Below are 72,089 nucleotides of genomic sequence, written 5' to 3'. Positions count from 1 at the left end.
GGGCTAATGTTCTATAAATTCTATATCTTTCCATTCACTTTACCTCTGACAACTTAAGTTTGCACCTCTATATTATGACACGATCATGGTGGTAAATGCAAAGTGTAAAGCTTTTTCTTGTTTGACTTATCGCTAACATCTAAATTTATGCGACTAGCATTCCATATAATAGTTATCATACAACATTTCACTATATTGTCTAAATATTGTTAGTGTAAATTGGCATTGGCACTATGAGATCTCCAAAACCATATGAAATGTGCCTATGACTTGTTAGATTAGCTTAAATAATTTGTTTCCGATAAGTAACGCTACATGTGATCTATATGCAATAGGAATCTATACTACATGAATTTAATAATTATATGTATTTGTCAATTGTTGAAATAGATAATCCACGCCACCAACCGGTAGTTCTCTGCATTTTGTATCATATCAGCATGGATGACAGATGCAAATCAGTTTTCACGTACACTGACTGCATTCCTATTGTTAGTACCAAGACTTATAAATAAGAATGTAAATTTCAGCATGGGGATTAACAGGAATGCAATTATTAATGTGTCTAGATTGTGAGATTAATACTGGACTGTCCCGACGAACGCGCCCCACTTCAAGTTGTGGCTTTGGGAATCAACTTGTCCACCAATAAGAGAAATGCGCAGCTGATTTGCGAGGGAAATCGTTTGAAGGCTCTTATGAAGAGAGCTTTTCATTACAGAGACCCTTTGCTTATGAAAATGATACGGAACATTTCCCAACAAGAGGGACCCACCAAAACCATGTTCTTGGTATTTGAAACGTCACTTTATCTGGAGTTTTTTGTTTTAGGTTTTCAAAGCACTAGTAAAAGAACATTTTTAGTGTGCCTTTAAAATGGGCAAGTTTCCATACCATAGTCACTGAGAAAAATCCGTTAACCATAGTTAGGAGTAGAACTGGCAAGCTTTGGGTTGCCCTCTACACCATTTTCATTGGACTAAACCAGTTGACTTTGAATTGCTACAGCGTGGTCAGTAATGTGCAGGTTGACCAGACTCACTATAATTCCTATATTTTCCTATATATTTAATGCTTTCCTATAAATTCCTTTATTTTAACCTATTTTCCTATAATTTCACTATCTATTGAAAATGAAAGAACTTTTTTCTACGTGTCATAGAACATGTAGTGAAAACACTGCTACTTTCGAAAAAAATCTTGAAATTTACAGGCTTTGTAAATCTGCTAAGTGATGATAACAATGCAAGAAAGCAGTGTACGAAAAATTATCAATATTCTAGGTGATTAGAGTCCTGATATTTCATTTCTTATAATTCTCCTCTAAAATTCTTATTTTTCTTATAAAATATTCAAAGCCTTTCCCTGGTCACCCTGATAATGTGATAAATGAAACCCCCCTAAAAATATTAGAACCCAATAGTACATCAAAGTTGGAACTGTGGTAGTTCTAAGGGATAGTTACTGAAACATTGCAGTTTTTATTCCTGTCCAAGCTGAATTGATTTTTCTCAGTCACATAAGAAATTTACTATTCCTGTGCTTTAAAAAATATAATCTAAAACAAATTATACTCCATTGGTAATGGTCGTTGTATTTAAATATTTGTATTAACGTAACCATATTAACAGGATTTCGTGGGTCATTTGGGTGAAGCGATACAAAAAGGAGAGAATGAGGAGTTTGTGCTAGAGTGTTTGGGAATATTAGGAAATTTGACCATTCCGGACTTGGACTATGAAAGATTGCTTAAGGAATATAATTTGATTCCTTGGTTGAGGTCTAAATTAACCCCTGGTAAGTTTACTGAGTGTCTTTTATTTTTAGCCTTTCACTCCATTATAACGTTTATTTTATTTAACAGGGTCTTGCGAGGATGACTTGGTGCTGGAAGTGGTTGTACTTTTAGGAACCGTTGCCACTGACGAAGCGTGTGCTTTGGAGTTGTACAAATCTGGAGTTCTGAAATGCCTAGTAGATTTATTGAATGGTACATTTTATTACTCGGTGTCTCATTTGTTGAAGAACAAAAAGAACCTTAATGGAAAAGATAAAAGTGAAGGGATTTTATCACAATTTTCTCATGTATCATGCCATCTTTCTTTTTATACAGCTAAGCAAGAAGACGATGAAGTTGTGTTGCAGATAGTCTATGTTTTTCACAATATGATCAGACATCAAGTTACCAGGGATCTTATGATCAAAGAAACTCGTATCCTTTTCTAGAAAAATTGCATGGAAGTTAGAATGGAAAGATCCAATGGCCAAGTTATACAAGACTTAACTATACTTTCAACAGAGGTACCTGCGTACCTGATTGATTTGATGCACGACAAGAATATTGAGATTCGTAGGGTGTGTGATACGACTCTGGATCTTATTGCTGTAAGAATAGCATTACAATTGCTTACAAAAAGTAGAGCTACCTAAAATTGAGTCGAAATCAGTCTTGGTGCTGAACATATTAATGATCTGGGTAATTCTTGGTTGGACAGACTAGAAATAATAATAATAATCAGCTAGGCTAATACCCTAGGCCTAAGTCATCGAGCGACTTTTAAAGCCTTTTAAGGGATGTTTATATTGTAAATGTCAAGTCTCGATGGTCATTACTATAATTGCACATTCTGATTGACTGCGCAGGGTTCTGCTTAAGTATATCTTGAAGTATTAATTGTCCTCTTTAGGATCACGATGATGAATGGGCGAAACGGATTCAACTGGAGAAGTATCGGTGGCATAACAGTCAGTGGTTGGAAATGATTGAATCGCAAGAAATGCAACAAGATGAAGATATGCACATGGGTACTTGTGGCGGTGAAGAGGCAGCAGACTTTCTTATGGATGACCAATTTGCTTCCTACTTGAAAGACTCAGATTTACTTGACCGAGTTGATTTATTTGGAAGTGGAGGTTTGTGTATTTAATTAGTATAGAAATTTTTAAGTTTTTCTTGATTGAAAATCTAACTCTGCAATTTACATTTCACATTTTCTAGCCCAAGCGGTAATAATTAATTTCTTTCCATAAAAATAGCTTAAGTTTTTAGAACAATGTGGACTTAATATTTAATATCATCCCTTATTTGTGGCCTATGTTTAAAAACAATATAAAAATAATTGGTTTGTGGAAGCTTACCGTAAGCATTCCTAGTATGCTGTTTTAATTAATTGATTAATCAAGTTTAATTTGTAGATAATATAAAATAAATGCATTCTAGGTGACCTTATACTAAGTGATGATGGGAGTACATCTCCGGATTCACCAAATGTGGACATGACTCCACATCGAGAAAATGACTCTGGGCGACCTATGTCACGTTACAAGAATAGGTAAGGTAATTTTAGCGGCAACATTAACAAATAGTTTGGTTATTAACGATATTTACATTTAGACCTATGACTAGTGGAAAATCCAGGACACAAATTTCTTGTGACACACTTCCTGTGAGTTTGCCCACATAGCTTTTAACGAATTTCAAGTAGTTTGATAATTGCAATAAGTAAACGTGTCACTGGGTTTCAGATTTAAACTATTTGTGTCATCAATCTGAAATCAAAATGGTTTACGATTTCACCCACTTGCTTTATTATTGCACAGATGCAAGTATAAAGTAAATAAAATCAACAGTTATGTTGATAGTTGTAATTATGTGTAATGTAATAATTTATTGTGTACAGCTTTATTTATTTACTAGTTAAATGTATATTTTGTTTTTATCTTACAAGAATTATTATACGATATTAAAATAAAGTGGTTACTCCCGCACTATACATTTAGTGTAGCTTTTTAAATAGCTTTTTACTTAGAAAATAGAAATATAGTTATAACTCCATTTTTGCTAGAAATTCCTAGTCATAATGTAAACCATGCTCTGCTACCACTTGTTGGAATTTTTATAAGGTCGATGAATTAACATATGAATAAAGACGACTGTACTAAAATCATAGCTACTTTTATATGTACACATGTACATCTGCAAGCCAAAAGGTGAGTAGAGAGAGAGAGAGAATAATTTAGATAGCTGTTTACAAGTGCATAGTCTGCTACTGTTCCGGAATAGTTCAGTTCAAATAAATGATGCAGTTCCATGGACTAAATTATGGTGCATTTATACAGACTAATTAATAAGTAAATTATAAGTTGTTTAAACCAAAGACTAAATAATATGTTAATATTTCCAATAAAGGTTAATTAATGGAGAAAGTTTATAACTTAAATCAGATGGGATAACTATTTTTCGGTTCCATAACCCCTTATTGTTTACAGGGATTTTATAAAAATTAGTGTCCTCCAACCCAGTTTAAAGTAGTTAGCTTCTTTTTTAGGCTTTTAAGTGAAAACTAAACCCATGTTTACTAAATTACAAGTGTAGCCCTCATTTTACTGTTTGCCGATGACACAAAGCTCTCCCACAAAATTAAAGTGAATAATGACAACCTTGCGCTTCTAGCCGACCTTGACTCTGTAGTCAGTTGGGGTTAACTCCCATGGCTTGTTGTTTAACCCAGCTAAGTGTTTAGTTTTACATCAAGGTCGTCAAAACCCAAATTTTGAGAACACTATCAAATGTTCACCAATTCCTTCTACTCTCTGTGAATGTGGCCTCAGGGTCACTATGGATTCCAGTCTTAAATTCTCAACTCATACACACAAAGTTACTAAATGATTGTGCTCCATTGCTGGGTTTGCCGTAACTTAAATTTCCGATCAACACTTATTAAGCAAATGAATAATTCCCTTGCCCTCCCGCTTATAGATTATTGTTCCCCAATATGGACCAAACTCTTGGAGACTGATCACTCTGCCTTGCAAAAAGTGCAAAACAAATTATGGAAATTAGCCATTCGTCTCAAGAAACAACCTGCTCCTTCTCTGTTAAACTCCCTTCTAATTTAATCCATTTCTATTTGACATAAACTTAATAATTTGTCTCTTGTACAATGGCATAGACCTCAAGCTATAACTTTTTTCTCCTTAAATTTGGGCACCACTATCCCGTGGGTACACTCATAAATTGTCAAAACCCAGGGCCAAAACTTCCAACTAGACTTCACTATTTTTCCCATAGTGTGATTAATGACATTGTGGAGCTAAAATTGTACTGTACATTTAAAACTATATTGCAAAGTTATTTATTGTTAGAAATGTTCCTAAGTTTTTTTTTGTATTTCAATTGACTTATGGTTTTAAGGTCCTTAACTTAATAATAAATCAAAAGAATCCAATCCTCGACGCAGCAAAGGAGCTGGGTTTCGGTGCTGTAGCTACTGCTGAAGCCGTGCTGGAACGGATTCATCAGATTGTGCTGGATGAAATGCGTAGAAATGGCAGACGCACAGACATGCTCATCGGCTTTCAGAACTTGGGACAGGAGAGCAATTAGGCGTTACTCAGTAGGATCGGATTTATCTCCACCCTTGGGTATCGGCGTGACGTTAGCCCGACTCCAATCACACGGAATAGCACGGAAGATGGTCGTAAGCGGAGCCGCTATTGCATCGGCGCACTTGCGCAATACAATAGACTGGATGCCATCAGGGCCAGGGGCTTTATGAGGTTTGACTTTGGTCAACAGCTGGTGTATTCGTTTGACTGAGAATATGATGTCCGGCATGGGCGGCGCAAGAGGCGCCAAGAGTGGAACTACGGGTTCATCATACGCCGGAAGGTAGACGCCAGGAGATTGGCTTTATCTACCGCTGTGGTGAACGTCGTTCCAGAGCTGGAGAGATCGGGAACTCCCGCTGACTTCGCCTTCTTGGAGACTAGCTGGTAGAACTTTTTCCTGTGGGTTGAGATATCCGACGCTACTTTGTCAACATGATGGGTGCGTGCAAATTTTACCATAGCACGATGCCGACTGAAGGCTTGTACATTGGCAGCAGAAGGGTACTTCCGGTAGCGGTTGTACCTACGCTTTGTGATGCGCATCAGACGTCTGAGGGAAGAGCCTACCAACGGGAGATTATGCCTGGAGGATAGATGCTTAGTGGGAACATGATCCGTCACCGTTTGCCTGACGGCCGAGGTGAAAGCGCTCCACGTCTCTTCAATAGAAGTGGCATCGGGGAGGTGGATATCAGAGAGTGAGCGTGCAAAGTCGGCCTTGTTGAAGTAAGGGACCAATCGAGGAGGATTCCTTGGTAGGGGGCGGACCCCATTGAGCAGGAGAAAATCATGGTCACTGATGCCCGGAAGATGGGAGACAGTTTGAAGAATGTTGTCATCGGAAACCAGAACCAGGTCAAGGATGTTGGCAGCAGAAACACGTACCCTGGTGGCCTCAGTGACACGGTGGCTGAGGTGAGAGGCCAGGAGATTATGTAGAAAGCTCTTTGCCACTGACGAGGAACTTTTCTGCATAACCCAGTCAATAATGGGAAAGTTAAAGTCACCGGTGATGATGATATCGCCCCCCCCCCCCCCGGCAAGAGATCCATGGAGGGAATTAAGTCTCTTGGTGTACGTGAGGGTGGCCGACGGTGGCCGATAAATGCAGCAGAGACATGAGGAGCCGATGGTCACCCGGGCGGCGACCACTTCGACTTCAGTCTTCAGGTCCAATGAGAAGGACTTGAGGTCCTTGTGGACGCCCATGCAAACACCACCTCCGTGTTAGTTACTGTCCTTCCGGTAGACCTCGAAGTCAGGACCAAAAAGCTCGAAAGACGATATGGTAGCATCTAGCTTGGTTTCGGTGAGCGCTATGAAGGGAGGACGATGTGTATCAATGTAGGCACGGAGTGCGTAGTGCTTCGTCTTAAGCGAATCGATGTTGGTGTACAGGAGGGAGAGCTGGGTTCGACCGAGTCATTGCGACGATGGTGGAGTATCCCACTGTTCTGTCGCACAGGACGAGTGAGGTTGTTGAGCAGGGGAACGATAGAAGTCCACTGTGATTCCTTTGGTCCAACGTTCTGGCGCAAAAGCAAGGGGAGCTTCTTGTGCAGGAAGGGAGACGATGAACAAAGAATAGTTCCGGCGATCAGCTCGAGTTTCAGTCAGGACAGAAATTGGATGAAGACCCAAGTCGACGAGGTGGCCCTCAATCTGAGCCGCCGTAACAGAGGTATGCACCTGGGAGACGCGGAGAGTTTTTGTAGTCTTGGCCGCTAGCCCGGAGTTGACAGTAGCTGGTCTGTTGGTGCCCCATTGGGCTGGAGACCTTCTGATAGTGTCTTTCTCACTTCTGGAGAAGGCGACCCTTTCAGGCCACGTCGCCGGGTCCAGAACCTTGATCAGGTGTGCTTCATTGACATCAAAGAAGCACGTCTGGAAATCCTGCCTGTAGAGGGTACGAAGGCGCAACCCAAATGGGGTGATCCCTTAGCTGTCAAGAAACTGCTCTAGGACTGCTCAAGACAAGTCCGGGAGAAGACGGGAAACATAGATGCTGGTAGTTGAGGCAGCAGCCTGAATAGCCGTGGCTCCAGATGGAGGGGCGGTGCCCTGGATTGGCTGTCTCCGTGATTTTGCGAAGTCTGACGGGGGAGTAGCCTTTGGTTGCTTCGGACTCCTAGCCTTTTTCCTGGTGCCTTCCTGCCACCCGTGTTCGAGATCACGAGGACGATCCGCTCTGTCAGATTGGAGTTTTGCAGTCCCACGGAGGACTTGATCATCTCGACTTGGGCGTTCTGATGTCCAGGGTGCTGATTGAAATGACGTGGGGTGTCAGATGCCAAATTCGCGGCCGGTGTCGACTGTTTGGTGGCAGTGTGGCGGGTAGGGGTGGGTTTGGAGACTTCTGCGAAGGATGGTGGTCCTTTGCGAACCCGCTGTTATTCCAGAAGCTGACGACGAAACGAGAGATTTTCTGTTTCGAGGTAGGCTACGCAGGACGTGAGTGATGAGAGTCGCATGGTGAAGAGGCGGGCGTTTTTTGCTAGCTGGAAGGGTAGGTCTTCACAAAGGGAGCTAGCCCAGATGCCGTGTACCACAACTTGAGTTCTCATATTGTTACAAGCCATATGAAACCAGTGATGACAGAAGGCACATCCCAACATTTTGCAAGCGGCTTCGTTTTTGCGATCGAGGGCGCAGTCCACGTAGCTATGCGGGCCGTCCTCTGACGGGAGCGGCTGGACTGGATCTGCATCGGAAGCCAACGGGACGCCTTGTTTATCGTTAGCTCCATCCCTGGCACCTGTGGGCGGGAGGGGGGTACCCCATAGATATAAGAAATGTATATAAAGGTCTAGATAAATTTCGGGGCGTCTAAGCCTAACATAAAATACGGAATTGACACCAAGCAGACACTGATGAAGGCACGTGACCAAGAGCGCGAGCTCTCTTAGCATTTTAGTACTACGTGCTTGACCTTTCCGCAGGCTGTAGTCTTTAGACACCATCTGTTGGTGACTTTTAGTATAATTTTTAAGCAGGAGACAATGGTTCTCGCGACGATAGCACGAGCTTTCTTACCGATAGATAGCGTCTTATAAGGATAGCCTGCAGAAATTTCGAGTTTCTGCTAGCTGTCACCTCCGTATTCACTCCCTTTGAAATATTTTATCTAGACCTTTATATACGTTTCCTATAGCTATGGTACCCCTTTTGCTGTTCGCAGCTGCGACCGGCATTCCGATGTGATGACGTCAACTCGGAAACAAAAGGTGAGGCTCTAAGCCTTGGCTCCACCACGAGGCGAAGGAAATTTGTATTGTTTTAGGCAAAATCAATAACGACACTCACCCGGTGACCGGCAAATTGAAAATTAGTGGACTTAAAAACCGATAAAACCCGACTGGAAGCAAAAACGAGCATTAAGATAGCGGAAAAAGTAAGGTAAAGCGGAGCTCGAACAAACGCGACTCAAACTCGAACCTTATAGCAGTTACCTACCTTACAGCAGACTCAGCAGTTACCGAGGGGTAAGACACTCTGCGAACTCGGTGTACACTGCCGTACCTTTGAGAGTGCTAATTGGAACTCGCGAACTCTTGAAAATATGTACCTTTAACAGTGCTAAATGCACGAACTCGGTGTACAGATTATCTGAGACTGTCATAGACATAGGAACTATACTTATACCTAGACGGAGTATTGCAGATTCTGAAGGCACTAGCTTTTTGTGCCCGGTTTTCAGTCCCACGCGCGTCTCATGTGTGATATGGACAAAATTCCGTGGCGCCACCAAATCGTTTGGTGGAGAATGGAGAAACTATAAAAAGCGGAAAATTCTAATGCTGGACGCAATAACGTATTTGCTTACCGAGACTTGTAAAAATTGTTTAATTTTCGAAAATAAAGTTAGTTTTTGGTAAAATACAACGCGAAATAAAATATTTTACGTAAATTTAAACTTCAAACAATTGAAAATGGTACAAACTTGAGTGGGTTCCAATCGTCAAAGTCGGTCACCAAAGGAAAAAATACCATTTCACAAGTATTTCTTGTTTTTATCATAACAATTTCAGGTCTTTGTTTAAAACCTTGTATTGTCCATTTTTCACAATAAAGATTACCTCAATCTAACTTTAACTTGTGCTCAAAATATCTTAAGGCAATAAATCGATTGAACTTAATACCCGGAAAGTATCACTTTGTTTGTGGAAAACACTTTAAAGAATCAGATTATCATATTGGCAAAAACGCGAAAGATCTCACGCGGAAAATTCTTAAGGAAGACTCAATTCCTTCGGTTTTTGCGAGGGGAAAAAGTGATCTAACATTCACCTTAAAAAGTTATCAAGGAAATTGAACAACATTTAATGTAAATATTTAGAAATTCGAATGGGCATATATTGCCATCCTTCAGAGGTATCAAGAATATGAAGGATTAACGTTGGTTAGCAGTTCTGTGGCAAAAAGCATAGAATTTTTGAAAGAGGCTGGTGATCCAGTGTTTCAAGGAAGCGGGCCAACATCTAAATTTATATCAAAAATTGATCGGTATCTACAAAAAAACAATTTTTAAGCAACTTTTCTCCACAATTTTGACACCGTATCTTACCTCACTGTCCCTTGCAGTTTGTTTGAGGTATTGAACTCTCGAAATCCATGGGCTAAAGGTTACAAGGCACCAATTCGGCTTTCCAACCTTGAAATAACCAAATGTTACATAATGAAGACTAAAGAACTTCTATTCAATTTAACAGACCTGGAAGGCAACTTGATTTTTTTAAAGCCAAAGAAAGACAGCCATTATTGGTTTTGGTGTCACAATTCACAGTGTTTTGGACATTGGCGAGAAGTAAATTGTTCCCCCTGATGGACCACTGAAGTATATTTTTTAAAATACCAGATTTTGCAAACAATTGTTTATTTTTTAAGGTACCTTTTAACTTAAAAACTTTCGCAGGACCATTTAGAGTTATATTTTAAGTTTTTAACACAATTCGTCAGCGAGGAGGTTGGAACAACAATCCTACTTGTAGAAACTTCACTGCTGCATACAAAAACACGTTGGTTACTAAAATTGAAAATCAAAAAAGTGGCCACTTAATTGCTTTGGACAACACTCACGTTCCAAATTTGTGCATGGTGCCAGTTCCAACCAACGAACTTAGAGTTATTAAAGAAGAATCTCTAGAGGAAGAAATGGATGACTTTATTATGTTTCTTACTGATGAAACATCAACATCCAACATCTTACGAGAAAACATAATCCGTTATATGGCTGGTTTTGTTGTAAAGAAATTACAAAAAGAATTAAAATCCGAAACATGTTTACACGCTTTAGACGAAAGGCATTCCTCACTATCAAGTCATAGCTATGTAAAGGGGGATTAATATTTACTCACATTTCATTATATAATTTGGAAATTTATTGGTACATTTCTCCATACTTCCTTTGTTTACATCTTACAGCTGACTTACTTTTTTTAGTATAGTCAAGGCTATAGCCTAGGTATAGTTAGCCGCGCGTAGACGCCGTAGGCGGCGCCACGTAATTTTTTCCATATCACGCATAAGAAAGCGCCATTGCTCAAAACTGGCCTCAATTTCGTAGATCCAGCAGTTTGTCTAGGTATAAGTATAGTTCCTATGTCTATGGAGACTGTCTTACCCCTCGGCAGTTACCAACCTAGTGGTGCTATAAGCACGGATAGTAGATTTTAAGAGCTATAAGGAGGGGGAGGAGGGTCAGATGAAATTTAAAAATGTATATTTTCTTTGAAAAATAGATGATGCCACCAACTAATGATAGATATGAGTGTGTCCCTCGAGACCCCATCCACAGCAGATAAAATTGTGTCTCTAGATAGTCTAGAAGTACTATTCGCGACCGAAAACTATCTTTGGTTCACCATTAAAACCTAGTTAAGTAGCGGTTAAAGCAGACATACTTGCATTTTATTATAACTTTAGCATCGTTTGTTCATATTTGGATAAGTTTATTTAATAAAAAACCTGCTTTTGACTTTTTAATTTGTCTGTAGCAGACGAAAGATAATAGGCGCAACCTCGGAGAAGCTAGCGCCGTTGCGCCACCTAGACTCGTTTCGGTCGCGAATAGAGAGTTTCTAAAATTATAACATTGAAAAAATGTGCTTAATAAATAAGTACATATCCCTACGCAGTGTGCAGTGTAATTTTTACATGTGAAAAAGTACATAAAATACATTTTGAGCTGTGATGCTTTGAATGCATCCGCGGTATGACAAGATATTCAATGGATCTGTATCGAGTCCCCGAAGATGTATTTTTGATTTTAATGACCTAGATAGGCAACGCTCTTAGCAGAGAGATGTTTTTCAACTATGGTGTAATTATAATAGTAAGTTTTGGAGTTTTTGTTTTAAAAAACAATCACGTGCCTGCTCTATTTGGTGAATTTTGAAAGGCATTAGGAAAATAATGTGGTAAATTATAGTGTGTCACCCCCTTGAAGACCATACTTTGCAGACAATGAATAAACATATTTTAAAATTATTATTATAAAGTTATTGGCTTAGCAAAAACACGACGTTCTGTTTACAGGTGAAAAGTTTCCATAATTTCTATGAGCACTATATAAACAGTAACTTGCAGGTCCTGGCTCTCGGTTATATAACTTTTTTGGCATTTTCCTTGAAGATGTTTTATTTAAGCGCCCATTATAGACTTCGATCTTAGTAAATATAGCGCCATCTGCCTTAATATCCATCAACTAAATATGTGACGAAGTAGCGGATAAATTTTGTTTTTCGGTTGAACTTTCAGCTGTTGTGCAGAGATAATTTTGAACCAGCAGACAGCTTTCATATATTCAATTTAAAACTCGGCCGTCGGTAGTCGGCGATACTTATGACCAAAATTTAAACTACGCACGAAGCCTATAGGTACAATAACTAGTGTATTTATTTATGCTTAGGGAGAAATAAATACAATAAAATGAACAAAATTGTGCCCATTAAATATACACTGAAAAATAAACTTAAATATTTGAAAAAGAGGCTGAAAAATAAATTTATTACGATGAGCGGGACCCGATGACACTACCGATCTCTAACATTGTACCGAAATAAACCCTAAATAATACTCATTAATTAAAAGATGGGTAGAATTGCAAGTTATATAAAGCCCTTCTCCGGCTTAGAGTAGTTTCTTGTTACAGGTCAGACGAAGTGTGACGAAAAAACATTGGGCACCGAAGATTAATCTTCATATAAAATCAAATTTAGCGGGGCTGGTCGACTTTTATAAACACCTTTTACAGAATCGAATATTCTACTATTTTAAATCGAATTGCAATTAACTCTCATGAAACTTTTGAAACTTATAACTGTTAGAGGTGTACGTGTGATTTAGAAAAATTCACGGTAATAAAGTTGAATGTATTTTTGGTTCATTTGTTTAAATGCCCTAATAGTTTTATCGCAGATTTAACTAAATCCTAGTAAAACCAGCTCTAAATCTTAGTTTCCATTAGATCTCGATGATTTGGTTTACTCGAGTGAAACGTTGGCACGTGCCAAAGTTGAGATTCGCGCCATTACGCGCGCTAGTGGAAACTAAGGCTTAGGCCTAATAACATTTTTTGCGCAGACAATCACCGTTCTGGCATTTTTACTCTAGTAGGTGGTTTTTTTTCGCCTGTCCGAGGACAAAAAGTGTAAACTTTTAACCCTAAAAAGTTTTATTCGCCTGTTCTTGTAGTAAGATTTACCCTGTCCCGAATTTTGCTCGCTTGTTCCTGAGCTCTTAAGCATAGAAATCTCATAGGTAACTAGAATGCTGCCGTGTAACTGGCAAATGGACCAAACGCCGTGGCAGACGATAGTCAGATCGCAGCCAATCAGAGCTTAAAGTGTGGTTCTGCCAAGAGTTTAGCGTCACCTAGCTCATTATTATTTTTTCATTACGTTACCATAGAAACAGCATTGATCATTCTTTATATACTATCTTCAAATAAGTTTTTTATCTAAAGATGTTTTTGTAATTAATTGTTTAACTGTCTCTGGCGAGTAAATGGAAACTTAAATAATGACTACAATATGAGATTATAAAATGTCAACATTGCAATCCTCCGGATTTTTTATTGGTCTATAAGTAACACTATCTCTTATTATACCAATGATTGTGATTGTGTATATAAATATACCTTACAACTAAAATTTATTTTAATTTAGGAAACGCATATTTAAACTGTACAAGCCTTTTGTTTTGTGTTAATTCTATATCATTTTATAACTTTAAATTCATTTTTGAATTTGTTTTTATGTAATTAAAGTAAAATATTATAGCCATTATGAAACTAAAGTATTACTTACCTGATTTATTCTGATGTGTTGAAATAATCGCTTGCTGTGTGTGTGTTTTTTTTTTGAGATACACACACATCGGTGTCGACCCGAGGCCTTAGACACCAGCACACACACAATAACTGATTAATCAGGGCGAGATATGTGTAACGGCCACGCCAACGGGGGGATACGTGGGGACATGTTGTCAGAATTTATAGCCCGGTGTACCGGTAAGAAAAGAACCACACCACCGGAGGCCTATCATCAGAATGCCCTACGCCAGCGTCCACAAGCCCGGACAGGTGACAAAACCAGCATGGGTAGCAGAACCCCACTACTGATGGTCGCACCATCGACGCAAGCCGCTCAACCCAGCAGAAGGTGCAACAATGGGACGACCAGCCCGCCACTTCGCACACAGCAGTGGGATAGAGAACGGATGCTCTAGCAACGCCGGCCGACACCCCACCTACAAAGGCAGGGAGCCAAGCCCTTTGGAGAGAGCTCCTAAAGGGGAACGGCGGGCACACAGCAGCCCGCATAACCCGGCACAGCTGGCACCGGAGATCCCGGTGGGAGCCCAAAAGGCCGGGAGATGGGTCCGCCGTGCCCTCATACGGAGGCCCGCAGCCCCACAGCAGGCTACTCAATCCGCCGAGGCGGCCAGTTTGCCCGGCCCCTCTCCATTAGCCTGGGCCGAAGCCCAGTATCCAGCCCACACCTGACCAAAGTCGGAGGTCGGAGATAGGACCCTTTGGACGGAGCTAACATCCCCCAGCGCGCCACCGCCCTTACGGGTTACAAGAGCCGGACCCCGACTCCCCGGTAAAGCCACCAGTTATTGCACACTCCGACCCCTTGAGGGCCGATACGTGGGGACAGGGGTGGGGACACCCTTGGCGGAAGTATTCCAACCACCCGTTAGGGGATTGGTGGTCGTCCTCACACGGCCATCCACAAACTCTGCCTCCCGGACGCCTGGGATTACAGGAGTGAGCCACTACTCCCGGCTCGCTTGCTGTTTTAGTTTTAAATGTTACTCTTATGCTATAAATTATACCCAAAAAACACGTGACCTCGACCACGTGACACACAACGGATCGCCACAATTTTTTACCTCTACAACTGTAATACTAAAATTTATTTAATTTTTAAGAATATTACTATTAATTTCCGCCGTGTTATTTCAACGCTATTATCATTTCTATATATCAAGGAACAATATATAAAATATTGGAACATATATAACTTGAGGAACTAATATTACATTTAGCCACTTTTTTTCAGCACTTTTGCTTTACAGGGGTTAGTTTTACCAAAAGTGACATAATTACCAAAAGTGACATAATTACCAAAAGTGTGTCAATCGGACCTATTTCTTAATGAATGTTACGAGCGAAATGCAAGTTGGGAGGGGAGGAGGGATAGTATGCCTTGGGGAGGGAAGGAAGTTAAAACCAACAAATAACGCCTCGTAGTGAGGAACGGAGGAACTAAGTAGCACTGGTCAAAGTTAGTGTATTTTTTGATTTTTCGTCGTTCAGTGGAGATGCTATCGCCATCTACCTACGATATAATACCATAGACTATAAAAAGATCCAGAAAGGCGACAATAAATAGTCTTTTATGTGGTCGATCTCGAGTCGAGCATTCATTAAACCTTTAGCATACGAAAGTACAGGGATTGTCACACTTTTGGTTTTACCCATAGCTACACCTGCTCAGAAAATTTCATTTAACGTCGAATGACTCTATTGCTTTAAACCTCTACAAGTTTTTACAGAAAGGGGAAACTAAAGTACTTGAGGGAAAACACATTTAATGGACAGGGAGATAACTTACAATTTCCGTGTAGAAGGAGTGGTTTCCTGGTTTTCAACCAGTGCCACAAGCTGGGTTCTAACCAGGGCTCCTCTTTCTGTGATGTAATAAAAATAAAATCTGCAATCAGAACTCTAAAGATAGAATTAGTAAAAAAAAATAGATAAAGCGGTGCTTTGCAGTTAGAGCAGTGGCCGCATCTATCTTGCGTACTGTGGTTTAAGCAACTGGTGTCAGTAGCGTAGCTAAGTTCTATGAAGCTTCCTGTGAAACTATTTGAACGTTTGATCAGAATCTTTCCAAAAAACTTAGTTGAGTTGGAAAAATCAAGTGACCCTACATGGTCTAACCTAGCCAAACAGAAGCATACCTATGAACACTGTTTCCTGAATCAAAGCAACAGGGAAGTTAGCATACCAATCTTAAGTGACAAGAATATATTGAACACAATGTAATCGAAGTTATGACTAGATAAAAGACAATCTAAATTCTGTTTTATAAACCTTTACTCTTACCTTATAGAATTATCTAATTAGCTGGCATATATCTATTTACACTCATGAAAAGTTCTCAGTTCAATCAGCCCATTGCCCATAGACCTAGGCTTAACGGTTATGAAGCGCACCTGCAAATGAAACGGAGCTATCTTCTTCCAAATAGGTTCACAGATTCCTTAATACAAGTATATTAAAGAAAACAAATTTTAAATTTAATACTTTTACGATTATAATTAACTTATTATCCGCAAACTGTTAAGATCTCAAAATCGAAAAAACACAGCGAAATCCTACCGCAATTTCCCAAGCTTGACTGTCGATTGCATCGTCTGCATTTTTCATATTTATCCTCCCGCAGCATGACGCTTCGAGAGTAGTGGAACCGCTCTACGGCCTCTCATTGGCTGAAAGGTTCAAAGCGAACTGGCGACAAGCTCAGCCGTAGGCGGCAGCATTCTAGTTACCTAAGAGATTTCTATGGCTCTAAGGTGACACTTTTTACTCCTCCTCGAAAGGAAGTGTAGAGGGCGTAATCTATCTTTGTCGTCTGCTTATTTAGAAAATTATTCCGCTTAAATTCAGTGCCGGACTTAGAGATCCTGGGCCCCTAGCCAGATAAGGAGTTTGGGCCCCTTATTAGAAATATATAGTAAATTTTGGTAATTGTAAAACAAAATCTTCCACGCAGTTCAACCTAACGATTTATAAAATTTTAATTAAGATTGATATTATAGGTTCATGCCCTCGTTAACGGTACTTAAGGTCACTGGAGGGCCCCTTCCAAGGATGAGCCCCTAGGCCTAGGTGTGCCTAGGCGGAAATACGGCCCTGCTTAAATTTCGTTTCACGAAAACATGACGGGTTTAGAACCTATTCAGATGTGGCAAGCTTTTATTAACGAAAATTCAATTGCTAAATGCTATTTAATGACTTTAAAAGTCGCTTGATGACTTAGTCCTAAGGTGGTGCCTTGGGTATTAGCTTAGCTGATTATTATTATTATTATTATTAAATGAGCCACATATTGATGACTTCACCACCGGCCGCCATCTTAAAACAAAACTACGGCTGCTACTGTAAAATAAATCACCTTTAACCTTTAACTATACTCCCTTCTTAGTCCAACTCGTTTTTTTTCGTCAAGACAGAATTCAGGGTTGCCACAAAATTTTCAGATTAAATTTCCCTGACTATTCCCTGACCATTTTAACAGATTTTCCCTGACTAATTAAGGCCAAAATTTTTCATTTATATTTTACTTTTATCAGAAGTTGATAAATTTAGATGAACTTATATTTCAGTAAAAAGGTTATTGCAATGTTGAAAAAATTAGCCAAACATCAAGGAAATAAATGATTTAACGTGGAATTTGTCATAGATCTAGAGTTAAATTACCTTCCCTGACTTTTCCCTGAATTTTTACCAATTCTTAAAGTTTCCTGACATTTCCCTGACTTTTTAGGCCCATTTTTAAATTCCCTGACTTTTCCCTGATTTCCCTGACGTGTGGCCACCCTGGAATTGGAGTAAAGTGACGTCATAGGGCTACAATTTTTAACCTGCTCAAAAAACCGAGAACAGGCGAAAAAAAACCACCTTGTGAAAACCAGTCTTACCCAAAATTTATCCCGCAATTCATTCCCTCTCTATTTTCAGCAACTCAACAAGTTTCTCTCGGTTTTGATAACTCGATTTGGCGAGTCGAACCCCCGGCCTTGGGGACCACTCGGAACTACGCGGGCTTTTGCAGACGGGAAGCGAAATCATAAATTTGGGCTCTTGTGACCAATCTACTAATATTGGAAAAGAGAGACGACATCGTTGCGAAGGAGGAGATGGGATTGCTCGAGATTCGAGAGAGCGACATCCAGGCGCCGCCAAAACCCATTGACATTCCTGAATCGGGTACATTAATGAAAAAATACCCCTTGCTATCCTTACTCTTTTTTTTTCTAATTGCATCGGCCAGGAATTATAATTAAAAGAAGGCCAAGTCTTGGGTCGCCTTCTCCTAATCTACTTTTGCTTTCATCTTTTTATATGGCTTGGTAAATCCATTCCTACATTGACCAGCCTCGTTTCATTTAGATTCGTTCGACCAAACCAAACTTCGCGGTTAGCGATTGTTGGGCTCTAATTTCTTCCGTTTTATGGGGTCCGCGAAAGAATGCCCGGAATTCCAAAATAAAACTGCCTTTAACCTAGTCGTTACTTAGTGCTCCGAGAAGGTTTTGCGAGTTTCTTATACGATGAATATTCAACCGTTTCTCGCATTTCTTGCTACGTTTTACCCTTCCCTCTTCCTAAATTCGGAGTAGCAATAGTCAGGTATAAAAATTATGAATGCGTTGGATAAAACTATAATTTGAAATGCAAGTTAATGATATAATGCAATTAATATATAAAATATTGTTGCTTCTTTGAAATGATGGCACAGGACAGGAAGTGTTCTAATGCAGTAAATAAAATATTGTTGCTTCTTTGAAATGATGGCACACGACAGGAAGTGTTCTAATGCAATAAATAAAATATTGTTGCTTCTTTGAAATGATGGCACACGACAGGAAGTGTTCTAATGCAATAAATAAAATATTGTTGCTTCTTTGAAATGATGGCACAGGACAGGAAGTGTTCTAATGCAATAAATAAAATATTGTTGCTTCTTTGAAATTATGGCACAGGACAGGAAGTGTTCTAATGCAATAAATAAAACATTGTTGCTTCTTTGAAATTATGGCACAGGACAGGAAGTGTTCTAATGCAAGTAATAAAATATTGTTGCTTCTTTGAAATGACAGCATAGGAAGTGTTCTAATGCAATAAATAAAATATTGTTGCTTCTTTGAAATGATATGGCATATGAAGTGTTCTAATGCAAGTAATAAAATAGTGTTGCTTCTTTGAAATTATAGCATAGGAAGTGTTCTAATGCAATAAATAAAATTTTGTTGCTTCTTTGAAATGATATGGCATATGAAGTGTTCTAATGCAAGTAATAAAATATTGTTGCTTCTTTGAAATGATGGCATAGGAAGTGTTCTAATGCAAGTAATAAAATATTGTTGCTTCTTTGAAATGATGGCATAGGAAGTGTTCTAATGCAATTAATATCGACAATATTATTGCTTCTTTGAAATTAACTTTTCTGTTTACATAAATCCACGAACTGGCCAACGTGTTAAGTTCATAAACTATTTTATTTTCTTCTGCTAAGCTGACTCTTTGCGTTTTATCACAACAAATCGTCAATCATTTTGAAAATTGTTTCGGAAAATTCTCATTATTGTATGGGTCTATTTTCCCCTGGCATAGAAATGTTGGCTAAATCGTACACCGTTGATGAGCTCCGATTTGATGTCAAGAGCACTGTCCCGGTTTTAATATTTTAATGTCAGGGTTTGTTTTTGCTTTAGTATGATTTGACATTGATTCTATTACTTTTACCAGCATTATTTGCTCTATTTTAGAAAGATTTTAGATCAATTTAGGCCTAGGATTTTTACAAATTATGTATATTATGTTTTATTTAAAAGGGTTAATTAATTTGTTGATGCCCATTATTTGCAGGTTGCATAACAAAGTAATCAGTCCTTAATAGACAGAATGCTCTATATTTTGTCTATTATTATTAATTTATATTATATTTAATACTATATTATATCATAATTTTATTATAATATAATTTCCTTGTATTTATGATTAGTTTCTGAATTTTTCTACAGACTTTTTTTAGTATATAGTTCATTATTATTTGGAACCGTCTTTAACTTCGTCAAAAAACTGACCCAAAAATGCTCTAGCTTTTTCGGTACACTTATCAAAGTAGGAGATATACTAAAGTTAGATTTTAAATATTATGGATATATTTTATGGTTTTAGTTGAAATTGTCTTCAACAAAACTGGATAGGAAAGCCACATGAGTTCAGCTTTTAAATGTTTTACTTAGATATTAATTGAAAAGGTGTCGAAATTGCAGAATAAAATTAAGAGTTTCAAAATATCAATATTTAATCATTTTTTCAATTTGTATTCCTCAAATTCTACATCTTTTTAATTAATATTTAATAAAAAAAATAGAAGGCTTAGCTAGGTGCGTTCCAAATCTAGTTTCGTTAAGGACATTTTGAGCTACTAGCGTGGGCGCTTGCAGAGGGGCATGTTAAAAATTAAATTCATGCCCCATTTTTTGTATATAAAATAATTAACATGTGTCTAATTGTGTACGTTTAAAATTGTTATTAAGTGTATAATTGTGATTTGTGTAAATTTATTAACTTGTGTATTTTATTCTTGTAATTGTATTTATTTAGTTTTATATTTTTCGAGTTTCATTTCATTGTTATAATTTGTATTTTTGGCACTTACTGCCATATTGTTGGGGTCCTAATCCCTTCCGACGTCACGAGTTTGGAATGTTTGGGGAAATTTTGAATGGGTCTTGACCAATGGGAGTGGGGAGTAGCCTCGCTGCCCAAGATCCGGGTTTTTGTGGAAAAATTGGCCTCGTTTTTCTGGCCGTTGAAGAGGCAGTTGTAATTTTGAAAGAAAGAAGAGCGGCGGTTAAAAATTCTTTAGCTACCTTTATTTTGTGCGCCTTTGTTCGGTAGTTAGCGGTTTTGAAAATAAAATGGTTTTGGTTTGAATTAACTTAACGTGTTCATCATTTCAATTCTTGATCACCCCTTAAGAGTCTCTCGTTTTTCAGTCGGCGAGTGACTTTAGTGTACTTTATCTAATTGCTCTCCCCCCCTTTTGCGTTTAAGCTTTTTCGCAACATTTTTTGGTGCCGAAACCCGGGAACGGTGATCGAGTGACGAAGTGGTGAGTCGAACGTGCGGTTAAATTAATTTGTGAAGCGGTATTAATATTAGTTAGAACTATGTCGAGTGAAGAGAAAAAACTAGCGCGCCTAGTTAGCCAGCGGGGCTCGGTAAAAACGTGGATAACTAAAACATTAGACAAGGTCGAGGCGAGTTTGAAGTTAGCGGAAGCGGACGTAAACTCGCTAGAAGATTGGATCGGAGTTTTGAACGCGAAAGAAAAGGATCTTTTAGCCTACGACAAAGAAATTCAAGAATTCATGGAAGGCGAAAAACTGGAAGCGGAATTAGAGGTGACAATGATGTACAACGAGCGGCTTATCATCGTGCGGAATCAGGCCATTCGATACGTGCAGCGGCACCAATCGTTTCATCAGTCGGCGTACCAGCGAGGCCCCCCGGATCTCAGGCGCGAGGAGGACAACCAGTCTATAAGGAGCGTGGCGACGGCGACCGTTCCTACGGTGCGCCTCCCGAAATTGGAGATACCACGGTACGACGGAGACTACCTCAAGTGGCAAGCCTTCTGGGGACAATTCAAAACGGCGATCCACTCCAGAAAGGAAATTGAAAAATTAGATAAGTTTGTTTTTCTTAGAAGTTATTTAGAAGGGAAGGCCGCTAGGGCCATAGCGGGGTTAGCAACCACGGAAAACAATTATGACGCGGCAATCGAGCTTATTCAGGATAGATTCGGGAGACCGGAACTTATTATTGGTAAACATAAGAACAATCTCATTCAATTAAAACCAGTTACGAACTCAAATGACATTCAGGCTTTAAAAGATTTGTATGATTCTTGCGAGGTAGAGGTACGAAGCCTAGAGGCGTTGGATGTAAATGTTGATAGTTACGGTAGTTTTTTAGTGCATATTATCGGCGGGTTACTACCCGAAGACATTGTATTAGCTTTTGGCAGAAGTCAGGTTCATAAGCGATCAGAATGGGAATACAGAGATTTATTGAATTATGTACAAACAGAAATTACGTGTATGGAAAGAGCGCGCTCCCTTAAAAGAACCGAACCTCAATCTAAAATTGTCCGGGATAGACCAAATTATCAAAGTAGTAACTATGGTTCTAAACCAGCGAGATATAATAATAATAACAGGAGCGGGCTGCCAACGGCAGCGTCTTTAAGTGTAGGGGTCACTCATAAAATTCCTAATGTCAGAAATTGCCCTTTTTGTGACAGCGCGGATCATCCCCCACACCTGTGCGAGAAAAGTGTTACGGAACGTAGGGAAGTTATTTTAAACAAGCGGTTATGTTTTATATGTTTAAAAGGTGGTCATATGGCGGCTAGTTGCCATCAAAAATGGCGTAGATGTAGATTTTGCGGGTTAAAACACCACCAGGCGGTATGCGTCAGCAACGAAAATAGTGCTCCTAAACAACCCGAATCGTTCGTGAGACAGCCGGCCAACCCCACGGGGGGAGCGGCCGTAACAAGCGCGTGCGTCGAACGTCCCAAGAAAATGGTACTACTTCAAACAGCGCGAGTGTTAGTCACCGACACGCGAGGAGAAAAATTAAAGTCGCGCGTGTTTTTTGACAGCGGTAGTCAAGTTAGTTTCATCAGCGAGAGTCTGTCGCGAAAGCTCAATCTCGAGGTCCTCGGCGAAGAGACCGTGGACGTGCATCGGTTCGAAGGCGGATCGCCCATTCGGTACAGGCGAAAAATCGTGCGGGTAAATTTGAGCAACCCCCGTCATCCTGAAAAGCGGTTTTCTATCGTCGCGTTGGAAGCGCGAAACATCTGTAACGCGATATTCAATTCGCCGCCACCAGACGTCATCGAAGAAATGGCCAAGCGCGGTCTACAACTCGCGGATGCGGACGAATCGGCTTTCGGAGTTCAAGAAGACGCTCCCATCGAAATTTTAATCGGCACGGATTACCTCTGGTACATCATCAACGACCAAGAGACGGAAAGATTAGGACCGGGTCTCGTCGCGTCAAATTCCCTCTTCGGATGGACAATCAACGGTCCGACTAACTCTACAGCGCCTTCTATCGGAGTCAATTGCGTAACGGTAATGCGGGTCGGTATCGACGAAGGTCAACTCTCCTCTCAACTACGATCGTTCTGGGAGTTAGACGCCCTCGGTATCGTCGACAAATCAACTAATCAATCGGAAGAAAATGAACAAACAATGCTGGCCTTCGAGAAATCAATCGCCTTTAAAGATGGCAGATATCAGGTAGCTCTTCCTTGGAGAGACAACGTAGAAAAATTGGGTGACAACTTCGAAGTAGCCGGTCGTCGGACGCGGAATCTACTCACGAAACTGAAGGCGAACCCGAGCGTATTTGAAAATTACAATGGAGTCATGGCGGAGCAGATCAAATCCGGAATCGTGGAAAAGGTCCCAGACAACGAATTGGTACCTCCAGCGGGGAGGCCAGCGTATTACCTTCCACACAGAGCGGTACTACGGGAGGGAAGCCTTACAACCAAGCTCCGGATCGTTTACGACCCGACCAGTTTTGCGAAAGGAACGCTTTCGTTAAATGACTGCGTGAAATCGGGACCAAACCTCCTACCGAATATGTTCACAATCTTGGTCAGATTTCGGGAGAAGAAAATTGCGGTGATAGCCGACGTCGAGAAGGCTTTCCATCAAATAAGCATCGCGCCGGAAGATCGGGACGCGCTCCGATTTTTATGGATTGGATTGGAAGCGGATGAAGATAAACAAAAGCTCGAGATCTATCGGCTAAAAAGAGTGCCCTTCGGGGTGAATGCGAGCCCCTTTCTACTTTCAGCCACCATCAGGCATCACGTCCAGGGCTATAAGGAGAAGTATCCTACCACGAGCGAAGCGATTCTCAACGAATTATACATGGACGATTTTTTATCTGGTTCGGATAACGTCGAGAATGCCTATAAACTGTCAAGCGAAGCCGGGACAATTTTTTCGGAAGCTGGTATGACGCTACGGAAATGGAGGAGCAACTCCGCGGACTTACTAGAACGGCTTGGCGTTAAGAAAGAGAATAACAAGGACCCCCAAGAAAGTTCAGGCAAAGTGCTGGGCCTCTCGTGGAACGAAAATAATGACGTTTTGCACTTTGATCACAGCGCGCTTACGGCATTTCTGGTTGATCGGAAGAATACTAAAAGATGGGTCCTGAAAGCGGTAGCGCGAGTATTCGACCCTCTGGGGTTCCTGACGCCTTTCGTCATGAAGGCTAAATTTATTTTCCAAGAACTTTGGACGGAGAAGAGCGAAGGGGATCTAAAACAGAAACGGGCCATCGCGTGGGATGACGAACTGCCACCGGAATTGTCCGAAAGATACAACAATTGGTGCGAGGACCTCCAAAATCTTCAACTAATTAAGATTCAGCGCCACATTTTTGAAGGAAAACGTAAAGAAGTAGCCCCGGAGCTACACGTATTCGTTGACGCGAGCGAAAAAGGCTACGGAGCGGTCGCCTACGTTCGGTACCGGGAGCCCAGCGGGAGAGTTCGTACCACCCTCATCGCCTCGAAGGGCCGAGTCGCGCCACTGGAAAAGAAATTAACCCTGCCTCGGCTGGAATTGATGGGCGCCCTTATTGGATCTCGTCTCGCAAACGCGCTAATACCAACATTTTCCGAGAAATTAGAACACATACGGTTTTACACGGATTCGACGATAGTACTGAGGTGGATCAGAGGACCACCGAAAGAATTTTTACCATTCGTCGCGAATCGCGTAAAAGAAATTCATCAACTAACGGATCCTCTAAATTGGAGACATTGCGAAGGAAAAACTAACCCGGCGGACTTGCCGACTAGAGGAAAGTCCTTAGTGGAGTTATCTAAAAGTCAACTTTGGTGGTTCGGACCAGATTGGTTCGTAAGCGGCGGAGAACTCACTTCGGGAATTCAGAGCGGCAGAGTGGATACCAAACTAGCGGAAATAGAGCTGAGGGCGGCCTACAGGGATGCGATCCAAGCCGTTTGCGTCATTCAAAATTCTATTGGTCCAGTACTGGAACTGGCCAGGTACAGCGAGTTAAAAGTGGTTCTGAGAATCACGGTTTGGATAAGGCGATTTGTAAAAATTATCACGGGGAAACGATCGAAAGAACCACTGTCGCCCATAGAAGCGGAAGAGATGATCGAGGCGGAGGAATACTGGGTTCGAGTCGTCCAAGAACAATCGTACGCGGGTGAAATGGCTAATTTGACGAATCAGAAAATGGTTCCGAGAGAGTCGTCACTTCTAACTCTCCAGCCGCAGCTTGACGAGAAAGGAATTATGCGCGTAGGAGGCCGCTTGACGGGAGACAATTTCACCTACGCGGAGAAGCATCCTCGTATTTTGGCGCCAACTCATCGCTTCTCCGAGCTCCTGGTCAAGCATCATCACGAGCGGTTGATGCACGGCGGAGTAAATAGCACATTGGTCGAAATAAGGGAAAGTTATTGGATTCCCCGGGCCAGACAGCTGATTAAAGGGGTCATACACGTTTGTCCCGTATGCAAGAAGTTCAAGGCCAAGCCTTCCAGCGTCGTCATGGCGCCCCTACCGGCAACAAGGACTACTCCGGGGCCACCATTTGAAGTGACTGGAACGGATTTCGCGGGTCCTCTCTATTCAAAGGACATGGACAAATGTTACGTGGCGCTTTTCACGTGCGCGGTAACGCGCGCGGTACACTTAGAACTGGTGTCGGATTTATCGACGGAAAAATTTCTACTCGCCTTCAGGCGTTTCATTTCGCGGCGCGGAATTATTCGGGTTATGTACAGCGATAACGCGATGACTTTCAAAAGAGCGGACGCCGATCTTGCCAAATTGTTTGAAAATATCAGGAGTCCGGAAGTAATAAATTTTTTCGGTGTTCACAAAATTTCGTGGAGGTACATCGCCGATCACGCCGCCTGGTGGGGTGGGTTTTGGGAGCGACTCGTTCGCTCTGTTAAGGTAGCTCTCAGAAATGTGCTTGGGAAATCTAGATTAAATTTTGAAGAAATTCAAACGGTACTAACCGAAATTGAAGCGACCATTAATTCTCGCCCACTCACTTTTGTTTACGGGGACGCCAAGGAGCCAATACCTTTAACCCCCGCCCATTTCTTAGTCGGTCAGAGGTTGACCGTACTACCTTCTCAGGTTTTCGGGAAAAATGAACGGTTAAATCCCAAAGAGGAACAATTAAAAATTCGGTTAAAACACCGTCAAAGTTTGTTGGATCAATTTTGGACAAAGTGGAAGAGTAATTATATGTTGGAACTGCCTTCCGCGCACAATGTTAAAAAATGTAAACCTACGAAAGAATTAAAAATTGGTGATTTTGTTTTAATTGAGGAGCCTAAGCTTCCTCGCCTAATGTGGAGATATGGTATAGTGGATGAGTTTGGTAAAGGAATTAGATCGTGCATTGTAAGATTACCAAATGGCACTAAGATTAGACGGCCTGTGCAAATGTTATACCATATAGAGTATTAATATTTAATTTTCTTATTTTTCTTGACCATTCTGGTCAAGGGCGGGAGTCTGTTAAAAATTAAATTCATGCCCCATTTTTTTGTATATAAAATAATTAACATGTGTCTAATTGTGTACGTTTAAAATTGTTATTAAGTGTATAATTGTGATTTGTGTAAATTTATTAACTTGTGTATTTTATTCTTGTAATTGTATTTATTTAGTTTTATATTTTTCGAGTTTCATTTCATTGTTATAATTTGTATTTTTGGCACTTACTGCCATATTGTTGGGGTCCTAATCCCTTCCGACGTCACGAGTTTGGAATGTTTGGGGAAATTTTGAATGGGTCTTGACCAATGGGAGTGGGGAGTAGCCTCGCTGCCCAAGATCCGGGTTTTTGTGGAAAAATTGGCCTCGTTTTTCTGGCCGTTGAAGAGGCAGTTGTAATTTTGAAAGAAAGAAGAGCGGCGGTTAAAAATTCTTTAGCTACCTTTATTTTGTGCGCCTTTGTTCGGTAGTTAGCGGTTTTGAAAATAAAATGGTTTTGGTTTGAATTAACTTAACGTGTTCATCATTTCAATTCTTGATCACCCCTTAAGAGTCTCTCGTTTTTCAGTCGGCGAGTGACTTTAGTGTACTTTTTCTAATTGCTCTCCCCCCCTTTTGCGTTTAAGCTTTTTCGCAACAGGGCATGGTAAATGCAATCCTTTCATGAGCTATGAAAACGGATTGTCCCCCTTAAAACAATGGCTACAAGCACAAAAATTAAATAACCCTTTGACTAATTATTTAGGCTCTTTCCATGAGCGCACCCAGAGCGACCTTTCGGTGTCGACGCATCTGAACGGTCATGAAAATTACGCGACGCGATATCGCCGCCTGTTTCCATTGTCGAATCGAACCCCCACTGATGAGTAGATCGCTCCATTTGTAGTGCTACTAATTGGCACTTTGAAGCATTTATCCTAATATCTTCTTTCTAGCCCAATGCTGTGGATTAAGTCAAACTCGACTTTCACCCAAACTAATTTAACTTACGCTTACGCCCCAAATTTATACGTTCATATAAATGTAAATTTGACAGTGAAATTAGTGAAGCAGTTTGGATATATAATTCAGATTGTACCTGATCATGTGAGAAAAAGATAACGGGTTGATATGTTCAGATATAAATTAGAAGCACTAGATTTACCAGTTGTTTTTAATTCGGAAATTGGCTAAGAGGCACACCGAGTATAGAAGGAATAAGGAGAGAAACACCCAAAATGTAGTGAGAACGATGCGATGACCGTTTCCAAGAAACAACAAGTCGGCCCAGGCCGTAATATTAGTTCCACATCAGTGTATTCGAATGGGCAAAGCCATACACCCTTAGTAGACACAGGTAGGCAAACTAATACAAAGCTTTTGAGGCTTTGTGATTTATTATCGTTGGATATATAAATTGCCACCCTAAGTGAAAGGGTGGATGCCGCCCACCATCAGGAGACCCGGGTGGGCAAACTAATATAAAAACTGCTGAGCCCATGTGATTTCCTATAGTTAGATATACTATTTACCATCCTATGTTAAAGAGAGGCCACCGCCCACCCTCAGGATACACGGGTGGGCAAACCAATTCATAAGCTGTTGAGGTCATTTATTGACTTAACTTGCAAGGTAATTTGACAAAAAGCTATATTTTAAATTTCGATCTATTTGTGGTAGAGCTATAAACGGGTAGTCTTTACGTGAACTTGTAAGTTAATATACCTAAGTTTTGCGAATGGTATACGGCAAAGATTATCGAAATAAAAATTTACCTTCATAGATATAAAACTACATATGCCCGAATGCCCCTAGTTTTTGGATGAGTATGGGAGTCCAATAATTTATAATGGCGGTACGTAAGTGTGTGAAGGGAAATAGAGTCTTCAATGCTTTAACTTTTTAAGCGTACGCGTGTTCTTAATAATATAATACCTTCTCCCGATAGTGACTTCAATGTATAATTGTTTCTCTATGGTTCTATTGCTTTTATTACCCAAAAGGAAGTTCGTCAGTGTGGATTGAACTCGTAGTTTGTCTTGAACCTTTTGTTTGGTGTAACGAGTGATGAAGTTTTTTAATGTCTCTTGTTGATTTATTTAAATAAGAAAATAAGTATCTCATTGTGGGGCTTTTAGAGAATTTATAAGTACATATGGGGAAGAGGGCATTTAAAATTTTCGAGCTCGTTTATTCGAGTACTCACTTTCGAGCGAGGCATCTTAAGCGAGTATGCCCACCTACCACTGCTCACCACCCGAACATTTAAAATTTTCGAGCTCGTTTATTCGAGTACTCACTTTCAAGCGAGGCATCTTAAGCGAGTGTGCCCACCTACCACTGCTGACCCCCCGAACATTTAAAATTTTCGAGCTCGTTTATTCGAGTACTCACTTTCGAGCGAGGCATCTTAAGCGAGTGTGCCCACCACCCACCACCCACCACGACGCGAAGTTTGAGGTTCATTTGACCTTAAATTCCGAAAATGTACGTAAAATAAGGCGTAAAAACGGACGAGAATTTCGACAACTTAACTAGCCAACTCCCCCCGCGCCGCTAAAACTGACGAGAATACAGTAGAAGTTCCGAACAAATTTTGGGAAGCTTCCCGTGGCCGAGAGCGTAAAGGCGTCATTATTCGGAGTTTTTAACTGTGAGTTCGAATACCGGTTTCACCAAAACTCAGTTCAGTTCAGTTCAGTTCACTTTTCCACTCCGAATTTGGTCCCTTTTAAATCAGGGAGGCTCACTTAAATTTTCGGATAAGGGGCGCAGTGGGGGGACATGGTGTGTGTCACCACGTTGGTCTTTTTGTAGGTTTGCGGAGCGACCACCACCTGTCCAAGAGATGTTTGGTGGCCTCCGTCGTCTCTGTTTTTTGTTTGTCTTCAGTTAGTCCAAGCCATCGGAGATAATCCGGGGATGATGGGGCTACTACCATAGGCATTTGCTCGGACTCGCGTATTAAAAGTCGATCCGGGGTCAACGCCGGGCACTCTTCCAAGATGTGAGCCACGGTTTCTGACGGGGCAGCGCAGAGTTTGCATGTTGGTGCGTTCCCAAGGATCTCGAACTCCCTGGCTGCCGTTGGGAGGGCGCCGGTGCGTGCCTGGAACAGTAGGCAGCTTCCTCGGCGGTTGTCATATATGGCTTCTTTGGCTGGCTTTTGCTTTAAGGCGTAGTCCCAAAGGCTGTTCTTGCTACTGACCTCTTTTTTCCAGCGCGATTCGTTTGTGGCTGCGACGTCCCTCCATACCTGTTGTCGCCACAGTTTTGCGGTGGGGCAGGTTCCCAGGTTCGCCCGGACCGCGAACTTCCTGTAGAGGCGATTTGTGCGGCGGCTCCATTGCGTTCGGTGGGCGGGCCTATCGATATAGTCGTATACCGCACGTATCTGCCGATCCGGGGGAGCCTGTAGGCATGCTCCGAGGAAATTCATCTTCGCTCGGGCTTCCCGTGCCTCGAAAGTGGACCAGCCAATCTCCCCTTCTATGGCCGCGTTAGCCGTGATGGCGTTGCCTCCCAGGGACACCTTGCCAACTTCCCTGCAAATTATTTTCGCAGCGCCATCTGCCGTGTCGTTGCTTTCCACACCAAACAAACAAACAAACAAACAAACAAACAAACAAACAAACAAACACACAACACTCAACGACAATCCGTCCATAGCAATAGTCCCACTTCGATATATATATATCTCGATGTGGAACTAAAAAGGAGCGATATTTTCTCCCCGGAACACCTCTTTTGTCGTGCCAAGAAGGTCGACCACTTTTATCGCACTAACCCGTTTCCATGACCGTTCAGATGCGTCGACACCGAAAGGTCGATCTGGGTGCGCTCATGGAAAGAGCCTCATTGACGAAATAGAACTATTATAAATGGAACCAAGCGTTGGAGCATTGTACCCAAAAACATTATAGCATTATGGGGCCTTTAGACCAAAATTGAAGAGGATTCGATATCCAAGAGATAAACTGTACCAAAAATTCTGTAACGTATCAGCCCATTTGTAAATTTCAATTTAGTAAAATATTTAAATTTGTTTGTTGGAAATTAATACTGTTATGTTAAGCCGTTTTAATAAACAAGGTAATTGTTTAGAGTACATAAGTGGTGGCTCTATCAAAAAAGTAAAAAGAGCTTACATAAATGCTTCTAAAAGCTCTTCTAGGTGACAGCACCTTCCGGGGACAAAGGTGAGTTGTCTGCCATCTATTGGCTTTCCGAAACCACGTGTTTAATAAGCCACACCTATTAGGCTAGATTTTGATGCTTACTCAACTTGTTTTGATTTATACGCTAACGACATCTAGTGCGATCAAATGCAACTAGACAGGAGCTGCCAATTAGAAAAAAATTAAATAATCAGATGAGCTCAATATCTCATTGCGATTGAATCACACGTCGGAGAAATTCCCGTCTCGTGCTGGGCTGAAATTCTACCATGAGTCCATGATGCCGACAGATCGTCATAGTCATTATCCCTAAGTAAAAGCTTCGTGCTTAGTTTAAACTTTGGTCAGAAGTATTTCCGCCTACCGACTGAGTTTTAAATTGAATGTGTGAAAGCTGTCTGCTCATTCAAAATTCGCTCGATATAAAAGCGGAACGTTTTAGTTAAAGAACGTTCATATTCAAAAGTTGTCTGCTATTTCTTCACACATTTAGTTGACAGGTATTAAAGTAGATGGCGCTATCTTTTCTAAGCTCGAAGCCTATAAATATATTCATTCTTGATGCAAACCTTTGATAAAGTTTAAACTCTGAGAAATAAAGAATTACTCCAAGATTTAAACATACGAAGAAGTAATGAAGTAAAAGGAATTAGGAAAAATATCGCCATGCACGATCTGTTTATATAAATAATTCGACTCAAATCTGTCTGTGGCTCTTTCATAATACGTTTAGGAGCCTTTGTAGAGCAAACTTGTAGAGCAAGTTACACCATAAAGATGGTCAAGGTCGTAATATAGTCGTGTCTATTTTGTTAACCTTAACTACATAGATACACGCTGTTAGTCGGTGTTGAGCAGTGACGAGTTTGGCGAAACGGTATCATTCTTTCGCGGTCTCGCTCGCAGGTGGTATGCCACATAAGCCGTGCTCTCGTCACTCGTAACACAGCCATCGGAAATAAACGACTAGCAAAAATTCATTTCCTCGTTATCGAGCTGTATCGTTTTCTCTGGTGATCCGTTAAATCCCGAAGCTCCTATTCTTTCAATATAAGCAGAACGTGCTTTGCAATCGCGATTTTGTTTTTAGGCAATCGTATATTTCACTGCCAGTTGCTGCGTTATCTCAAAAGCTGTTTTTCGCCAAAACCGACTACGTAAATCTCAAATTTTACCGACTGCCTGAACATTAGGTGCGTGACATGAAGTTAGGACTAGACCAAGTTGGGTCTTATCAAGGTAACGATTTCCAATTTTTTTATACAATTCTTTATGAAGTTTAATAATAATAGTAATAATAATAATAATCATGATCAGCTAGGCTAATACCCAAGGAACCACCTGAAGCCCAAGAAATCCAACGACTTTTAATGCTAACCTGACTTAATCCTGGGTTGTCAATGTCATTCTTTGAAGTGTTAAAACAAATTTAGGAGTGCAGGCAAAAAATCCTCTAGTAGTAGCTGTTACGATTGAATTAAAAGTTAAAATAAATTTAAAGTAATGCTTAAAGTATATTAATTGAGCAATCTAAATTCATCAATTCTTTAACTAAAACCAGAGTGAGGTTTTATACTTTAGATATATAGGTATACGCATGCCAGCATGAAAACCAATGTCAGTGGTAAAGTGTACTAGAATGATAATGTAGAAATAATGTGCCTCACGTTGAAAATTACCTTCGTGTATACCTACGAGTAGATTTTAAACATTGTTGTGTATAAAACAAGAGTAGTGGTGTAAATCTGAAACAGATAGTACGAGTATAAACTACAACTGCTTTAATAGTTTCGTGTTGTTAAAAGTTTTCAAGAACATTTCATTGTGGTTTTTCATCTTTTTAGACTCAGAGTCTAGTTCAATCTCAGACGACTCCACCGTGGACCTACATAATGTATGGTCTTCGTATTGCACTGAGCAAACGGAACCACTCTGCTTGACTGTCAGGAAAAAACTGGACATTTCAGGTATAGCAATTCCAATAAATTCCAATCTTAAAGGGAGTATGAACTAAATCGGAAAATCGTCGGTTAATAGGCGCTACAACTTGTCTTTTTATCGTAATTAACGTAAATCATCCCAAGCTTCTGTTAAACCTAGTGTCAGAAATGATAATTTTTTTTATTCATACATTGGTTCATACTCACTTTTAGCAGTAACCGCAAACAGGTCCGTACCCCTTCCTGAGTTTGGGTTCTTAGCTAACACCTCCCTTTCGTGAGTTCAGTTGCCAGATAAGTTAATTAACACCCCCCCCCCCCCAAATACAACATACCCCCATAAAAATGATAATTAAAATATTAATCAATAAGTCTAGTAATGATTTGATATCACCTTGCGGCTTCAATATAGAGCAAATTTCATTTTGAAATGGTAGAAGCGCGACTAGTCAGTGATATAAATCAGTGAATTAACATTGCTCTACATATCACACCGTTCACTTCCGGGCTATACATTGATTTCTGTGTTTGTGGTTTGGTCGGTTTTGGGTTCCGTCCTCTTTTTGAGTACAGCTACCTCTGATATGTCTACGAATCGCGGCGTGGTCGTAGCATAAGTAACATAACAAATAAGTATGAAAATTAAAAAAAAAATATTGCACGATTCAAGATTAGTTTCTAGGGATACGAATTGGTAATTTACGCAGTAATTTACTGGGGTAACGGTAAATTACGATTTTTTGTGAAAAAAATGAAAATGGTAATTACCACAGTAATTACCAGGGTAATTTACCCAGGTAATTTACCCAGGTAATTTACCGGAGTAATTTACTGAATACCGAACTAAAAAAAGCCTAAAATATGACAAAATCTACATTGAAAACCAGATGAAAACAGTGATTTCATTTAAAAAGATAAAAATAAGTGTATTTTTTGTATTTCTTTTAGTTTTCTAATTAAATTATCAGATTCATTGTCCTTTTTTATGTTTTGAAATATTTAGACTATGACACAAAATTTGTGACAAATTTCATTTTGTGACAAAACGAGATTACAAAACATTTGGGAATTAATTTCAAATTACCATGAAACGGTAAATTACGCGGTAATTTACCGATTTCGAAAATTACGGTAAATTCGTATCCCTATTAGTTTATTAACACAACGATTATATTACACTAGTTTTAATCCCATATAATATATGGTAAAAATATATGTTACATGTATAACCTATTTTCTCGGCCTAATATTTAGAAAAAGTATAGACAAAATTTAAGATGGTATAAAATGACCTCTAAATTGAGCGTAAAATATATTATTACGACCAAATAAATTAAGTTAGTTTCGATGTAAATTTGTAAAAGTACCTTTAAGTGTCGTGGTAGATAAATTGTAGCTCAATAGTAATATTGAAACTCGTGGTTTTAGTCAGAATTTTAACATAACAACAAACAATTAATTTTTATGGGATGTATAAAAGCCCAATGCAAAATGGGAAAATTGGTATCGTCATATACTTACGCCACTGATAGCTCACACGTCGTGGCTGCCGGATAATCTTGTGGGCCCCCAGTGCAGTGGCGTAAATAGGGCCACGGAGACTTCGCAATGCGGCGTAGCCCTAAATTCCTATCGATTTATGGGCTAGATATCCACATAATCCACTATCCCCTATAAACGCCACTGATTATAAGGGCCCCAAATGAGTTTCGCGAGGCGGAAATCTTAGCTACGCCATTGTGGTCCCCAATGCACCACATTAGGTGCATTGGCCTAGTTACGCCACTGTAGCGAGTAACACAAAGTACAGGTAAATTAGGTACTATTGGCTCGTAATAAAATCTGACCACGCTGCTGTTCGCACGTTTTAAAATACACCTGATTTTTAATTAATGTTGACACTGATTACTGAAACTGACTAATTGTACTGTGCCCTAATCGTTAAATGTATAGTCTTGAGACCATCCAGAACAACACAGTACTATGACCTATCATTTTTTTTTAATATTGCATGAAATTGTCACTGCGTATCGCAAAATAGACCCACTTGTCATTCTTAACGTGATTATCGAAAGTATAGAGTCAGGGAATAATATCCCAAAAATCATAAACTTAATGCATTTCTGCTTACGTATGATTTTCAGAGGAGAGAGTTGATCGGATCTTCGAGGCGAATTTGGACAATAACCAGAGTCCCGCAAGGTGGACCCAGTTCGAATCATCCTCCCCCAAAACTGACGGTGTCCATCCGAGAGCCATTTATCAGGCAGTGTCCCCTCTATACCAGCATGTGGCACCAAGCGGGGAGACGTGTCCGGCGAGGAAACTCACTTGGCCAATGAACCCTTATTCGAATCAACCGGAGCTGTACAATTACATGTGGCCTTTGTATCATGACAAAATCTTCTTTAACCATTTCTACGGCAACAGTGAGCTTTCACCCACTAATGTGATCACTAGAAGTAAACCCTCCGGAGCTTACACCACTGTTATCAAATGTAAGAATGATTATTTTCACTTTCTTTTGGATTTCTGCCTTAAGTATCAAAGTCGTCAACCTTTTAGTATATTTGTTTTATTGAAACATAAAGTTTAGTTATGACAAGTAATAAATTGGCATACTCCTCTTATGGTATGTTTATTGCAAGCATTTCAGGCTTATTGACAACAAAATAAAACGTATAATTTTGTGAATGTTTTAAAGCAAGTGGCGGTTCTATCATTGCCACCTGTATTATGAAAAGGCCCCTGTTATTAGAGATGGCCATGAATCTATCCGATTCTTTGAAAAACGTGATTCTACTGGAGAGCGTGGTGCCATCTATTTATGTAAGGAAGCTAAAATTAAAAATATCCAAATAATACCGTCGTCAGAGAGCCATTCCATTGTAGAGTAAAATAGTTAGACAACTTATATTATATCTAGTGGGCTTTAACCTAAATTATATATCCCATGTAAAAATATTGTTTATATTTGCTGTAATTTATGTTATTGACCAAATTACAAACGTTCCAATCAACGCCAGGGCCCAGGGGTACCTATAAGTACCGCCTTTTTTATTTCGACGCTAGCGACATCTATTGAAAAAAGAGCAAAGTCACATCGAGCCGCCACTTGCTATAAGTTTTAAAGGAAAACTTAAAAGGAGAATGAACGTCCATATTTATGGCGAATTATATTCGCGACGAAACGAGTCTAGGTGGCGTAACGGCGCTAGCTTCTCCGAGGTACCGCCTGTGATCTAGCGTCTGCTACAGACAAATCAAAAAGTAATAAAAACGTTTGTTCTTAAATAGACGATGCAAACATTTTATTAAAATGCAAATATCATTATTTATAAAGTCAATTTTACGAATAACGATGGGGAAAAACTAAGAGCGGTGATAAAATACGATTATAAGTAGATTAGTCCATTATGAATAGGGATACTAAAGCTAAACCATAAACAAATTTGAAGATATTTAAAAACTTACAAATAACTCGTAAATAAGACGCGAATCTCGGATCAAATAGATCTTCGAGTAAAAAACTAAATAAAATAGCCAGAAATTCCAACGTTAGACAGGTTTCGTTCTATTTGGAACTCATCAGTACCGTGCGGGAAATCTGGCTGGCGACTGTTATATCGAAAAGAGAAACTAAGCCTAAACATTAAAAATTTCAAAACGCGTTGCATAGCAACGGAAAGCCGAAAAGGGGGAATGTGGTGAAGAATAGTATATACGAAAAGTTAAGTTAGAAGAAACCACCTATGGACTTTGCACAGTCCATAGGTAAAAACTAAGAGCACCTGCTTTACCCGCTACCTATCTAGCTTTCAATGGCGAGTTTTTGGTTGAGAATATTCCCTTTAAATAATATTACCTTCATTCCGCCATTATTGAATTCTGAGTTGATTTTAATAAAGTCATTCAGTTTAAATAAAAACAAACATGGCAAATACACGAAACTTAAATTACAACAGCAGCAATCGATAAATTACACAGGTTTTGCACCTTTAGTTTGCTTGTCACAAAATAAGTGTTAGACAGAAATAATTACGTAAAATTGCTTGAATTATTTATAGTATATTTTTGAAAGAAAAAATGAAATAGTGTTTAATTTAAATATCAGTTACCGGAAATCCTGATAAAGCCTCGAAAGAAAACATTGAGACGGACCGAAAGCATCCGTGCAAAGTTTGCGGCAAAGCGTTCAAGAGGTCTTCAACATTGGCGACGCATCTTCTAATTCACGCCGATATCAGGCCTCATTCGTGTCCGATTTGTGACAAGCGTTTTCATCAAAAGTCTGACATGAAGAAGCATATCTACGTCCATACGGGTAAGATGCTTTCACTTTACGCTCGCTAGATGGCGCCTCCTTCGTCTCTCACTTTATATAATTTCCGCGTCGTTTTCAACAGGCGAAAAACCGTACAGATGCAAAATCTGCGACAAAGCTTTCAGCCAGTCTTCCAATCTAAACACGCATTTCAACAAACACTCTGGCATTAAGCCGTTTAAGTGTGATGAATGCGGGAAAATGTTTCAACGAAAAACTGGACTAAAAAGACATTCGTTATCTCACGAAATTGATGTTTGTTAACAGGAGTGTTTTAACTTAACACTTTGATTTCTATTTTTATAAAAAAACCTAGTTTAATATCATCGAAATACCAATAGTCGAGTGCACACTACGCGATTTTTGTCGGACAATTTGTCGTACAGCTTTTGTCGACCAACTTTTGTCGATCAACGTCTGTCAACCAAATTTTATCAACCAACTTTGGTCAGCAAATTCTGTCGACCAACTTTTGTAGACCAACTTTTGTCAACCCACCTTTGTCGACCAAATTTGGTCCAACTTTGTCGACCAAATTTTGTCAACCAACTTTTATCAACCCACCTTTGTCGACCAACTATTGTCGGCCAACTTTTGTCGGCCAACTTTTGTCGGCCAATTTTTGTCGGCCAACTTTTGTCGACCAACTTTTGTCGGCCAACTTTTGTCAACCCACTTTTTTCGACCAACTTTGGTCCCTTAAATCTAGCCAATGAGTCACTTAAATTTTTTAATTACCGTATTACCTTTCCGTTTGCTGATTTGTAGTTAGATATTTAGAAGTCTTCCGAATAAAATCGACAAATTCTAAAATAAACTTTTCCTAACTAGTAGTGTGAACGGTTCTAAGTTATTTAATAAAGTGACAAATATATTTCCTGCTAATGCCATATAATTTTTAGGTATTGAAGTTAATAAAATATAAGCTAAACGGTACCAATAAGACAAGAAAAGAAGAAATTAGATTATGTATCATATAATAATTTTCGGTAACTTTTACATCGAAAAAATATAGTTTATAAATAACTATACCACGCAGTTTTATTTTATGCATTTCACATCAGGCGCATAAATAATTTTTTGAGCAGAGTATTTTTAATTGATTAAGTTGGTGACGATGGTAAAGATTTTTATCGCTATTATTTTAAATATACTAAGCAGTTAAAGTAGATTTTCCCAAAGCATGAGAAAATTGTATGAAATTAAGTTTTAAAATTGAATGATATCTCACCAACTTTTGATATTGAAAATAACGCGAAGAAACTGGAAAAGTCATTGTATCTTGCCGATCTAACAGGTGGCGCCAGGTTCATCAACAACAACGAAAATATTAATTTATCATAAGTGAAATGCTACTAGTTCTGGGTGTACCTTAATTTGACTGCATTAATTTTTCACCACCTTTAAAATTTCTAATAGTCTGACCCCCTTGACGAATTTATGGCTACGCTACTGAATCTAGTTATTCTATCTAAATATATGACCATAAAATGAATTTTTGTTATTTTTAATATAAGTAAAGATTTATATATTTGTAATAAGAAATTTTATTTGTTCCAATCTTTTGTATCTTTTAAGGGGGAAGTAAGTGATTTTATCAAAATATTACGCTTGGGACTTCCATAGATTTTTCAAATCTATTAAAGATAGAAAGTCAAAATTTGGTGCATAATATCTTGAAAATTTTGGCTACAGCCTGATTTAATTTGAGGGTCAAGCATACTTCCATTAATTAATTAAAAATACTTTATTGAAGGGTAGTTTTTAAAACGTAATTCCATCGATTTTTCAATTCTAGTGGATCGATTTTCACAATTTAAACTGCAAACGACGCGTTGAATACATAGCTACAGCTGGATTTAAATTCGTAAATCCTTCTTTAACCGTTGTTTTAAAAATAAATAAAAACATTTTTGGTCAGTGATTCGAAGAGTAAACGGTAGATGTCTCCATTCACGCCCTTGGCTCAGTTTTCCTTTTTTCTACGAAAACTCCTTTTAGAGGTGTGGTCTTTACTTCGCTACCGGCCCGCTTTCTATTTCGGTGACCCACTGTGATGAACCCCCGACCCCCGGGCCAAATTATCGCCACTGGAGAGAACAAGCGATGACAGTTTCAAGGAGAAATAAGAGAGTTATCAAAGGTGGAAGCCTTCGGCTGTGTCATACCACGCAGTATGAATTCAAAATGAATACACGCGATGAAAGGGTAGGCCTATTAGTTACCAACAACACTGTAAAGAGCTTTTGGGAGAGAGTTGCGAAATTTTTCCTTTTTACATTCCAATCTTCAAAAAGATTCATTCCGTTTCCAACGACGCTAATGCTAAGTTGTCAAACCGAGTTTCTTTTCGATCTATATAGATCTGCGATTTTATAAATAAGCGATTTCAGCTCTTTTCGTGATATAAACATCCGAAATGGGCTCTACCAAACGTTACGCGTCCAAAAAAGGACCGTCTAGAAAAAAAAATTATAGAATGAGAAGACAAACAAAACGGTAAGCTAGTGGCTGTATATTTAATATTAATAATATAAATCTAATTATAAAATATATTATAGTAATTCTGCCATAAATGAAGAATCTGGAAGTTTTTCTTCAGCCGAAGTAGAACTTACGAGGGAAAACGGTGGTCGATTTCCAGTCGAGAATTTGTCTGAAACGCCGCTGGTCTCAACACCAAGGAAAAAACCCTTTGACGTATTTTCCAGAGGTTCTTCGATGGAAGCCGTAATGCTTGATCAAACGCCGAAGTCAACTCGTTCATCTTCAGTGAAAACCTCGGAAACTTCGAGTTTGGTCAGCGATACAACTCAATTGTTATCATCAAACAGTTGGTTGGAAGACCAGCTAGCCAAAAATTATGGAGAGCGCGAAATAAATTTTCCACCTTTGATTATTGAGCGGCCCTTTACGGATAATTTCGGGAGCCTAAGTGGAAATCGCGTAGTGGACATAAAGTGGTTTGTCAAGCAAATGCGCCAGCTAGATGACCATAAATGTGCCGCTAATGGAAGATTTGAATACCAAAAAGAAAACCGTAATGGCTTGGAATTCGAACTGGTTTTCAAATGTAAACAGTGCCACAAAAACAAAACCGTGTCGTCGGCTCCAATACGAAGCGCGTGTGCTGGGCGCCCAAGAATTCACGGGAAAAGTGAAAGGGAGGGAGAAAAGCCCTTAGCATTGAACCACCTGGCTGTATGGGGCTTTGTTTCCATCGGGAGCGGCTTCGCCAATATGGACGAAGCCTTATCAGTCCTTGGCATTCCGAATATGCGCAAGCTCACATATTTGAAAAAGGAACAAGAAATTGGAGAAGTAAGTAGCTTTTACAATATTCAACCGCTTATTAGTGCCGCGGTAAATGAAAATAAAAATTTTACGCAAAATTGTCCCGAGTCAAAATTAATTATTATTAGAAAGATATAAAAAACGTCCCCTATCACGTGTTTGGTCGACACACTTCTTGCCGTGATTATTTTTGTGATAAATCGGGTCCAAGCCAAATTTGCCTTCTGACTAAGCCGCTAGAAATGAAGTTGGCCGAAGCGTCCCAACGCGTGCAAAACTTAGCTCCCTCTCTCTTGTGTAACGAGACTAATAACCTGGCGGAGAACTATATGTCACTGGTGGCTAAAGCCGTAGGCGGCAAGCAAGTCTCTTTTAGCCGGAGAAATTCTTACTCTACAAGATGCACGGCAGCTGGGCTTCAGCAAGTACTTGGTCGTTCGTGGCACGTAAAATTAATCAGAGCCTACTCGGCAGAAACACCGAGCCAAGCCATAAAAAAGCACGCGTTGAACTCAGCCGTCCAAAAAAGATATAAAAAAACCTGTCTCAACAATCGTTTCGACGAATTAAATAAAAGTGAAAAAAACAAGAGGGACGTGGCTAATTATGGGGAAAATTGCAACAAGCCAGATATGGATCCTGAAGAAATGAACAGAAGGAAAGAAGAGGTATTGAAGGAGCTGAAGGTGGATCTCTCAGAGCAAGAAGCTATCCAGAAAAGAACCGTGGAGCAGTCCGAATGCGAAGAGTGGCATTTACAGAGAGCCAAAAGAATAACCGCTTCAAATTTTGGGGTTATAGCGAAACGCAAACCCCAAACCGGGTTTGCAAAACTGGTCCAAAACTTCCTTTACCCCAAAAGATTTTCAAATATAGCTTGCGCCTACGGCAAAAAAAAGAGACAGAAGCTTTCGAAGAATATAAAGCCGAAAAGGAAGTCGAAGGAGTCGTGGTGAAAAAAGCGGGGCTATTTATTGACACTGAGTACGGATTCCTAGGTGCCTCTCCTGATGGGTTAGTCGCTTCGGACGGAATCCTGGAAATCAAATGTCCCTTCTCCGCCAGGTATATTCACCCTCTAGAAGCCCCAGCGAAATTAAAAAACTTTTGCTCTAAACTCGTAAATGGCTCTCTGGTTCTAAAAAAAACCCACGACTACTACTACCAAATTCAAGGGCAGCTGCATATAACGCAAAGAAATTATTGCGATTTTATCGTATGGACACCTTTGGGGTTTGAATGCCAAAGAATTTTCAAAGATTCTGCTTTTTGGCAAAAGGTTTATCCAAAATTAAAATATTTCTTTGAACTTTGCATGCTGCCCGAACTTGCCGATCCAAGACACTCAAGATCAATGCCCATAAGAGAACCAAAAAATACGGAAATCACCATCCCCCAAAACCCCCCCAAGAAAAGAAAAACCACAAATTTCACCAAAGAGCTTCCACCAACTAGTAAAAAAAGAAAACTCCCCAATTCCAAATCTGGCCAATAATTATAAAATTATAATAAGATTTACAACCGTTCATGAATTTCAACTATTTTATTACAAATCTGCTCTCTATTTACAATATTTCAGCGGTCAACAACTATTCTATTACAAGTAGGCTCTTTCAATATCTACTCCCGAACTTGAAATCAGCATTTTTTATAATTCCGCTCTCGTTACGTAATCCCGCTCTCTCGTTACGTAATCCCGAACTGTTTATTAGTAATAACATTGTCTTCGAACTAACGCCGCCTTGAAATCAGCATTTTTTATAATTCCGCTCTCGTTACGTAATCCCGCTCTCTCGTTACGTAATCCCGAACTGTTTATTAGTAATAACATTGTCTTCGAACTAACGCCGCCTTGAAATCAGCATTTTTTATAATTCCGCTCTCGTTACGTAATCCCGCTCTCTCGTTACGTAATCCCGAACTGTTTATTAGTAATAACATTGTCTTCGAACGGACGCCGCCTTGAAATCAGCATTTTTTATAATTCCGCTCTCGTTACGTAATCCCGAACTGTTTATTAGTAATAACATTGTCTTCGAACGGACGCCGCCTTGAAATCAGCATTTTTTATAATTCCGCTCTCGTTACGTAATTCCGCTCTCTCGTTACGTAATCCCGAACTGTTTATTAGTAATAACATTGTCTTCGAACGGACGCCGCCTTGAAATCAGCATTTTTTATAATTCCGCTCTCGTTACGTAATCCCGAACTGTTTATTAGTAATAACATTGTCTTCGAACGGACGCCGCCTTGAAATCAGCATTTTTTATAATTCCGCTCTCGTTACGTAATTCCGCTCTCTCGTTACGTAATCCCGAACTGTTTATTAGTAATAACATTGTCTTCGAACGGACGCCGCCTTGAAATCAGCATTTTTTATAATTCCGCTCTCGTTACGTAATCCCTCTCTCTCGTTACGTATTCCAGCTATCGTTACGTAATCCCGCTCTCTCGTTACGTAATCCCGAACTGTTTATTAGTAATAACATTGTCTTCGAACGGACGCCGCCTTGAAATCAGCATTTTTTATAATTCCGCTCTCGTTACGTAATCCCGCTCTCTCGTTACGTTATCCCGAACTGTTTATTAGTAATAACATTGTCTTCGAACGGACGCCGCCTTGAAACCAGCATTTTTTATAATCCCGCTCTCTCGTTACGTAATCCCGAACTGTTTATTAGTAATAACATTGTCTTCGAACGGACGCCGCCTTGAAATCAGCATTTTTTATAATTCCGCTCTCGTTACGTAATCCCGCTCTCTCGTTACGTTATCCCGAACTGTTTATTAGTAATAACATTGTCTTCGAACGGACGCCGCCTTGAAACCAGCATTTTTTATAATTCCGCTCTCGTTACGTAATCCCGAACGGTTTATTAGTAATAACATTGTCTTCGAACGGATGCCAACAGGTGTCAGTTATTATAATAACCAAATACCATTTTTATTCAAACTACCTCCTTGACTTGAATCAAATTTTTATAATCCAACTCTATCGTGTTATAATCATCAACTTTGAATTTGTACTTCTACCTTACCGGAATATTTTCTAAATTCTAAAACTATTGTGGTAAATCTTTCCATTTGAATTTGAATAATAAAATATTTTCTGGTTGTGTTTGATTCATCCAACGTTTACAGAAAATGTTTGAGAAACATTCATGTGTTTTTCAAACCTTTCGAACGTTGTAAGGTGCAAGGTTACTTCGTTTCCACGTGTATATTTTTTCTTTTATTAGCTTTCAGCAGTAAAAAGACATTCTTTTGTCATTGAAGGTTATTGTTGGAGGTAGTTTCTTCTTCTTTGATTTGTGCGAAAGCCTATAGCAAGTAAGCTTACAGAGCATTGGTCAATAACCAAATTTGGGAGGAGTCACTAAGGGGAAAAATATGGTCCCCCCTTCACCGACTGAGTGAAATTCAGAGCCATCTACATTCAAACGTTTGAACTACAAAATCATTTACTTCCGCCTTAAATATTGTAAAATAATATACCAGCAAAACAATTCTTTTGGCACCTTTTTTTTTTAATTCCTTTTTTATTTTTTATTTTTTTTTAAATTGGGGGAGACCAGAAATCGGTGTTTCGGTATTCGTAAAATGTCCGGAAAAAAGATGTTAAAAGAAATGTTTTATGCAAATCTGGCGTAACTTCTCGGGTGAGGCTAGAGAGAAATTTTTTCTTTTCGGTGGGCGTCGGTGAGAATAGCCGTACGGAGATTATGAAATCAAAGTGAGCTGAGAAAATTGTAAATTCTGGTATTTTCGGTACTCTTCGCCTCCGGGGAATCTGGCCGGGTACTTTTGCGGGAAAGCCGAACAGCGAAACTTCTGATTAAATCACGGAAAGAAAGCGCGTCTACGCTATTGAACCGCGGAACCATCTGGGGTTCGGAAAACCCCGCCAAAAAGAGGAGAATATCTTTGGACCCTCGTGCCTTTTTTTCTTTCCTATTTCGTTATCATATATTAAGCGGTACAAAGCTTAGAAGTTTTACGTTCATTTTGGGTCTAAATGCTAAAATTACTTGTTTCACCAGAAGTTTATCGAGGTAGGAATATTCAACTTTCAATGGCTTCTATGGTTGCAACTAACTCTGAAAATTAGTTCATCAATTCGGTTATAATTTAACTAATTGGCATACTTATTTGTATATTTTACTTTTGATTGAATCTATATTTAAGATTATTTAAGATTTTGAACTTAGGGTATTAGATATTATAATAACTCATGAAATTTTCTTTTAGATTTTATAACTCTTGAAATATTCTTTGAGATATTATAATAACTCTTGAAATTTCCTTTTAGATTTTATAATAACTCTTGAAATGTTCTTTTAGAACGTAGTTCATTGTTATACCGTTGGTTTATAGGTAAATTTCAAAGTTAATTTTAATTGGTTACCATACGTTTTCCCAGTCCCATTTAGTTTAGCATTTGCACGATGGATACCGGCATTTTAATTAAAATTTAACTTCACAGTCCATCAAATTTCCCTTCGAATGCTCTAATTTGCATGAAATTTCGCGTCTACATGGGTACTCCTACCCAGTATAGGTCGGTTTGAATGCCAGTTTTGACCCCCGACGGTAATTCTAGGTTCACACGTGCGAAATCGCTTCACCCCGGTGCCCGGTTCACTTATAGCCAAGGCTTAACGTCATTTCAAATTATGACCAGAATTTGGAAAATACTAAAATGTATCCCAAAACAATTAGTTAATCTTGTTCACTATACATACAGTAATATTATTCGACATAATTTAGAATTTGATTCCTATTATTTTTGAAAATACGAGCAATTTTACTTCCCCGCCTTGTCGTTTTGAAAGCGATTCTAAGCAAACCGACTCGGACGAATTGCTTCCCGAACCAACACGAAGCGATTTCTCACGCTGGTTTTGAAAACTAGTTATCTAAACGAAGCGATTTAAGGGGTAAGTGTGAACCTGGCTAATAGACAGGTTAAACCACGCCTCGTAAACGTGTAGGGATAACTTGTAGGTGCGTAGATTGAACACAATAAAGCTACGTCTACACTCCTAGAAGTCAGTGGCGTAGTCAGGATTTTGATTCGGGGGGTTTGTGTACACATTTGGCTACACCATTGCTACATGTTTTACCGCCACATTTCGAAGGTGGCTTTTTCTGTTTATTGTCTACAGAAATAAAATCCTTTATTTATATTTCAATTTAATTTAATTTAATTTAATTTAATTTTTCAAATCTTAGTCTTCTTTCAAATCTTGTACCGCCTTGAAGGCATATTTATTTTTATTAAATATACGGTCTTTTTTACCAGTTTTGTCGTTTAATTCTTATATATTGACCGTTGGTGGCCTCCTACTTTTCACATAATCTCCGTCTACCTTAAAGGCCGACTACATAAATATTCGGTTTACTCTGTCTTTCACTGGAAGTAGGCGTACTGCAATACACGGGTGCCATGCAGTCAGCCTACTTCAAGTGAAAGACAGAGTAAACCGAAGATTTATGTAGTCTACCTTAACCTATCCCCTAGATAAGAGATAAATTAAAATTAATAAGGAATTATGACGTCACTTTTAAAGACATTTTATTTTAAATAACGTTTGTAAACGAATGCAAACTGAAGCGGACATAATATTTTAACAGTATCGTTACAATTTTCAGAGTTTTAAGTCAAAATAGACTATACATTGGCTATTAATCGTAATTATTTTAAAAGGCATTTAAAGCTTTTTTTATTTACAAGGCTTTGGTCACGTGAAGAACACATAAAAGTAGAGTTTATCGGCATTCAACGCTAACATTTGGCGGCGCGAGAGCGTGGTTGGCTACGGCGAAACACCCGTGCTGAGTGTCCTTGTGACGTCTGAGGTCCACTTTCCTTTGAAACGCTCTGGGACAAATGTCGCAGACGAAAGGTTTGAAACCCGTGTGTTTTCTCGAGTGAGTAATCAGATTAGAAGATTGAGAAAACGCCTTCCCGCAAATTAAACATTTGTGCGGCTTTTCACCTGCAAACCAAAATATTTTATTAGACCAATTCAGACAACATTTCATTGAAAATATAGTAGAGGCCTGTTAACTGATTTTAATAATGAGACTTAAAGCAAATGGCGGCTCTATCATTGCCACCTGTATTATGAAAAGACCCCTGTTATTAGAGATGGCCATAAATCTATCCGATTCTTCGAAAAACGTAACTTTACCGGAGACCGTGGTGCCATCTACTTATGTCAAAGGAAGCTAAAATTTAAAATAGCCAAATGAAAACGTCGTCAGAGAGCCATTGTAGAGTATTATAGTTAGACAACTTATACTCTATTTAGTAGACTTTAGCCTAAATTATATATCCCATGTAAAAATATTGTTTATATTCGCTGTAATTTATGTTATTGACCAAATTACAAACGATCCAATCAACGCGAGGGGTACCTATAAGTACCGCCTTTTTTATTTCGACGCTAGCGACATCTATTGAAAAAAGGGCTACTTCACGTCGATCCGCCACTTGCTTTAAAGGGCAACGCAAGTGAGCTGGCATTTGTGTGAATATGTATGCAAAGTGCGATATTTACGGTAAACTCTGCGTGGTCTCGCCAGTACTGAGGGGGGGGGGGGGTGTAGGGGGTTAAAAAGCACGTTACTTTTTCTTTATTTTGCCACAGAGCTTGCGTTGCCCTTTAAGTTTTATCTATTGACATATAACCCTAGCTTGGAACATGCCTACCCAAAAGCACTATCTTTACTAAATGCCGATCTCGACCTTCAAAATTGTTATATTTATATAATAATTTATAATAAAAACAATTTTCCTTCAACTACGGAGGCTCGGGAAGAGATAATCGGGGCCGACCTAGTCTTTTCGTTTGAGCGCGTTACAAAAATTATCTAGATTTGTAAGTCGGAAAACTCTCCGGAAAATTGCCGAAGTCTTTTTTTCCGAATAAATAAAAAAAGGTTTTAATAGGGACTTGGCAGTACTACGTCACAGTTTTTTTTTCAATAGTTTTTATCGTGGGGAGAAAAATGTTACCACAATGGCGGCCATGGCCAAAGCTACAGAGTTAAGTTAGAAGAAACCACCTATGGACTGTGAGAAGGATGATAAAATACGCGAAAAGGTAGATAAGTCCATAATTAAAAGGGATAATATAGCTAAATCCTAAACAAATGTGAAGAAAATTAAAAACTTACTAATAACTCGTACCGATAGGTCTTCGAGTAACGCGAAACTCGGATCAAATAGATCTTCGAGTATTTTATCATTCTTCTCACAGTCCATACGTGGTTTCTTCTAACTTAACTTATCGTATATACTATTCTCCACCACACTCCCCCTTTTCGGCTTTCCGTTGCTATACGCAACGCGTTTTAAAATTTTTAATGTTTAGGCTTAGTTTTTCTTTTCGATTTGATAGTCGTCAGCCAGATTTCCCGCACGGTACTGATGAGTTCCAAATAGAACGAAACCGGTCTACCGTTGGAATTTCTGGCTATTTTATTTATTTTTACTTTAGTTTATTACTCGAAGATCTATTTGATCCGAGTTTCGCGTTACTCGAAGACCTATCGGTACGAGTTATTAGTAAGTTTTTAATTTTCTTCAAATTTGTTTAGGATTTAGCTATATTATCCCTTTTAATTATGGACTTATCTACCTTTTCGCGTATTTTATCAAAGCTACAGAGTGCCAAGTCTATTCCATGATAAGCCTAATAATGTTTGCCAATTTAAATTTCGCGGAATTTTCGCCTCGTTTTGTCGAATCCAAAAGTAAAACTAAACCTCTAGACTAGGCTAGAATAAAAACCCTATTATCTATTGATGCTGTGGCACTTTAAAATAGTTATTCCCGCTTGAACTTGGCTCTTCGGTTTTCGGGCTAGAGCTCGGCGAAACAGATAAATTAACCGCTAAAATTTCGATTAACTGTTTATTCGTGGATATTATCCAGACTAAAAAGCAATTTAAGATGTAAAAATAATAGATTTTTTCGGATAATTTGTGGATAAATGTGTGTTTTGGATAAAAATAAATAAAGTTATTAATTCTTATCCAAACGCCGAGCTCTATTGGTTTCCCCTTCCATAAAAACTTGTAGAGGATAATGGTAATAGTTAGTGTAAAGGGAGCTGTTGGCTCGCGTGGCATGAAGGGCTTGCCACCACCCTCCTACGCATTGTAACCCGACCACCTAAATTAATGGCTTTAAAAGTCGCTTGATGACCTAGGCCTTTGGTGGTGCCTTGGGTATTAGCCTAGCTGATTGTTATTATTATTATCATTAATGCAAACTCGGCTCACCGGTGTGTATGTAGGTGTGCTTCTTCATGTCGGATTTCTGGTGGAACCTCTTTCCGCAATACTGGCAAGGGTACGGCCTCGTGTCAGAATGGATTAAGAGGTGCGTGGAGAGTGTTGAGGACCTTTTGAAAGCCTTCCCGCATTCTTTGCATTGGAAACTGCGTTCTGGTTGTTGAACATTTTGGGTGGATTTGGACGACTGATCTCCGACTGGATGAATGTTGCTGGCGCCGAATTTCGGAAATGTAGTTGCCAGTGGGTATCGGTCACCGGTGTCAATGCTTAGTGGATACCGCTCTCGGTGGAACCTAAGAATAGATTATTTTAGTTATTTCTATTGTATCCAAATTAATGGCAATTATCAACGATTAACTAATTCACTAACAAGGAGACTACCCGAGGTGGTTATCACCGATTTTGTTGAAACTCGAGGGTTCGGTAAACCTTTTGGTAGTATGAAAATTGCCAAAGGGAAAAGTTGCAATGGGCTTTAGTTTTCCTATGGCAACCCAAAATGTTTTGGACCTCTCCGTTTGAAAAAGCATGGGATTTTCTCGGATACCCAAATTTTGTTAAAATTTAAACAAAATTGATCAATTTTACCCAAAATCATTGATCAATTTTAACCAAAATAGGTCAAATTCATCTTTTTGTCTATGTTTATGTTTCGTGATTTAAAAGCGGACTTACTTTCGCTAAATGTTATGCGAACGTGCTACCAAAGACTAACGTTATTGACCCCTATGTTTAAGTACTAATGGCATCACTATATAGCGTTAATGTCACTAAAGCCAGGCTCACATTTACCCCTAAAATCGCTTGGTTTTAGATAACTAGTTTTCAAAACCAGCGTGAGAAATCGCTTCGTGTTGGTTCGGGAAGCAACTCGTCCAAGTCGGTTCGCTTAGAATCGTTTTCAAAACGACCAGGCGGGAAAGTAAAATTGCTCGTATTTTCAAAAATAATGGGAATAAAATTTTAAATAATGTCAAGTAATATTACTGTATGTATAGTAAACATAATAAACTAATTGTTTTTGATACATTTTAGTATTTTCAAAATTCTGGTCATAATTTCAAATGAAGTGAAGCCTTGGCTAAGGTGAAGCGATTTCGCACGTGTGAACCAAGAATTATCGTCGGCCGTCAAAACTGGCATTCAAACTGACCTAAATGGAATTTTAAGCTCTATAGTGTGACCGTGCCTTAAGTTGGTTGTGGATAGAGGTCGGGGACGGTTAATCATTATCCATGTTTAAATTGATTTTTTTCGGGAAAAAAATGTAAACAAAGAAATTTACCGGTTAATATTTCGGAAAATGATTAAAAAACATGTATTATTCGTAAAATTTGAGCTTTTTATCGAAAAAAAACGTCGTTTTTCCGATTAATTTTACAAATTTATCAAAACATTAATCGGATAATATTGAAATATAAATTATTGGATCAAAACGTTTTACGAATAATTTTGAGAGCTCTATCTATTGAATAAAAGTTAACCATCCCCGACCTCTAGTTGTGGATCTCACGCAAGACCCACCTTCTAACATGGGCGTCCAATCCACTCGGTGTTCCGAATGTTTTGTGACAAGGCAAACACCGGTAATTAAAGCTGGTCCCCAAGTTGTTGGTCTGCGTCCTTTCCCTCGTGACTAGATTGACTGGTTCGTCTCCCGTCGCCGACCTTTGACTTTTACTCGGTCTCCGGTTGAGCAAGGCGTCGATGGAATGGTCAGACAATGGTCGACCCCGACCGCTTTCGTGGTCGTTTTGATCTTTGGCTATCGTCCCGGGGCTGGACGTCATTGTTTGACTAGTCTCGATGAAGTTTCCCATCAGCGGCGTATTTTCAATCACGGATGGACTGACGCATCCTCCTTGTGTATAAGCCGTCTTCCAGTTGTAAGGGATATCTGTAACGGCCAAACAATAAGTCAATATTTTTAATCTATTAGGCTCGAAAACGCTACTCTATTCGAGCTGTTCGTGTTTGAAACGTATTAAAAGTGTGGGGTATTCGAACTGTAGACTGCGGGTCGTATGTATGTGCTCGGTATTTGAATAATCACGCAAGCGCGTAGTCGTTTTTACCTCTCCGAGGGGACTCTGTACCCTAGGAGGGGTTATACAACCACCGTGTCTGTCTGTGGGTCTGTCTGTCGGGCCTGCATTTTCGGGGCAAAGGGTAATCACTGCGTACCCAGTTTCTTAGAATCAGGGGAAAAGGTTTTTCCAAAAGCGCCCTCTTTTAGTCATTGGGTGTAGTATAATTTCTTAATCGGCCGGGATTCGACCCCGAGCCCTCTTGCACGACAGGTGAGCGTTCTACCGCAGAACCACGGATACAGCTACGCTACACTGAAAATTAAAAACTCTTCCGAGGAGAGGTATATTTTGGTTTGCCAACTTGTTATTTATATTCTTATACTCCTAAATGTGGCGTGTGGTTTTATTGTCTTTTATAATTAGGCGATACGCGTGACTTTTCAAAATCGTCTTATTTGGCGTCTCTTCAGAATCGAGTATTCTTAAAGGTATAATTTAAATTGGTGCGAGCCTTATCTCTACCTTATGGTGGAACGGCATATGGCATTTTTCTCAAGAAGCCGCGTTAAAAACTTTCGAAATAAGGTGATGGTTCATCGCGACACAGATAATAATATGTCGAAATTAATAACATATTAACGTTGAGAAGGTGCTCTTAATCATCGCCAATTTTAGTGATACGCGTTGATAGGGTTTAGTCTGTATATTCCCTATCATTCAAATACAGCGGGTGAGATTCAATTAGACTATGTAACTAACTGAGGGCAAACTCAAATCCAGATTAGATTTATGTTCCTGTTTATGGCTGTTGCTAAGCTTTAATCCTAAGATTTATACAATAGTCCGGGTTTAGGCGGAGATTAGCGGGCACGGATTTAGATAAGATTTTTTTGAAGAAAAGGTTTTATGGATTTATGATGTAATTGCTTCATAATCGATTTAAAAACGTCCTTGTTCTAATTTATTTATATACCATAGAGCGAGGGAATTTTGGGACTACCTTTATAGAAAATGTACGTTAACACTTACCTAATCCTAATGAGGGTGAAATACTGGGAGAGGTTAATTTTCCGTTGGTCAAAGGGTAGTCTTGCAAAGATAGTCCTCTACTCCTGGCAACGTTCAGATAGTGAAGTAGTACTGAACCGTAATGACCGTATGGTATTGACGCCAATCGATGACTTTGTGAACTTATTTCTTGAGACACTCGATGCGCTAAGTAGCTTGGCATAGCGTACAGGGCCATTGCGTTTTCTGTTAATAGAAAATGATAAAACTTTATTATTTAAACGCCTATTTTGCACCGTTATTTCGCATTAGTATTAGCTAGACTTTATGGTTTATTTCTATGACATTAAAATGACGCAGATGTCAATGCCAATCGTGGATGCGCACACGTGTAAAAACGCGTGTAATACTTCACCTAATGATGAAAATTGTAAATATTATATTATCTAGGAAAATTTACTTATTTATAAACAATATTTCCCAATATATTAGTTCTAGGAAATGTCTAGCTACACGGTATTTTTCACCCCACACAAATTTCCAAGCTATTAACATTATCATTACAAGGAGACGTATATTATATACATCTGATAATAATAATTGTTTTTCTTAATTTAATATCTTCTACGATACTGAAATAATAGACAGATCAAGTCACCCCTTGAAAACGTGAACGGGGGAACTTGTACAGAAAAAAGCTACGTTTACACTCGGCGACAAGTTTCAGCTAGGCTAGGCTAGGCTAATACCCGAAGTCATCAAGCGACGAACAACGTTTAACCGAGATTTTTCAAATTTTTTCTAGATTAATTAAAAACCAGTGGCTCTATTTATATTAATATGGTCTAATTAACAAATGCTAGTATCTGACGTATCAAATGCCAAAAACGACTGTGATTGAAGTTGAATGACGGGAAACACTCCTACCTCTTTGTTGGACTAACTAATCCATATAGACTCTAAGCCCCAATGATACCCGTTGTTTGCTAGAACGACTGTAACGGCTGGGAAACAACCCGTGTTCGGTAATAGAGAACCGATTTATAAAAGGCCATAATCAATTTATATAATGATGGTGGAAATAAAAAATAGGCTCACGCATGTCGACGAATTGTTTGTTCAGAGTCGCCATCATGTCAATAACATTTTATTTATTCAAATGCCAATTTCCCACTCGCTATAGCAGCGATTTAGCTTTTCCACGTTAAAATAAACACTAAAGTCAGCGAAAATGCGATTTGGCGGTGTCTGATTGCTGTGACTAACCCGCGCTTTCCAACTTTCGCTCGATTGTTCCGTGCTTTACTTTTTATAAGTGGTCATTTCGCTGGCGATTTATTCCGAATACGGTCGCTCATTATTTTAACTGTGGCTTTGATATTATTTATGTATATGTTCATCCACGTTTTATTTGCTTCGTTCGTGGAACCGCGCACCTGTTGCTGTGACCTACAATGCACTTCGTTTCAACCACATACTAAGAATAAGCCTTAAAGGGAGTATGCATTTCTTATTCTTTATAGTGGATAAATGAATTTTACGTTTCGTCCACCAGGTTTAACAGAAGCTAGGGATTATTGGCGCTAGTTACGTTAAAAACAAATCGTAAGGCGTGTTAGCAGACAATTTTTTTATTTAGTTTATACTTCCTTTAAAGATCCACGGAATCGTTTGTATTTTGACGATTTGGTTATATAATCACGTGAGGATAGGGGAAACTGTTCTGTGAACCTTTAAAGGTCGTATAAAGGTTTCATAGTGGATCAACGAATGTTAGGTTTTTCCCCACTACGAGCGCTGCTGAAGGACTTTTAGGGTAAAAGGTCTGTAGGAGCTAGGAGCAACAAACACAGCACCCCTCACAAGGAGAACGCAACCCGCCAAAAGTCGTGCATTTTCTTGAGTACAATTTTCATTGGTTAGACGCTTTAGCGCCTGCTGCCGTCGGAAGGAGGAAATTCCGAAATTGTCTTCACCCTTTCATTAAAACGTCAGCTTAAAGGCTCGTTCAATGAAATTTGTACACAACACTGTGTTAGCGTGTTTAAAAGCTAGCTGCGTTCTCCTTGTGTTTGTTGCTTGATGATTCTTTATAATAAAACTTCTAAAGAATTCATTCATATCTTAATATACCAGAGTGCAGATTTGTCTGAGTGTGAAATAGGCATTTAAAATTAAGCCACTACTCCCACATATTCAACTGCCAAATTTTCAAAATACTTCACACTCCCTTTAAGAGGATCACTTACGTTTTAACGAAAACTATTTAATTGTTAAAAATGACAACCGGTTTGACAAGTGTACAAATCATGACTATTATAGTTGTCTATAAGTAGGCAGCGTATGTTCTAAGGTCACTTTTTTGACCCTATTGAAGATTTTTTTCAAAACATTTAACAATATTATAAAATCTAATACAAAATTTCAAGAGTTATTATAATATCTAATACTCTAAGTTCAAAATCTTAAATAATCTTAAATATAGATTCAATCATAAGTAAAATATACAAATAAGTATGCCAATTAGTTAAATTATAACCGAATTGATGAGCTAATTTTCAGAGTTATTACGAAATCAAAGCTTAGTTTGGCACAGAGCTCCCTAGTGTATATATTGGAGTTTTAAATCCAATGTTAATCAGCAAAGCTACCCTACATTAACTAACTAATGAAACTAGTAAGAAAATCATAACGTAGTGATTTTAAAAAAACAAACGTTTATTAAGAATGAGTACTTTACAAGATGAACGACATATTAGGAGTGACGGTAATAATAAACGCTGTAAGCGAATATATATACACATAAGGTTAAAAATAGTAAGATAAGATTAGTGCTTAAAAATATATCTTATTTACAATAAACATTTTTTAACCTATTAAAAAAACTAAACGAGAAAAGCCGATAACGCTTTTTATCTTCAACAGTATAAATATGTCCCAAGATGAGATACCATTACCAAGGATGATAATATACTACTCAGTTCAGTTGCAAGTCCAAGTCGGGACGAGAGTATTAGTGTTGAAAAAAGGTTTAGTAAGAAAAATAGCATTAAAACTATCCTTCTTAAGATTCTTTTGATTCAATGAAAAGTAAGTCATATTTGTTTATAAGAAATATTAATTTTTCACTTAATGTGAAGTTACTTTATATATAGCAATATATTTTCTTAAATTTTTCACTTAATGTGGAATAAAGTAAAATTTTATATAATAATTTATTTTTAAACAGCACTATTGATTAGATCTAATAAATATATTTAAATAGTGGAGTTTAAAATTTCTTACATATACAATTTTGAGCTATAACTAAATTTAGTTCTCCTAACCTAGTTAAAAAATACTTAAGAATTTAGCGTCCGTTTTAAGCCAATTGCTCCAATGTTGATGGAACGTTGTACATTTAAGACCAGGAGAAGCTGCGCTGATTTGGCTTTTTGGTCGCTGGAAAATGGTCCCAACACGTTGGCGTGACCCGCGCCTATCCAATTTTGAAACTGATCATTACGTCGTTTCCGCGTTGGTTCCAAAACAAAGTCTTCGATCGAGAGCGTAAAGCGTGGTCAACCGTGGACATTTGTTGATTTTTATGCCTTTTTAAACAAAAGCCGAAGTCTTCTGACCATTTCGGATCTGATTGTACATTAAGCGTTGCGGTGCGCTGCCATTTCGCGTCATTATAATTTAATCTATGGCAATTGTTATTCCTAAAGCCTAGCTTCTCGTATAGGCGTCTCAGTTAATCGCACCCAACGGAGCCAGTTTCATTATCCGAGTCCCCCTTATGGACACACGCGCTAAATTACTATCTCAGCGAAAACGACAAAATAAATTGAAGTGAAACTTGATTAAATGCTAAATTCTTGTTGGTTAAGAATAATGGTCATTTAGATTTCAGACGTATCAATATTTTCAAAGATTTATAAGGATTGTTTAGTTTTAAGATAGAAGCTTAATTTGAGAGTAGTGCTCGGAATTGTTTATTCATTATCCACAAATTTTTCGATTTGTTTAAAAAAGTTGGTAAAAAGAATATCATTTTAACTTATTTAATTATGTTTTTACGCAACCAAGCATTTATTTGAATAAAAGTGGTATTTATTTAAATAATTGTTTGTTTTATTTAAATAATAGGCTTATTCACTTTCGATTATTTAAACATTTTACAATTTTTATTCAACTATTGGTTATTTAAATAAATATTATTTAAATATCACCGAGCTTATTTTATTCATGAATAAAAATTAATCGAATGCCGAGCACTACTTGAGAACCGGCCACCCGAATTAAAGGCTTCAAAAGTCGCTTGATTATTATTATTATTATTATTATTATTGTTAATTTCCTCCTGCTGCAATAGTAGTTAAACTACCCTGCCAAAACGTGAACGGTGGAACTTCAAGGAGGGTTAAGCGTTACACGATAAAAAAAAATGTTTTCTATATAAAACTAGGGATACGAATTGGTAATTTACCTAGGTAAATTACGCAGTAATTTACCAGGGTAACGGTCAATTACGATTTTTTGTAAAAAAATATGAAAATGATAATTACCACGGTAATTTACCGGATTAATTTACTGAATACTGATATATTAAATTTTTCCTGTTGTGAAGAAATTGAACTAAAAAAAGGCCCAAAATATGTAAAGATCTACATTGAAAACCAGATAAAATCATGCAGTGATTTCATTTAAAAAGATAAAAATAAGTGTATTTGTTGTATTTCTTTTGGTTTTCTAATAAAATTATCAGATTCATCATCCTTTTTTATGTTTTGAAACATTTAGACTATGCCACAAAATTTGTGACAAAACGAGATTATAAAACATTTGGGAATTAATTTTAAATTACCATGAAACGGTAAATTACGCGGTAATTTACCGCGTAATTTACCTATTTCTAAAATTCGTATCCCTATATATGTAAAACCCTAACACCCTAAATCGTTTATACTTCACCGGTAAAAGGTGTTAATTCCCATGTACCAGAAAAGGTGCAGCATAGTTCCTTTAAGGATGTTTATTGACACTATTTTGGGTGTTTCACTATTCCGTCTTTGTTACTACATCACTCTCTTTAGGGACATACACTACTCCCTTTAGAGTGCTAAACCATCTATTAAGAGTGCAAGGCTATTCTCTTTAGGGTGCTAGAGTTCTCACTATGGGTGCTTCACTATTCCCTTAGGGCTGCTACTTTACCCCCTTTATTCGACTACTTTACTCGCTTAAGAGTGCTTCAACACCCCCTTTAGGGTAGTACAACACTCACTTTCGAATAGGCTTCTAGCTTGGGAAATATAGCGCCATCTGCCTTAATATCCGTCAGCAAATTATGTTAAGAAATAGCAGACGACTTCTGAATTTCTATATTTTTTGGTTGAGCTTTCAGTTGTTGTGCAGAGATAATTTTGATCGATCAGACAGTTTTCATATATTACTTTAAAACTCGGTCGGTAGGCGGCGATACTTATGACCAAAATTTAAACTACACACAAAGCCTATAGTATATATATAAATACACACCTGTTAACGATGTTGTATAGCACCCTTCGTAAACATTTTATAGGGTTTTAAATCTGGGACAAGAGAAACCCTTAAGGGTTTATGGTGAAACCATTTTGTCTTAGAGTGTAAGGTTTATGGAATTTATGTAAACCCTTTCCACACCATTTTAACGCCATTATTTTTTTCAGTGTAAAAGTTTTCACAAGGGGTCTTAACTATCTTAGAAGAACCACTTTTATCTTATTTCAGAAATAGATAATAAATCTTTTACGGGATAAGTATAGAGTAATGGCAGTGCGACGTCACACGACGTCACCCATGATTTTTCCTATTCATAAAAAATTCGCGCCCACAATGGCGGCCATGGCCAAAGCTACGTAGTGCTACTACTCTATTCCTTTGCCTATCTTTTTTAGCGAGACTAATACCCAAGGCACAATCCCTAGGCCCAAGTCATCCAGCGACCTTTATTGCCATTTACTGTTATTGGCTTGAAACATGTTTCATTTTAAAGCAGGAATGCTTATCCTGCCGTATTGCGTATGGTAAGATCACTCTGACGGCTTTGGCCCCTCCTACGAGAGAAAAAAATACCCTCTGCTCGAGCTCCCTTCTCACGTTGTTGTTTGTTCGTCGAAACGAGATCTGCCGTGATAAGCATTCCAAGTAGAGGTATGGATTCCTATTTTTATTTGTAAGGCTAAAGTTGATAGCTCGCGCGCCTTTTTTCTTTCAGGAGACGCGTGCGAAATTGAACGAGCCCTCTATATTGAAACATATTTAGCAGCAAGCGCTTTAAAATAAAACGTTTTATATAATTTTGGAAAATTCCGTCTATTTCGTTATATTTTAATTATTAATTAATTAATTAACATAGATAAGATTTCTAAGCCATTGTAATAATAAATTTTTAGTACTACAAGTGATGCATACTTAAAACAATTCCGTTTGGCTCGTCCAGAGTAAGTATAGAACGAGTAAAGCTGAGATAACCACGTTGACGTATATATGCGATTTGATGATTGTTCAGGATCATAATACTAAAGTTACGCTATAATGAAGCTTAAAAATAATAATCTACATTAAATATTTATTGATCACTTAGAAATTTACGAAATAGACTTTTCTAAAATGGATTAATATAACACGCGTATTAACCTCTAGGAATTCAACAGACAATAGGCCACATTCGAAATTCCAGCCGCCGATTTACCGGTAATTAATGCTAGAATTTTTCCGCCAAATGTACTAGATATTTAGCCTTTCTTAACCTGCAACTGAGTATAAGTTACCATTAACATTAAACCATCGGCAGCACCAGGAGTAGGTTGCTAGGAATAGAGTAAAAGTCATTTACTTGAGGACCCACCAATCGATTTTATGGGGCCTCCTTAAATTGACCCGTGGCGTCCCAAGGAGGAACAATTATTTTCTGTGTGAAGACATGTCATAAAAACTAGTTTTAGTTTTAGTAAAGGATTAAAATCGTAAGTCGATTGTTCTCTATCGGGACACTTATACTCGCTCGAATCTCCTTAACGGCAGGGTTGCCACACGTCAGGGAAAACTGGGAAATCAGGGAAAAGTCAGGGAATTTAAAAATGGGCCTAAAAAGTCAGGGAAATGTCAGATAATTTTAAGAATTGGTAAAAATTCAGGGAAAAGTCAGGGAATTCAATTTTATCTTGGCACTTTTTGAAGGTAATTTAACTTTAGATCTATGACAAATTCCACGATTATCATTTATTTCCTTGAATGTTTGGCTAATTTTTCCACCATTGCAATAACCTTTTTACTGAAATATAATTTCATCTAAATTTATTAACTTCTGATAAAAGTAAAATATAAAAGTAAAATTTTGGCCTTAATAAGTCCGGGAAAATCTCTTAAAATGGTCAGGGAAAACAGGGAATAGTCAGGGAATTTGAATCTTAAAATTTTGTGGCAACCCTGAATGGGAATACAAGCAGATATTGTAGTGGTTTAATCAATTTGACTTTCGGTTAATGGTATTTGGATTTTCAAAGCCCAATCAATAGAAAGTATATTATATAGGTTAACAATTCTTTTTTTAAAAGCGATTTCAATACTCTCATGAAAATGGCAAATCTCTCCTTTCCATTGTCATATAAAAGGGCACCATTAAAAATGGCAATTTAGTCCCTGATTAAGCTTTTCTAGAATTCAGCGCGCAAAATTGTCTTCGGTTCCCGAGGGATTAGCGTTTGCCGCCTTCTTTACACAAACACGGATAATGTTCGAGTTGACGTTATATTCTAGTCCGGTAACCATGGTGAAGAGCGATACCCCACCTACTATTAACAGTAGGCGACGGTAAACCTCTACTTATATTAAAAGTAGCCCGGAATTACAATAAGTCAACTTTAGGCGGTTCTATGTACAACAATATCAGTAATAGCCACGTGATATTTGTTTTATGGCGGTTTACTAAAAATGCGGAGGAAAATCTCAACGGGATACTGGAAATTTGCGTGTTTGGGTCCTTTAATCGCTATGACACACGGTTTATCAAAGGCTTTATCTTCCTTGATTTTGAAAAGGTAACGACTACAACCCCCCCTTTTTAAATTAACTGATTGGTAATAAATAATAAATGTATTACTGAATTTTCGCGCAATATTTAAAACAAATGAAAATTTAATTTTCTCATATTCAATAGAATTCACAATAACTTAACTTTCATTAATTTAAATACATTTTTAATCATAAATTTTGAAATTTTTGTTTAATATTTTTAAGTAGATTAGATTTTTCATTACTTTCCACACATTTAATTAATAATGATAATTTATTTAATTTCAATTCTTACAAATTATGATATTTTTAAGTAGATTAGATTTTTCATTACTTTCCACACATTTAATTAATAATGATAATTTATTTATTTTAAATTCTTACAATTTAAGATATTTGTGTAATAAAATTCTAAAGAAGTTAAATTTGTAATTAATTTAATACTTATTCAATAGTTTAAATAGTTTAGTTTTATTGATTTCCTTCGTTACATTTTAATTAATTATGATAGATTATATATGGATTTAATTGCTTGCTTAGTTTAAATTGACTGTTAATTACTTCTTGTCTAAAAGGAATCGAAAAATACTGATATTTAAATTTAGAAGACTAGTTTTCTTAACAATTTTCGGACCCTACGACTCATGCCAATTAGTAAAATAATAAATACTTTCATAAACTAATCTAAAGCCACGCTCACACGAGACCATAAAACCCAGTTTAAGTCAGTTTGATTGCCAGTTTCGACCATTGAAGACAAATTCACCATGGAACCTAATGCGTGACTGTGGCTTCATTTATATAACTAGTTTTAATAATATGTTAAATAATAATAATAATAATAATAAGTTGTAAACACTATTTTTAAAGAAATGCTTAAAAGTGCAATGCTATAATAAAGCATTTTTTCGTATAGATAAATTACAGTTAATGATGGATAACGTTGGTCAATTTTACCTCGCTAGTTCTAATTGCTACTTATGAAAAGTCGCAATAATAAGTCGACTCTACCCCTTGACTTCGTACCCATGACAGGGATAACACTTGGCTAAATTATGAATATTTCATATAAGCCTCTCGTGGAATATATTTTGGGCATTATGAAACGGCGAAGAAGTAGGTGTAGGGCCATTCGTGGCGTAATGTCCTGATTTTTCGTTTTAAGTAAATTTGTTTTCAGGAGCCCATTTATGATAATTCAGTTTGATTTATGCGTATAACGATCTATTCGAGGCTGGCGAATATTTACATTGGAAATGCGCGACGGACAGTTCAATGTGGCTTTTATAATTCACTGCGGGCAAGCCCCTTTTAACAATCAAACTCGATTATCGCGTGGAGAAAATTTGATCTCGTGCTCAATAAACGCTGAGATTTTAAATATTAATGTGTGACTAAAGCCGATCTATACGAGGACATGTTTTTTCCCCAAAGTTTGCTTTTTGGTTATACTCACTCTATATACTTAAAGCAATTGCCACTTATTGACTTACCAATTTTATAGTTTTAAGAGTATACGTTAAATATTCCAAATAAACCGAACTTCCCTTTGAAAAGGCTGTAGTTAATGATGTATATACGTAAATTGAACTTTTATTTCAAATTTATCTGAGTGGTAACGGAACAACCCATTGACCTATTATAGCTATAGGTTCGTTTAAGTGAAAGAGTCTTTAGTTAAATTATGTACAAAAATTAAGTTTTTTAAAGCAAAACAATTAAAATGTTTAAATCTAATTGTTCGAGCTAGAATTAATCTTTTTCCAGTTAAATCATAAAAATTTTAAATTGTATATAATTATAAAACGCTTTATACTAGCGAAGCGGTAAAAAAAGCATTACACATTAAATAAAAGTTTATTGTAATTATTGGAGAAATCAAAAAGTTTAAAGGAGAGACTCTTTTAAATAGCAAAAAACTTTTTAATTTAATACTATTAGTTGCCCACTAAACTTTTTAGCTTATTATACAAGTATTGTATTCATTGTGTTGATTTTTACGTTTGCCGTGTTAATCGAGACATTGAAATCGACTTACTTTAAATTAAGTAAAAACGTTAAAGTCAATGATAGGAATTTAATTATTTTTTAATTTGGCTATATGTAATATATTGCATTTTTTAATTTCAATTTTCAAATTCCAGTGGAAATAATCTCTAATTTACTTATCAAATTTAAAAAGTGAGAAAATTTGTAGAAATAGGTTTATCCAAATTATTATTTTCCCATATTACGCTTGTTGATTTAATTTTGTAAATAGATCATTGTAAAATTGTGAAGCTGCATTAATAATAATAATAATAATAACAATCAGCTAGCCTAATACCCTAAGTCATCAAGTGACTTTTAAATCCATTAATACAGGTGGCCGGGTTACAATGCGTAGGAGGGTGGTGGCAAGCCCTTCATGCCACGTGAGCCAACAGCTCCCTACACTAACTATTACCGTTAACCTCGACAAGTTTTTATGGAAGGGGAAACCGAAGAACTCGGGGGAAACCCCTTAAACTCAACGCGGAAGGAGTAGTTCCGAGTTTTCACCCAGTGCCACAAGTTGGGATCGAACCCGGCTCCTCTTGCTGCGAGGCGAAAGTGCTAACCACTCCGCCACCCCACTGAATCTGTTCAATACGCGGGTAACTTCACAAACACAAAGATTTTCCTTCTATATTTAAGAAAATATTTTAAATTTAAGTAAAACCAAATTCGTGACTAACCTCTCGTGAAGGGTTGACCATTGACATTCCCCGCCACTAGTTTGAAAGCGCTTTGCTCGCTTGACCAGTTATTTTGACCCTTCTCTTTAAACGTCATTTTCTTGCTGCCCTTGACTAGAAACGCTTTCGGCATCACTTCGAAACAAGATGTCCGAAAAATGACAAAACTCGATTTGTCGAAATCAAAGGCTCATTAAAGTCGAATTATTTCGAAATAAGGAAGGAATGGGCTGGGACTGTGTACACTGCGCTAATCGCCGAAGTTCGTCGATCCGCGTTCGGGGTGCGACTGTCGGCTGCGGACGGTTTTTCTCTTCTTGATTCCGGGCGCACGTGCCCCTTTTCCTCATTTGACGCTCGGGGTCTCTCCTCCGAGCGTTGCCATGGCGACTTCCTCAGATCGCGGCTCCGTGATTGGTTCTTCCCGAGAGAGACAGACGGGAATCGGGATATGATGGCAGAGAGAATATCCCGCTATTTTAGATATAATCATCGCCATTACGAGATATAAATCCATTGGATGCTTTCGCAACTCCGAGTCGTATGACTTACCGCACTCTCCTTCTCGCTTTTAATGTAGGATACGAAGTTGCGCGCAACGGCTGAAACACGTTATAGATAATAACATTAACGGATTTTTGTCGCAGTTGGCAGGATTCCCCACTCTTTATGAGACCAACCTGGTGTTTACTTGGATTTTTGCCCTATCTCCCTTTTCGGGTGATTTTAAGTCTGATCTTGATGGAAAATTTACTATCCGATTTACTGACTCTTCGTTTTTCATCATTTTTTGTTTTTAAAAATTGTCTTTAAGGATGTAATAATTTGAATTATATTAAAATTGCTCCTATACTAACAATTTTAATCCGATTTTAATATTAAAGCTTTGAATCTTATTAAGTATATACATTCATATTTATTATATATCATGATTATTCATAAATTTAACTTTTGTAAGAAAAAGTTGATATATTTTTTCGTGTAAGAAAATTAATAGATTTTTAAGAAATTTAAAGGTACATAAAATTGTTTGGAAAATTCGGGCTGAATTTCAGGTAGCTCCTCCCCTTAAGTCACGTGACTCGGGTATACGCGATTAAACCTATTCTGTGGCCCTTTAATTAATGCGCTAAAAATATTATATCCGTAGCTATGGTTACTGATCTAATTTGGTATCATGGACTGGTCAAACTTATAGATAATTTAATTTTCCTTAAAAAAAGAGTTAAATTTAATGATGTTTTATTACGATATATAAAAATATTTTTAACTAACATTTTACATATATCACCTGGATGGCTTTAATCCAAAGTTACACCCGGAGGGCTATTCTGGAAAAATCAAAACTGACCAAAAATCTCGATCCGTCAAAAATGGCAATGCGCATGTGGAGAAGGGGCGGATATCGAAATATCAAACTTTCGATTGTGTAAGTTCAATTTTAAGTAGTGGCAGTATGTATATCCGGTATTTGAGTCAAATAATAAACTAAATGCTTAAGTGGACATAAAATCTGTCTATTTTTGGTGCCCAAGACTTAAATGGGCACCAACGACCGTATGTCGAAACTTTTCATTGAATTTGACCAATACTATCGATAATTTGATATTTTGATAGCAGCCTCTTCTGCATTGTCATTTTTGACGGATCATGATTTTTACAGAGTAGAATTTTATAGAGTAGAATTTCGAAAAGGACTTCTTGTTTTTGAGCTTAAATTAATTAAAATTTACGGGTAAATCAATCAATACTTTTTTCTGTTTTATCTATTTCAAATATATTATTGCCATAAAAAACTAGAGCTCTGCGTAACAGATAAATTAACTGACAAAATTTCGATTAATCGTAAATATTTTGGTTAACTGTTTATTAATGGATATTATCCATGGATAAACATGCAAAAAAATAATTTATATTTTCGGATAATTGTAGGTTATGGATACAAATAAAATAAGTGGTTAATTTTTATCCAAACGCCGAGCTCTAAAAAACCACATATATTTCAATTTCAAATATACAATGTTGAAAGCTTTAATAGGCGGCTAAAAAAACGAAAATGAAAACGATTAATGTTTTAATTGAGCGGCCTAAAGCGAGCCGGCTTTAAAGACAAGCGAATCGGTTTATCACCCAATAGAAAATTTCGAGATCTACTCGAAAAGCACTTGTAACAACAGCTTATGCCGGTCTCAAGTCAAAGTCGTTTTCAGCTGCGTCAAAACAGATCGGATATTCAATTAAAAGATGCGCTCTGTCGATAAGACCACGTAACACTTAAGAAGTCGACACTCTAGGAGCTAGCAGGTGCTACTTACACCCACGACGGTGCTTCTGATTACGCCCCCTACCGTAATCGTCCCAAAAATAAAAATATATAAATGAACGAAAAAAAAACTTATTATAAACTTATTAAGATCTTCAGCTCTTTATGTATTTTTCCTAGTATTGGCAGCGCGCGGTAAATTGATAAGATAGTGTAGCTTTTGATGGGTGAGCGCTTATTAATATGATGAGGGGATGGGTTCTTTGATGCGTTTGAAAAGGAGGGGTGGAAATCCCCGGGGGATGGGAAGAGCTTCTGGCACGCGCCGTCAGGTGGCGCGTGGCGTTTTTAGTCGGGGATTGGAACCCGCGCGGGGGGAGCGAGGGGGAAACGGAGACGCGCTCTTGGAACTATTTTCCTCTCTCTACCTGCTTGCCGGGTTATCGTCACACACCTGTGTTGGGCAGATGGCACGGGGCAATGAAAGATTCTAGCTTTTGTGCTCGGAGAGCTTATTAGGATTGTCGTGGGTGGATACTTACGGTGGAGGGACCGTCAAGCGAGGTTATATTTAGAAGCTCTATTCTGATTTTACCGGTTATTAATAACGGAAATTTTTCAGGATTATCTGATAGTGGCAAAAGTTAAATATTGATTCTATATTCGATCAAGGTTTATTATTGGGTCGTTTCACGTCAATTCGATAACACGCGCGATCCTAATGAAATTTCAGAGATTATAGGAATGACATTATTTAACAAATATTTTTAATTAATCAAAAATATATTTTGACTATGAAATGGACTAAATCCTTTTTTATTTCATTTAAAATATGTATTTGCTATGAAATGGACTAAATCATTTTTTATTTAATTTAAAATATGTATTTGCTATGAAATGGACTAAATCCTTTTTTATTTAATTTAAAATATGTATTTGCTATGAAATGGACTAAATCCTTTTTTTTATTTAATTTAAAATATGTATTTGCTATGAAATGGACTAAGTATGCAAAATGTGCTGAAGATATCGGGAGTATCCTAATAAAATTTTAACCACTGAATTATTGACAGAAACTACAGAGTGGTTGTTAAACTAGACCCATTTGAAGATACGTCACTTTTTAAAATTGATCGAAAGTAGATTTAAGTGTATGGCAAAATATTCGGATATAGGATAAAACATAGCAAAGACTTAAAAATTTAAATTTGAGGTTTTTAAGTTACTTTTTTTGCAAGATCAATATTAGGATTAGTACATCATTCTGGTTATTTATTTAAAATTTCACAGCAAATAAATTTAATAATCAATTTATTAATTGAATTAAAAATGTATATTAATAATAATAATAATATAATGTATTTATTGCATACTTTCATGAATACAAATAAGACGGGAGGGCTAAGTCACGATATTCAATAATATAACCTAATTTTTAGAATCTACAAAATTGAGTTTATTTTACATCACAGTATCATAATTTTACAGTAAACTATAACTAATATAATGATTGTTAGTTTGACCCTATAAAATCGTTTACAATAATTAATCGAAATTAAAGATTTAATTCAGCCTTTTTAAAATTCGATTTTCAATATTACTCCCGTATAGTTTGGCCCGTAAACGACCTTTCAACCGACGAGGGTAATAGGTCATCATTATAGGTGTCGTTAGATTTGGCCAATATCAAACTAACGCGTAATGGTGGATAGAAAGTATTTTGAAAGAGTGTAATGGTAGACTGCCTGCAGTCGCCGTTTGAAGCCGTTGAACGCCCTGTCGCGATGAGCCCATCGTAGCCACGGGCAACTCACTATCTCCGCGTTTCGCAGTGGATCTGTTATTTTAGGTGGTGCGCGTGCCACCGTTGGTTCCTCCGCTGTCCAGCTGACGTCCCGACCCCTTCCTCCTCCCCTCTCAAGCTGTGACCCCTGTGGAATACGGGTTCACTCTGGTTTGGACGTACACTAGGCGCCCATAGCTTGATTTTAAAAGAGCAGATTTTCTTGCAGAAAAAATCTGGGAATTCTTAAAGGTAAATCTTAGACACACGTCCCATATGTCACGATTATGTTTGCTTCCTTGGATTAAGGGGAGACTGCTTCGAGTCATCCAATTTTATGGCTTCCATCGTCTGTGTCCGTATGAAGCAGATTTTAAAATTAAATTTAGTTAGCCATGATTATTTAATTTTTTTTGGGATGCGTTTATGTTCATTTGGTGATCTTTATGATGGCAACTAGGAGCAACAAACACAGCACCCCACACAAGGAGAACGCAACCCGTCAAAAGTCGTGCATTTTCTCGCGTACATTTTTCATTGGTTAGACGCTTTAGCGCCTGCTGCCGTCGGAAGGGGAAAATTCGGAAATTGTCTCCCCCCCCCCCCCGCCAGTAAAACGTTCAGAGTAAAGGTTAATCCAATGGAATTTGTACACAACACTGCGTTAGCTTGTTTAAAGGCTAGCTGCGTTCTCCTTGTGTTTTTTGCTTCTATAGATGGCAAAAAGACCATTTAAGCCAAGTTTTGGAAGTGACGTTTTATTATTTGACTTTTGAAAATTGTTTGATGTTCATAGTAAAATTTGAGAATCGATGATTATATGTTGACCAATTTGGAAGAAATCTGATATTGGTGTTTGTAAAGAATAGCAATTACTAATGACTAAGTGAGTTTTAGCAGGAACTCACGTGTTCTTATCATTTAAATATAGTTTAATGAATTAAAATTTATATTTCCAAAGCAAAACAGGTCAATTTCAAGGGAGTAGAAGTTATATCTAAAAATGCTCTACTAAAACTTACTACCACAATACCATTTATTTTTAACGTAACTAGCGCTAATTACCTCTAGCTTCTGTAAAACATGGTGGCATAAAGTGATTCGTTGATCCATCGAAGTAAATACTGCCTTTAACAAAGCCTTAGTTTGGAAGTATTCTGTTAACAATAATGTAACCACATTGCAATCATAAACAGTAATAACCAAACCTAATCATATATAAAAAGAAAGTAATATTTATCACTAGTTACCAACATGGAACAACCAGACGAAACAGAGTTCGGAAAATATGCATAAATCTTTGCGTAGTCTGTAGAGAAATAGCAGCTGCCGCGTAGACGTCGACGTATCCACCCCTGTAAAACAAGCTTCCATCCTCCGCTTTAACCTTTGATTGAAGAGAGAACCCCCCCCCCCTTCGACCGAAGTTACCCCTTAAAATCATTGAAGCATAGACGTTTGGCTTCGGTAGCGTGAACGCGGCGTCGGCAGGTAAAAAACGAAAGACTTCTGACTCGTTCCCTCATGCGTGCCACGTTTAAACAGGGTCCAATTGACCTCGGCGGTAACACATGGTAAGCGGGCCCAACGTGGCCAGCGTGAGGTCAGCTCCCTTGCCCAACAAAGCGTGCTCTATTTAAGGGAGTGAAAAGGCAGCCCACTCACCCCTCGCCGCTTCCACGCGGAGGGGCCCGAGAGGAGTTAATATTCCGCCACGAACTCGGCAGGGTGCCCGCCTGTTTTTATGATTGTGCTTTTCCCCCGAATGCCCCGCTACCCCCCTGCCTATCTTTATTACGGGGAAATTTGGCCGCACGTTCGACCGTGCGCGTGGCGAGCACGCGTCGGCTCAAAAAGTAATTGGACATGCTCGTCGCCGGCCTTTTTTCGGGCCCTGGTTTGAGCGGCTTGAGATTTATGCCATTGCTATTTGCTATTAGTTATTTCCAAAAGCTTTTTTTGTGTGTGTAACGTATGATTTATTTCTGAGGTATCTATGTAGAAAATATCACGTGATAATATTATATTAAAAAATATGAAGTAGAATAATATTATAATTATGTAAATTCGTCTAGGTATCAATCCTTTTTTAATTAAAATAAAAAATATTATTATTTGGTTTTTTGGAATTCTGTTTTTAGAATCATACGAGGTTTCTGTTCAACCGAATAAAATTTTTAAATAAAATTTTAAAATTTTGGTTCAGTGGCGTAGCCAGAAATAGTTTAAGGGAGGGGTTCCATGTAAAATACCCGAGAAGGATCGAGAAAGGTGCGAAATTTTAGTACAGCAAAAATTAAGTAACACCCAAGGGGGTTTTGGATACGGAAACCCTCCCCTTGTCTACGCCACTGTTTTGACTCCAGTCAAGTTATGTTTTTGATAATTTTTGTTCAAGATAATAGTTTTTTAAAACCATGTAAATTTTGGAACCAAGTAGTTTGCTTAAACCAAAGAAGGATTTTTATGAAATACGTTAGGTCTTTTGAAACCAAGTACGTTTTCCTTAAAGGCCTAGGTTTTTTTTCTGCCTGTCCCCCTTTAAATTAACTTAGTGGAGCACAAATACCCTGGTGGTAGGCCGACCGCTGAACATGTTGGCCTAATTTAAAGGGGGACAGGCAGAAGAAAACCTAGGCCTTTAACCAAGTAACGGTTTTTGAACCAAGTAAGTTTTTTGAAACCAAGTAAGTTTTTTGAAACCAAGTAAGTTTTTTGAAACTAAGTAAGTTTTTTGAAACCAAGTAAGTTTTTTGAAACCAAGTAAGTTTTTTGAAACGAAGTACGATTTTCTGAACCAAATAAAGGTATTTTTTAACACTGTAAGTAGTTTTTCTGAACCATGTAAGTTTTCGAACCAAGAATTTGAAGCATAAAGGTTTTAATCCCATTGACTGTATTATTTGCCATTGGCAATTTGATCCATAAAGTGTTTTTATTTATAAAAATGTAACTTTAATTTACGTGAACGATTTCCTCAGACTGGGTATGCCAGGAATCTGTTTACGTATTAATTTCAAATTCGTTATTTATACAGGTAGTATAACGTCAATAATTCAATCCTCCAAAAGATTTACTACTTTATCACGTCAAATAAATTTTAAATAGCAGAGATTATACAGCGCTATATGAATCGACTAGGGGAAAGAATATGAATTTAGTGAACTATAATACACTTTTTAAACCGGTTTAATAAAATTGTGAAGTTGTTCGAGGCATAAGTTACATAACAAGCATAAGTATGGCACTGAACGATTTTGTTTAATGATATTCTTTTGCTGAGAGATTGCGTAACAGAACGTTTTGGATAAGGACACACGTCACAGATTAACTTCGATAAATACCAATGAAATCAGGCTTAGGTCTCAAATTCGAAAATAACTACATTCAGAAAAGAATGGGTTATTTATATAAATCAATTTAATGTTTAATTTAAAATATTTGCCTTTATTTAACTTAAATAATTTTTTTATTGTTGAAAGTGTAAAATTTTCAATAAGGCTTGGCTGATCCTTCAAAAAAGGCCGTCAGCGGCCATTTTTGGTGAACCGATACGTGACTCTTCCAAAGTTAAGAACAACACGCGAAGATTTCTCAGTCCTCAGCCACGTAATGATTTGGACATTAGCGTTGGTCATATCATTAAAAAAGCATTGGGAGAATAAGTGTCATACTTATGTCAATTATGTTACTTATGGTTAAGGCCCGTAAATAATATCTGGAGTATGGTCCATAATCAATGGCCTGAACAAGAAATAGGTTTTCCGTGTTCAACCAGATTCTCGAAACAGCATTATAATACGGATATCGATAGGAGGGAAAATAATTACACCCTTCATGAGTCAAAAAAACCAGCGGGGGGTGTATAAAATTATGGCCAGCCCACGTCGGGTCAATTCATAGATAGCCTTTTATTTTGTCCGTGGTCAAGCATGGCTGATCCCGGCAACAATGATAACCTATTCTAATTCGACTCTAATGCAAAAAAGCCACGGAACAAAATGTCATTGTTCTTGCCGTTATTGATATCAACTTCGCAGATGCCCTTTTTGGCCTCGTGTCGAAGTCGCGCTTTGCCTTCGACGCCTCCACGCCCCAGGCCTTCCTTCACTACGAAACTAACTTCGAAAATAATTATTTCTTTCAAATTTACCATTTCCACAAAAAGCCCTTGACAATGAAATTTAATATAATCTATTGCCTTAAATGAAACTCCGGATCTAGTATTTTCTAAATCAGATTTTACTTAATTTTGTTTATAATAAAACATCTGTCCTGTATTTTAAATTGATAGACAATGTTGCCAGGAGGTAGGCATGGTAGGCAATGGCTACCTTGGAATTATGAAGGGCCCCAAAATCCTACCAAGGGCCCCTAAAAGTTTAAAATTGGCGAACACTTTTGGTGCTCTACCTTCTAATTCCCTCAAAATTATACTAAAATTAATTATAGGGAGCATAAAACTTGATATTCTGAGGATGTATTATCATACTTTTAGTGATTTAGGTAATTAAATAAGACTCTGAAAAATTTTGGGGTCTGAAATTCGTAAAAATCCCGTTACACTCTATAGAAAAAATCTTTAACATTTCCCAAAAAACTAGCAATCAACACGAAAATCGTACTCTGAAATCTGAAAATCAGTTTCTGATTTCAGAAATCACTTTGAGATGCAAAATTGGCAAATGTCTAACCCCTCACTGGGAATATTTCTAAGACGGTCGCAATACTGAAAATAGGAACCCTCGCTTACTTGGCCTATCCAACCAAAAACCCGAGCTCGGCCACTGTTGATAAGCAAGCGAAAACGTTGCGAAGATTAAGTTTTTATTATTAATTTTATTGAAATTCATTGTAAAAAGAAACCAGTTATTTATAAATAATTTTATGAAGCAAATGTTTTGTGGGCCAGCGAGTATAAAATTATTTTTAATAAAAAATTATTAACATTTTGTTTTAAAAAGTAATTGTTTGGTTAATTTAATGGTTCATAAGATTTATTTTCAATATACTTGATTTGAACCACTATCTAAAATAATGAGGTTATATTAATAACTAGATTATACTAATAATGAGGTTATATTAATAACTATATTATAATAATAATGAGGTTATATTTATAGCTAGATAATTATATTATATTATATTATATTTATAATTATGTTATATTATATTTATAATTATATTATATTATATTTATAATTATATTATATTATATTTATAATTAGATTATATTTAACAATTACAATTTTAAACACATGGACGTTTAAAAAGTTTAATTTTTTACAAATTTCAATTTTTATAGCTTTTGCTTTGACACTATAATTTTCTTTAGACTAAAATTTTGTCCGCAAAATTAACCTTCTATCCCTCGTAGACGAGCTTAAATTTAGTCAAATTTAATATTACGAATGCAATTTCCCATATATGTATAATACAACGTTTCGTAATTTAACCAAAATAGGGAGGCTAGTCAAGGTGTGAAGGTTCCACCCCCCCCCCCCTTACTTATCCCGAGCGGCGTCGAGTGCCATCTGTACAGTTGCGCTCGCGATATATTAAGAGTACCGCGCGTCCATCTCTCTTCCGAGGCTTTGAAATCCGATTTATCGCAGATTGGCTGGAATGGCCTCTGGCGTAAGCGAGCAAATCAAGCTCTATTGGTGAAAATCTGGCCTCGTTGTCGGGCCCCTCCCACCGCAACGATCCTACCTCTCTCTCTCACTTTCCAAATACTCTCCTCTGCCAGGAGCCAAGGATTCTTCTTCTGGTTTCAACCCTTGTGCCGGTATCGCGAGGAAAGCGCGTGCGCGACTCGCACTTCGTCAAAAATCCATTTCCACGCGACCCACGTCCCCGAGCTCATAATACTCGCTTCTCTGCGGCTCACCTGTTATTCTCCTTCATTCGGAGCTAAAATCTTCCAAAGACGTTTCTCCA

The 72,089-nt window shown here is 38.0% G+C and overlaps 3 protein-coding genes and 1 long non-coding RNA gene across 6 annotated transcripts in view; 2 read left to right on the top strand and 2 right to left on the bottom strand.

Moving 5' to 3' along the window:
* Kap3 (kinesin associated protein 3) overlaps positions 1 to 3,748 on the top strand; it is a 5,939-nt gene extending 2,191 nt beyond the window's left edge. The window contains exons 10-19 of one of the 2 annotated variants that reach the window (XM_090174804.1): positions 391 to 491; positions 570 to 791; positions 1,632 to 1,797; positions 1,865 to 1,990; positions 2,114 to 2,212; positions 2,300 to 2,385; positions 2,688 to 2,913; positions 3,221 to 3,332; positions 3,395 to 3,446; positions 3,526 to 3,748. In XM_090174804.1, the coding sequence (XP_090030930.1) occupies positions 391 to 491; positions 570 to 791; positions 1,632 to 1,797; positions 1,865 to 1,990; positions 2,114 to 2,212; positions 2,300 to 2,385; positions 2,688 to 2,913; positions 3,221 to 3,332; positions 3,395 to 3,446; positions 3,526 to 3,531 (1,196 nt within the window). In that variant the 3' untranslated portion in view covers positions 3,532 to 3,748. Of the gene's footprint in view, positions 1 to 390; positions 492 to 569; positions 792 to 1,631; positions 1,798 to 1,864; positions 1,991 to 2,113; positions 2,213 to 2,299; positions 2,386 to 2,687; positions 2,914 to 3,220; positions 3,333 to 3,394 lie in introns of both variants that reach the window. The other variant, XM_090174803.1, reaches the window with a different exon arrangement.
* A 5,700-nt stretch (positions 3,749 to 9,448) lies between these two features.
* LOC149943538 (uncharacterized) lies at positions 9,449 to 10,710 on the bottom strand. Of its 2 annotated transcripts, none has more exons than XR_016480986.1 (6): positions 10,598 to 10,710; positions 10,468 to 10,530; positions 10,280 to 10,390; positions 10,103 to 10,220; positions 9,956 to 10,042; positions 9,449 to 9,898 (listed from the first exon to the last, which is right to left on the bottom strand). It is a non-coding gene; the product is annotated as an uncharacterized LOC149943538 (long non-coding RNA). The 2 variants fall into 2 exon arrangements; XR_016480987.1 differs by having other exon boundaries at positions 10,280 to 10,387.
* A 10,158-nt stretch (positions 10,711 to 20,868) lies between these two features.
* LOC149943537 (uncharacterized) lies at positions 20,869 to 27,387 on the top strand. Its single transcript, XM_090176113.1, has 2 exons — positions 20,869 to 26,068; positions 27,323 to 27,387. The coding sequence occupies exons 1-2, from the start codon at positions 20,869 to 20,871 to the stop codon at positions 27,385 to 27,387; spliced, it is 5,265 nt and encodes a 1,754-aa protein (XP_090032239.1).
* An 18,232-nt stretch (positions 27,388 to 45,619) lies between these two features.
* On the bottom strand, positions 45,620 to 62,404 carry LOC149943536 (uncharacterized). Its single transcript, XM_090175349.1, has 5 exons — positions 62,104 to 62,404; positions 51,368 to 51,592; positions 49,833 to 50,205; positions 48,294 to 48,601; positions 45,620 to 46,000 (listed from the first exon to the last, which is right to left on the bottom strand). Exons 1-5 carry the CDS (start codon positions 62,234 to 62,236, stop codon positions 45,771 to 45,773), a joined length of 1,269 nt encoding a protein of 422 aa, XP_090031475.1. The 5' UTR covers positions 62,237 to 62,404; the 3' UTR covers positions 45,620 to 45,770.
* Positions 62,405 to 72,089: the final 9,685 nt, after the last annotated feature.

Source organism: Leiobunum rupestre, chromosome 5, assembly GCF_980474605.1.
Source record: "Leiobunum rupestre chromosome 5, qqLeiRupe1.1.hap1, whole genome shotgun sequence".
NCBI classification, from domain to species: domain Eukaryota; kingdom Metazoa; phylum Arthropoda; class Arachnida; order Opiliones; family Sclerosomatidae; genus Leiobunum; species Leiobunum rupestre.
This window is presented reverse-complemented; position numbering and strand designations above follow the sequence as displayed.

Coding starts and splice junctions, on each gene's coding strand:
- LOC149943537 (XM_090176113.1), top strand. CDS start 20,869: ATGTCGAGTGAAGAGAAAAAACTAGCGCGCCTAGTTAGCCAGCGGGGC. Junction 26,069..27,322: donor CGCGCACAATGTTAAAAAAT/GTAAACCTACGA, acceptor TAAATTTGACAG/TGAAATTAGTGAAGCAGTTT.
- LOC149943536 (XM_090175349.1), bottom strand. CDS start 62,236: ATGCCGAAAGCGTTTCTAGTCAAGGGCAGCAAGAAAATGACGTTTAAA. Junction 50,206..51,367: donor TTCACCCTCATTAGGATTAG/GTAAGTGTTAAC, acceptor TGGCCGTTACAG/ATATCCCTTACAACTGGAAG. Junction 46,001..48,293: donor GCACACCTACATACACACCG/GTGAGCCGAGTT, acceptor TTTGGTTTGCAG/GTGAAAAGCCGCACAAATGT.